This window comes from Pseudochaenichthys georgianus, chromosome 6 (assembly GCF_902827115.2).
Source record: "Pseudochaenichthys georgianus chromosome 6, fPseGeo1.2, whole genome shotgun sequence".
In the NCBI taxonomy this organism is placed as follows: domain Eukaryota; kingdom Metazoa; phylum Chordata; class Actinopteri; order Perciformes; family Channichthyidae; genus Pseudochaenichthys; species Pseudochaenichthys georgianus.
Window position 1 is genome coordinate 19,686,017 of NC_047508.1, and position 72,089 is coordinate 19,758,105.

The 72,089-nt window shown below is 40.5% G+C and overlaps 4 protein-coding genes across 4 annotated transcripts; 1 reads left to right on the plus strand and 3 right to left on the minus strand.

Annotated features, from left to right (window-relative positions):
• Positions 1-734: 734 nt before the first annotated feature.
• Positions 735-7,463, minus strand: uevld (UEV and lactate/malate dehyrogenase domains). Its single transcript, XM_034084684.2, has 12 exons — positions 7,303-7,463; positions 4,981-5,065; positions 4,814-4,879; positions 4,550-4,713; positions 3,821-3,962; positions 3,653-3,744; positions 3,454-3,559; positions 2,538-2,708; positions 2,271-2,435; positions 1,956-2,043; positions 1,648-1,771; positions 735-1,485 (listed from the first exon to the last, which is right to left on the minus strand). The coding sequence occupies exons 1-12, from the start codon at positions 7,342-7,344 to the stop codon at positions 1,321-1,323; spliced, it is 1,410 nt and encodes a 469-aa protein (XP_033940575.1). The 5' UTR covers positions 7,345-7,463; the 3' UTR covers positions 735-1,320.
• Positions 7,464-9,253: 1,790 nt separating this feature from the next.
• Positions 9,254-20,042, minus strand: spty2d1 (SPT2 chromatin protein domain containing 1). Its single transcript, XM_034085694.2, has 6 exons — positions 19,392-20,042; positions 18,924-19,038; positions 17,094-18,836; positions 10,316-10,472; positions 10,143-10,223; positions 9,254-10,041 (listed from the first exon to the last, which is right to left on the minus strand). The coding sequence occupies exons 1-6, from the start codon at positions 19,449-19,451 to the stop codon at positions 9,951-9,953; spliced, it is 2,247 nt and encodes a 748-aa protein (XP_033941585.1). The 5' UTR covers positions 19,452-20,042; the 3' UTR covers positions 9,254-9,950.
• Positions 20,043-27,010: 6,968 nt separating this feature from the next.
• On the plus strand, positions 27,011-41,646 carry tmem86a (transmembrane protein 86A). The gene is made up of 3 exons (XM_034085057.1): positions 27,011-27,144; positions 35,882-36,146; positions 36,766-41,646. The coding sequence occupies exons 1-3, from the start codon at positions 27,124-27,126 to the stop codon at positions 37,191-37,193; spliced, it is 714 nt and encodes a 237-aa protein (XP_033940948.1). The 5' UTR covers positions 27,011-27,123; the 3' UTR covers positions 37,194-41,646.
• Positions 41,647-45,235: 3,589 nt separating this feature from the next.
• Positions 45,236-53,391, minus strand: LOC117448463 (immunoglobulin superfamily member 22-like). The gene is given in 22 exon segments (XM_034085775.1): positions 45,236-45,361; positions 45,468-45,598; positions 47,406-47,469; positions 47,471-47,502; positions 47,669-47,754; positions 47,756-47,798; positions 47,801-47,946; positions 48,376-48,468; positions 48,573-48,771; positions 49,005-49,131; positions 49,644-49,795; positions 50,183-50,195; positions 51,494-51,551; positions 51,553-51,595; positions 52,009-52,085; positions 52,087-52,139; positions 52,256-52,290; positions 52,293-52,369; positions 52,620-52,665; positions 52,668-52,789; positions 53,034-53,070; positions 53,355-53,391. Coding segments are annotated over 22 exon segments (1,797 nt in total).
• Between the last annotated feature and the right edge of the window lie 18,698 nt (positions 53,392-72,089).

The following is a 72,089-nucleotide window of genomic DNA, read 5'->3' on the forward strand; positions in this document are numbered from 1 at the left end:
AGAGTAGCTCCATCTAGTGGTTGGAAGTGTTACAGTAACTGACTTCAAGTTTTAAAATGAAGTCCTTGCTAGTGACGGGAGGCTTTTACGAAAAAATCATTCGGACATAAAATGCTACCTATAATGCTTATTTATGAATGTGCACATATGCTAGACTTAAGAATAAAAGGACAGAGCCCATGTTACTGTTCTATTCTGTCAAGGACCAGGGAAAGTAACAAACGAATCAAAGCTGATTTCTTTCATATGCAAAGCCATATTTGTAGAAACTGTGGTGTCAATTTGTTTTGAGAAAAAAAAGTGATTGAGGAATGGAAGTTGAGCCATATCATACTTTACAAGGACCTAATATTCAAAATGTTTATATAGTTTCATGCAGTTATTACATTATATTCTATAAACATCTGTTGTGTTTTTTGCACTGACCTTTGGTAATCCTCTATAAGTATTACGTTGATTTATAATGGAGTTCCAGGTTACTCCTAAAAAATAATTTCTTGTGATGTTCCCAGATGTTTTATGGTTTGTTCATTAGCTTTGGTCTCGCTTCTACGTTTCTCAGGCTTCTTTAGTCATGTGACCTGACCACCATTTGCATCATCACTGCTCCTTTTATAGTGATGGTAAGGGCTCAGACCAAAGCTTATGTATATTAAGGCAACTTCTTATTTGAGTTTTATAAAGAGATAAACCTTAGTTGTCGGTCTTCTCTTCCTCTACAGAAAATACACATCTGGTTTAAAACATTTATTGCACACCCACAAAATTGTGTTGTCTTCCTGTACATGTTTTAGATTCAAAGTGTTTCATACAAAGGAAACAACAGAACAAAGATTTAAATATAACATCACTTGAGCTTATTGCATTAAATACAGAAAGAGCAAAAAGACCGCTAATAAGTATATTAAAATATGAGCTGCAGTGTAATAAACATGCATTTTATCTGCCGACACCCTGATTTTCAAAGTAATTATTTAATTAATGGGTGAGAACAAGAATAAGCATAATCTCCAAATTCAACAAAAACATAATTGTTAAAAACTAAAAGCATCACCCTTAATGCTTTAACATAGAATGTCATGGCTTTCCAAAAATATAACGGTGCATTCATTTGGAGTGTTATTGCAAACTTTGAGACACAATGAGTAACCTCTGGAGTGAATTTAAATGCAAAATCTGTACATTGATATTAACCCACCTGAAATACACAGACATTATGACATATACATATTTTAGCAGTTTTGTCATTAATTTCAAAATCCTAGTAATAGTTAGCTAACTGGTTAGCAGTCTCCCAAACTGGGACTAGGATCACATCCTTCATATCCTCAGCTGACTGATGAGGTTAGAAAGCGAGGTGACACTTTCCCTCAGTTTGGAGTCTTCCTCCTGTCCCAGAGACACCCCGGCCAGGCGCATGGAACCGTTTGTTCCCATGATGCACGGCAAGCTGAGAAACACCTCTGCACCTATTCCACCCCAGCCCTAAAGCAAACAGTCAGATTTCACTCAACACATCAAAAGGCACATTTAATTTAATGCTGATACTGTGCCAAGTTTGACTACCAACTAAATGTAGTAAAACAGAGAACAACACATGAAATAAGAATGATGCTTTTGTTTGATCGGGAATGCACAGTGTTTTACCTGAGCCAGCGTGGAGACAGAGTGTGTCTTCATTTTATTTGTCAGGATACTGTTAGTGATGTCAGCGATGGACAGACCGACAGACCATGAGCGCTGACCGCGATTCTTCATCATCTCAAACGCTCTAAAAGCCAGGTAGAAATTGTACTTTAAAAAAAAAATCCAGGACAAAACGCAACCACTTTGAATCCCTTCTTATTATCTACATCCATAGAACCTCCTTTAACTGTGTCAACACATTCTACTACATTGAGTCATCTATAGATTGTAACTACTTTACTCAAGGTCATGTTCATTCATGCCAGTACCTGTCTAACAGTGGTTTGGTGGAGCTGGATCCTGCTGCGATCTCCGGCTGCACATTGGAGCTATGCCCAGTTTTACTCATCACGGCAACTGCAAGACAAACATCGACAAGATTGTTCATGTGCTCCGATTATTAAAGGGCCCTTACACACATCCAAGTTTAAAGTTCAAGGCTTTATTATCATGTGCAAATTAGCTACAGTGTAGACATGGCAATGAAAAATTAAGTCAGAGGCTCCTGCAACAGTGCAACATGAATACATATAGAACATAAAACAAATATCAAGAATGGGAGACATGTCTCCTTTCTGGCTCACCTTTGTTGTCTGAAAGTTCTCCTATGACCCAGGCTGGTTTGTGGGTGTTCAGGTTAATGTCCAGGATGTGACTGAGACGCTCTGAGTCCAGGTTACACCCTGCTCCGATCACATGTGTCGGAGGCAGGCAACTCTGTCTCCAGGCAACATGGGACATGATGTCCACTGGAATTGGATGAAAAAGAAAACAGAGGTGAAAATATTAAAAACGGGTTGATGAAAAGAGTGGTTTGCTCCTTTAAGAGGGACTTTTTCTCTGACACTCACCTGGCTGTGAGGCGATAAGCATTACTGCGTTGGGGCTGAGCTGCGCTACAGTTGGAATGATCCCTCTGTACATGTCCACATTATTCTGGACCACGCTCGCGTACGACTGCTCGCTGCTCCATGAGTTCGCGGTCACCACGACGACCCTGGAGCCCGCAGAGGCTGACAAATCTGAAAAAGGAGCGTCATCACTGTGTGATAGGTCGGCTAAGAGACTCAACTTTCCTTTCTTTTAAACTGTGGGATCTGAGATGATGGTGTATGGTTCCCACAGTCCAGTTACAATCATCACACCTTCTGTATTATTCTGAATACTAATTATTACATTTTAGTATAACTTACAAAGATAACAAATGCTAAAATGACAGCTTCAAGCATCCTTTCCCCCAATGTCTTCATCACTACTGATGTAACCAAGGAGGAAATATTGCAATATGTTTTTTTCTATGATTGCTCTCTTTATTTGTATAATTACTATGCATTTATATGTTGAATCTTTCAAGGCATGTGCAATATTAAACATATATGTGTTACTGTCTTTGGTGGACCTCTGTCCTGCCTTGTTTGCTGCGTATGGTTTTAGTTAATTGCAGCTGTTTGTATTATTACTGCCAAAGAACATTTTTAAATGTTACCATTAGTCAACCCATGCACACATCTATCAGCAAACCTTGAGATGAATACCCAAAACTGAAAGGCAAAGTCTCTCAAGTAATCACAAATGGATACATTGTTTTCCGTTATCACTCTGAAAGGTCTAAGGTAATGGAGGTTGGGGTTCAGTGACTGTGTCAGAGGCAAGTCATCAGGGATAGCTTTCCTAAGCAAACCTCACCTTTGAAACAACCTGACATCAGTGATGACTCAGCCAAAAAGCACTTTGAACATTAGTATGACAGTGCAGAAAGTGACGTACCTTTGGATACCTCCACCTTCGGCAAACTGAACATCTCTAGATCTGTGCTTCCGCCCTTTGTGGAGCTCTCAGCGACGTCAATGAAAACAAGTTTGTCCACTTTACACTGGGTGAAAATTAGAATAAGAAAAAATGTGTCAGCATTTAAATGAGAGATTGTGACTTTACAATCCAACATGGTAACAATTCTGACATATACCTTTGATAAAATGCTCATCACCGATGACATCCCTAAATCTCCTCCCCCGATAACAGACACTTTGATATTCTGTTGATCATGTGTTCTCCCACCTGAAATAGACACAAGTTAGGCTAAAAACTCACAATCATCTGGTTTGTTTTATATGCTGCATGTCAAATGAAGTACCATCATTGATCTGGAGATTAGAAACAAATGCCAGGAGCTCATGGGGGTCTTTCTTGTCTACTGTCGTCTTTGAGGATAGGGGAGGGTCCTCCTCAAACTTGGAAATCATCTCAGTCAGAAGACCTACCACGGTGGACTTGGGCTGTTACAGAGAAATAAAACAAACAGCAAGAGTGATGAAAAAGTCAGTTTTATCCCACAGGCCATAAGACTGCTAAACACCTGAGCTCTGTTAAGTGCATCGATAAACATTCATCTGTTTGTCATCTTGCAATCTACTTATTTATATAAATAGTTATCACCACAATAAAACGTATTTAATTTCTTCATAATGTAGATTATTTAATTTCATATTCCATTCTTGTACATATCATAATCTATTCACATGTATATAGACTTCTTGCACTATTTTTATTTGTATTTTTGTATTTTATTATATATGTTGCATCGTTGGAGGAGCTCGGGTCAGAAGAATTTCATTGCCATTTCTACACTGTAGCTTATGTGCATATGACAATTACATTTCATTTAGCTGACGCTTTTATCCAAAGCGACTTACAATTACCGATTACAGGGACATTCTCCCTGGAGTAACTAAGGGCTAAGTGCCTTACTCAAGGGCACACTAGTAGTGGTGTTCCAGGCGGGATTTGAACTCACAATAAAACCTTTGAATCTTTCAATCTTGAATGCAATTTCAAACTTCACCAAGAAAGTATTAAATCTTACATAATCCCAGTTGTGCAGGCCGGGCAGGTGGAGCCGCCCCTCCTTGTCGACATGTTTGCCCTCTCTGATGACCATGTTGGAGGTGGGTCTCAGGAGGCATATGGGAGGGGTGAAGGGGAAGGAGTCCATCAACCACAGCTGAATGGGAATGTTGTAGGAGCGGCCTTAAAATAGAGATGCTGACATCAGTACAAAAATAATAACTTCAGGATACGTCACAGTTTTCCCAAACTGAGTCTTTTGGCTCTTATAGGTCAGCCTTACCGCCATAATTCACAGAGACGTTGCCAATTAATTTCAGGAGATCTTTTTGGGTGTTGTCACTGAATGCTGGAATTGACAAAAGGGGCACACACAGTATCAGCAACCAACATATTTGATGTGTGTTGTAGAGGGCTACAAATATATGAATATAGTGGTAAAAAACATACTGTATGTCCCTGTGGATGGCATCATCTCAGGGTAGATTCGATAAATCTTCTGCAGCTCCTCAACAGCAACATCGTGGAATTTGTACTAAAATACAGGAGTCAAAAAAATACTTATTTGTTGTGTTTTGATGAAGGCTTGCATGTATAGAGTGAGTGAATGAATGACTAAGAGTGTATATTAATTAAATAACCTTAGTTATAACTGAAGGGATGGTAACATGTTTGTAATTATGAACAGGGGAGGAGGAATAACCTACATTAACCCTCCGGTATCACTGTGGACGTTTTTGTCCATATGGGTCATTTTTCACTTTTCATTTTGCAATAACTTTGGTTGTGTTGGTGCAAATGGCCTGATTTTTTGTGACAAGGCTATTTCCTAGATCTATTTTGGAATTCCAATTTCAATTTTTCAAATCGGTCTTTAATTCACTGTGTAACAAATCGACTACGCAAATTAGTCATTCGAGACAAAAATGTCCACTGCAAAAGACTTTGATAAAAACATTATATTAAAAGTTTTTTTTCACAAGTTTTTTGGGTTCAATCTTTAAAGCAACTTCCGCCCTAATAGAAAATACCATAAATGTAATCATTTTCAGGATTTTAACCCTTTAAATGCCATTTTGAATACATGAAACCGCTGGTTTTTTTCATGATGAAAACAGAGAAAATTTGTTATTTTCCAAAAAATACATATCTGGGGACTGGCTCTTTTTTTATAACAGTCTTGGATATGTCAAAGATTAGCATCAAAATTGATTTTTTTTGCATTATTACTTTTGGCACAAATCAGATTGAACAAAAAAGTCGCACATTAGTCATTCGGGTCAAAAATGTCCACTTCCAAAAACTGCTCTAAAATGACAACAGATTAATATTTTTTAAAACTTTTTGGGGTTAAATCTTTCAATCAACTTCAGTCCTGATCAAAAATACCAAATGTTAATTTATGTTCAGGATTTTAACCGTTGAACTGCCAGTTTGAAAGCATGAATTTGCATTTTCTATGAAAAACATGCACAAAAAGGCAGTTATTTTCCATATAATGAATGTTGGGGGGGTCGGCTTTTTTTAATTTTATCACAGTCTTGGATATGTCAAAGATTAGCAACAACATTTATTTTGGTGGATTATTAGTTTTTGCACGGACTCAGATTAAATAAAAAAACTCACATTAGCCACTCGCGGACACAAATGTCCCATCCACTCCCATTATAACCACATCTTTTGATCTCTCCGCCATACCGGTATAAAATCATGCATTTTGTAATGTCAGGGTTTTATATTGGAGGAAAATAGTTCAATTTGTCCTTTTTACTGTAAAAACCAGATGTGACATTTTACCATTGAATTACATGCTTGTCATTTCTTGGTTTATTTGCCTGTTGTATAATGGGGCCCTGACAGCCATTGGAATACATGTATGCAACTAATATGATGTAGGTGTGTTGATATGGATGTGGAAGAGTGGTATCAGCTGAGAAATGTGTGTGTTTGTGTGTCTGGATGTACAGTGTGTGTGTGTACAGAGATAACAATATAGATTTGGTTTACAGCAAGTGGCAGTTTTCGCCTCATATCTTTCTTTCTCTCTTTTTCTCTCACTCCCAAACTCATACACACTCTTACATATTAAACCTCCTTATACCTATGTGTGTGAGTGATTGTGTGTGAGAATGAGACAGGAGTAAGTGTGCTCTCATGGCGTTTTGTTTTTCATTTGTGCCGTTTCATCTGTCTTTGAGGTAAACAGATGTTTGATCTTGACCTCGATGTTTTGAATTGTTTGGAACTTCAAAGTCCTTTTTTTATTTTAACATCAGAATGAAGAAATGTCAATGTACTCTCAATAATGTTAAAAACATACTTGAATGGCTAATGGTTAATTCATTTGTATGTTGCTTATTATAAACACATTCAAGTGTTTAGTTTTTTACCTCATTTATAATAGCAGTTTATAAAGAGTTGGAAGACACTGGGTAAGAACTAGCCTTCAATGGACATCCTTTTGACAATTCTGTAACTTCCTCTGACTTTATGAAGCACTGCGTGTCAGGGCTGTGGTTTTATATTCATCATGACTGCTCAACACTGGATTTGTTGTGAAAAATGTTAACTAGAAGTTCGTATTCGTCTCACATTGTGCCATATTTCGGTATCGTCTCTTCAGGCTTTGGTAAGTTACAGAGCTGGTTCAGCCAGTTGGAGAAGGCAGACAGCAGTTTTGATGGACTGGTCTGCTATGCTAACCGGCACTGGTAGGTAAACATTCTACTTACAAAACACTTTTCAAAGCTGGTTCACTGGTAAACAACTAACCTTGGAGAGGATCCGCTGTATTTTCTCTGAACGGAGGTCCATCTATTGAAGTACAACAAAAACAATCACGTGTTTCTCTGATTTTAGCCTCCTGACGGGGAACTTCCACTATGCACGTTAGCTGTAAAAACTAAACTTCCGCAAACTTTGAGCAGTAGGCTATCTGCAGTATCCAAGCGAGACGACAGGCCCCACCCACTCTGTGCGTCACGAACGACGATTAAAAGGGAAGGAAAGGCACTTGCATATTTTGAATAAAATATACCCTATTTGCTATTTTTCAAGGCAACTATTCTTTGGTTATGGAATATTGCACACATTTTGAAAAGATCAGGGGCCTCATTTATAAAGGGATATACGCTCAAAAAATGGCGTACGCCAGTTTCTACGCAATGTTTCCGATTTATAAAATACTAACTTGACGGGAAAATGTGCGGTCCTCCACGCAAACTCTAACCCATGCGTACGCACTAAGCACAACAACGGGAGGGACGAGAAACTGCGACACCGTTGGCAGAAGGAAGAATGGAGAGAAATATGTGGAAATAATACCATAAATAAAATGTTACCTCTCATTTATCATATATGAAGAATTAATTTTCACAAATTGATTAAAGCCAATCTTAAAATGATTAAACAAACGCCTGTTTGCGACTCCTCAGTGCACACAAAAACATAACTTGGAGAAATAAATACGTATGTTATTGAAAACCACCTCGAATATGTTGTGTTAATGTTATGAAATGTTTTCTCATAAATTATGCGGTAAGCAGAAGGACAGAATTACGTCTAAACTGACGCCGTTTTGCATTTCAGGTTGTAGATACGAGCATGGTTTTATATACTAGCCTATCATGTTTAATCGTGTTTTATGCCGTTTGCCAAGACTTGATAAGTCGCTCATAAAACACAGGAGGTATGGAAACGAACACCATATATGGTAAATTGTACAGCTAATATAACACAACACATTAGTTGTATTTCCTATAACTGGTGGATATAGGGTTGCTGCGGGGGGGTTGAGACGCACAGGCTGCAGTGGAGACGCTGCGCACAGCTGATCGACAGCTGGAACACAAACCACCAAATACAAAAACATAATTCAGATCCAGTCGTCATGACTCCACACCGGGGGGATTCCCCGTTCACTTCTTCCAGTTTCTCATCAAGGGGGTGTCTCCTGTCCCCGGTACAAACACACTGCCTGAGGAAGGCTATGTGTATTTATTTTGTCATTAACCTTTTTCGGGCCATTTATTTATTTATTTTGGTGACGATCCGACCTCCATGCTGCTACTCTGGTTCAAACTGTATCCACCAAACAATATGATTTATCTCGACCCCCCCCAAAATCTGACACGGTGTGAGATGTCTTTTTTAGCTGTTCTGTCGTCATTTCCTGCTATCTTCTTCATGCAGTCAATCAAAATGAATGAATGAATATGAGTTTCTTTGACTATTTATAGGCAAATATGGGCGTTACGTGAAGCCCGCAAAAGCTGCACCGCATTTCGAGTCGGTTGTGATTTATAAAGGGCAATGTTTGGTGAATCGGAAAATGTCGGGACATTTCTGTACCTATTTTTTGGATTTCTTCTAGGTAAGCAACCTTCCCACGTGAATCCTACGCACGGCGTTATAAATGAGGCCCCTGAACCCTCACTTTTTTTAAACTACTTATTAGTTGTTATACCTTAAATGTATTATACATGAATCTAAATGAAAATCATAGCACTCTTGAATATCTGATTAATGTCACTATTCTTTAAGCTGTTTCTTTATTCAAAATGAAATTGTAAATATTATTCTAAATCAGTTCCTAATGTACACCTTTTCTCCTATAGCTGCATTCTCTACTCTAATGTCTTAGCCTTTGAAAAAGGATTGAACCATTTCCATTGAAACCTCCAGAAAGAATATAATAATCTTTAAACTAAAAAGAAAAAAGACATTTCATTTAACAAATTTCATATATTAAAAAAACAAATTTCCACACAATAAATGGCAAAATAATATTTCATTGCTTTAACCTAAATTCATACAATTTTCTACAAATGACACTTGTAGTGGTACCCAAGTTCTGTATATATTACTAGGATTGTCGAGAAAACATTAACATAAAGCTAGACATTTAAATAAAACCCTTTAAGCAATCATTTCTCTAAACTCCCTTTAAAAGAGAAACACGCAACACATCAAGTGGTAAAGTGTGTTTCTGCATATTGTAATTACTTTACAATCATTTGTTTTGGAAAAGTATGCAACAATTTCTGCTGAAAATAGCATTTTATCAACACCTGTATGTCATTGTTTGTCTACAAAATATCACACTCTTCCATATTTATAGTTCTCAGTTCCTTTTAAGAAATGTGAGACTGTTGACCATGTAAACCCGTCACTCAGTGGGGGCAATAAATAATAAAACAGGAAAAATAAGAGATCTTTGTCACAGGGTAATGCCTGAATGATTTGTGCATATTTTGTCTTTGACTAACAGTCTTCTCTTTTTCTCTGGGCCAATGCCACGTGTCGTTCCACAGTTTTTGTCCCACAGAGGCCGAGGTGGGCACAGTCACTGGGCCTCATGGCAGACCTCTCACGGGACACAGTTTTTTAGTTTATCATTAATCTCAATGAAAATAGGGGCTTCAGTTTTTTTTCCTCTTGGCAGTTTGCCTTTTCAGCTCTTGTAGTTCTCTTTCCTCCTCCTCCTGATCTTCCCTCACGGCCATTCGCAGGCTAAAGTAGCAGAGGGACACAGAAGAAAAATCACATTATATAAAAGATGGTAAATACTACATCTGTATATTTGAGGACTGGGAGTTTTATTTTCGTCTTACGTCCTGGCCTCCTCTTTCTGCATATCTTTCCAGCTGCTTTCCATGAATTTAAGTGCATAGTCACTCTCGTCCGCCTTGTATCTGATGAGGTAAAAAGCAAAGAAGTGATGTCATAAAGAACTTACTATACATGGAAAGTACTTGTAAACTGTGTATATTAAGTCAACACTTACTTGTTTTTATCATATCCAAAGATTTCCCTAATATGCCTGGAAATGTCTTGTTCTTCTTCTCCCTCGTCAATAAAATCCTCCATTTCTGAGTCATACTCGTCCTCGTCATCCTCGTATTTCCTCTTGTATGCAGAGGTGATTGGCGGTAACCTTTGGACTGGAGAAAACATACAGAAAATAACTTTCAATATTGGCACTTGGGCAGTTGCTGAACGTGAAAATCCACATACTGTATGAAGGGGAGATTTGGCCATGCTCGGGACGGGAAGTAGGAAATGCCTAAACTACCCAGCTTGTGATTGGATTATAACTAAGGTTACAAAAGTCAATATTATGGTACAAGGTTGAGGACATTGAAATAAGATTTTGTTTATCTGTGTTGGAAAGATAGCTGCTCTGTGACCCCAGAAAAATAACGACAAAGGCTGCTGATTGTTGCTGACACACTTCATTCAGTTTGGCAAACAAACCCCTTGCCCTGTCAAACTGACCACCGTACTTCAGGCTGCAAAATGTCAGAGGTTGTTTGTAATTTATTTTAATTTAACCTTTATTCAACCAGATAAAAAGCATTGAGATACAATCTCATTTACAATGCTGACCTGGCCAAGAAGGCAGCAACGTTACAAATGTTTACACATAACACAGACATAAAATACAGAGAACACAACTAAGTAAACAAAACAAAAAGCAGTCACTACATTGTGCACATTTGGGACAGTAAGAAAGGTACTACTTATTACTGCAAGAGCAGCTGGTGGTAAGGACCTTAGGCCCCGGCCACACGAGGACGAAAACGGTCGTTTGCGTTACGGTCATATAGACCGGTCGGCCACACGAGGACGACCGAATACGGCACTAAACGACTGCGGAAACGATAACGGGTCCCAAGGTGGATAGAACGGCATACGCAACGTTCTGGGGGGTCCAACGGCTCCGTGTGTACGCCCTATACGATCATTTTGTGATAATGATGAGGCAATAGCCCCGCCTCTCCCCACCTCTGCTGCTCACCCCCGCGTCAAAGTAAACTGCACATTGAATTCAGATTATTTATCTTTCTCTCGATATGGACATAAACGCGAGTGAAGTCTAATCTGACAGGACGGAGACACCTCTCAAACTACCTAAACTAGTTATAAATATGTTTATTTTTACTGTCGGCCGGGTCACTCATTACTGGATCAGCTGCTGCATGAGACAGACACTGACGCTGTCCGAAGAGAGGGAGGAAAAAGAGAGGCTCCGTGTATTTTATTATTATATTATATAGAGTCATTATTCATTTGTTTTAAAGCTCAATAAATAACAAAGAAGACCTTTGACCGGCACTTTTATAATTTTGTCCGGAAGATTTAAACTTTAATACACGTTGACTGGCGAAAAACTCTGCCCGGTTCCCTTGGCCCCCACCGCGGAGAATAAACAGAAGGGCAACCATGACAACCATGCTTCTTCTCTGCTTTTGTGGAGGAAGTTACAGCGCCACGTACAGGCTCCTGCATATGTACTGCAGCTTCTCCAGCGGTTGGAGCTAAACGGAGCGGTCTCGTGTGGACAGACACTATCCGGTGAATATTGCGTGTGGATGGAAGCTTTTTTGCGATTGCGTTTGCGTTAATCCTATGCGTTTAGCCGTTTTCGTCCTGGTGTGGCCGGGGCATAAGACAACTTCAATTTAAAACAGGCTATAGGGAAAAGTGCTGTCAGTTTAAGGCGTGATTGAAGGTCATTCCAAGACCAAGGACCATAATGAAAAAGACTCCTTTTTCCAGCCTCAGTCTGCACAGCAGGTACCTGGAACTGTATCCAGGCACTGGATCTGAGGTTGTAAGAGTCACAAACTGGAGCAAATATGTACAGTGGAAGCTTACCCAAAATGGCTTTATACATTAATAAAAAGACAATGCTGCATCCTACGCATACCAAGTGACGACCATCCATTTAGGCTATACAGTTTGCAATGATGAGTCCTATAGGGTGCATTTGATATATGCAGCATGATAGAGTTGGTCAAGTTTGGCCAACACAGTGGGACAGGCAAATCTATACTAGATTGTATCACCGTAGTCAAGCTGGGACAGGAATAAGCCAGAGACCAACCTTTTATGGGAAGAAGTTAAAAAACAACATTTAAGTCTATAAAGGAAGCCAAGAGTGGCTCAACGGACAAACTCAACGGAGACGCCATCAAGGGTGTCAAGGGAAAGGCAAGAGGACGCTGACTTGGGAGCAAAGAGCATTGCTTTTCTTACTGTTCAATAGCAGTTTTGAATCAATAAGTGCATGCTGCCGCGTGATAAAATCAATTTTTAAATTGGAAATGGCCATATCCAGAGAAGGAGCACATGAGTATACAATAGTGTCATCAGCATACATAGGATAGGTAGAAAATTGCATCCGATTACAAATATTGTTATAGATGTTATTAATAACTGCATATCTATCAATCTATGTATCCTTTGATGCCAATCTTTTAATATTTTGTAATTCTAAAAACATTTTTAAATCACACGACCGCCCTTCAAGCCAATCAGAATCGAGCTGCCGCTACTGAGAGTGAAACTGAGTATCTGCTCAGCTTTTGGAGCAAGTGAGAGCTAGTGAATATTTCGCTCTGCAGCTGGATGAGAGCACGGATGTAGCAAATATTGTTGTTTATATATATGAATATAAATATGTTTATTGTTAATATTACTGTTGAATATTATATATAATATTCTTAAGGCATAAGTAGCTTTCAAAAATGCTAAAAATATATGTTAATTGTTCATATAGGCTACTGTTCAAAATTATATAATATTATAAAGACATAAATCACTTTAAAAATGCTTTAAAAATATGTTTACTGTTGATATTACTGTTTAATATTGTGTTAAGAATGTTTATAACAGAACACACAATGAATGTAATGAATGATAAACAAAAGATAAATACAAAAAATGTTTAGAAGAATAACAGATTATTAATTATCAATACAAATATATATTAAGAACATTTATTAAGTTGTATGATTAATTTGTCATATTTTCCATCATAATGTACTCATCATTTAAAAAAAAATTGCAACAGGGGGGTCCCCGCCAGAGAATAATGCTATATGGGGGTCCTTGGCATGGCAACGTTTGGGAACCCCTGGGTTAGATAACTTTGAAACCAGCAAATGGCGTTATGACCTAAACGAGACATCATCATAACATTAGACAGAATGTGGTGATCTACAGTGTCAAATGCTTTGGCTAGGTCAATAAACAATGCAACACAAACATATGTTTCATCCAAAGCAGCCTTAATATCGTCTAAGGCTTTCAGACTGGCAGTCACAGTACTGTGCTTTGATCTGAATCCAGATTGCATAGGGTTAAGGATGTTGTGTGAATTTAAAAAAAGATTAAGCTGAGTAGAAACTAGGGACTCAAGAATCTTTGATAACACAGAAAGATTTGAGATGGGTCAATAGTTATTCAAATCAGTGGGATCACCAGCTTTCAAGAGCGGCGATACAAGAGCTTGCTTCCACACAGCTGGCAGTGTGCGAGTGGACAGGGAGAGATTACAAATATCAGTAACTGGTTGAGCTATAATCTGAGCTGCAATTTTTAAAAAGAAAGGATCTCGGCCGTTAGGCCCGGCAGACTTTTTAGGATCAATTGAGTGCAAAACCTGTAAGACTTCAGAGACCTAGAAAGAAGCCAAATCAAAAACAGGGGAGTTCATCTCTTGACTAGGGCTGTGAGTATGACCATGCAGTGTCATGACTTTGCTCATCAAAAATGTGACCAGCCTTTTTGAAGTGAGCATTAAAGACATGAGACATATCATTTGTATCTGAAATAAAATAATCACTGACCTTCAGTTTTTGAGGGAAACTAGAAACCTTCTTGTTCTGAAGTGATTTAATTGTTTTCCAGAACTTAGAATGGTCATTAAAACAATCAGTGGTTAAGCTCAGATAGTAATCAGCTTTTTTAATAAGGGCTGAACATTTATTTCTGAGGACACCAAAAAGAAGCCAGTCATCACTAGTGTTAGACTTTCTAGACCATTGCTTATTGCGATCATGAATTATATTAGACAATTCTCTAGTAAACCATGGAGTGTTCCTATTCTTAACTCTGAATTTCCTAAGGGGGGCATGTCTATTAATAATCGATAAAAAGTGATCAATAAAGAATTGGACCGCAACATCGACAGATGGAATTAACGCTATGAAGTGCCATTTAACCTCCGCCAGATCGTGTAGGAAAGTGTTTGAAGCAGCGCCTGAGCACAATAAGACCCTTGGCTTTGGGCAACTTAGTGCTCCTAATGCAAGCAATAGTGCAATGGTCGCTAATATCATTAGGAAAAACACCAACAGACACATACTTATGAGCTGCATTTGTTAGAATGACATCTATAAGGGTATTGTTATTGTTATGACATGCATTGTTTTTGCAATGTTCATCGTAGTGTATGGTTAACTGGGTATGTGTGTTATGAGATATTACGTGCTTAAGGTTTATTTGTATTGTGTATATAGTGAAGGACATTTGTGTTGATATCAACATGAGCACAATCAATCATTTCAAATTATGTACGCAGAGCGCGAAGTGATGGTTTTATTTTCTGATTGTATCAAGCCATTTCCTCAAAACTAAAAGCTGTGCCCAACAACAGGCTGGAGATGGATATGTTGCTCTTAACCAGAGCTTGAATAGACTGGCAGGTAGAAGGGGTTTACTTTGATAACAAAAAGCCTGTTCTCAAGAAGTCAAGTGCAGTGTTTACCCAACCTGTACCACTGCTGTGATTTTAACACATTTGACCAAGCACTTTTGCCAGAGTCCACCATTGTCTTTAATTACATATTATGATTCTTGCAGTAACCTAAAAGGAACTTTAGTTTCAGCAATAGGCGCTTTCACACCGCAGTACTTTTCCCACAAAGGTCCATCAGAACTTAGTTCATGAGAACTCTTTAGTTCTCATGAACTAAGTACAGATCGCCTTCACACCGGAATAAGTGCCTGGGGGAGGATTAGGCAAATGAAGCCGCTGAAGTCACTTCTTCTTCTTCTGCTTTGGGTTTACTGGCAGGCCGCAAACAACTTCACGGCGTATACTGCCACCCGAAGTCCCCGGCCGGAATTCCCCTGAGTAGAAGCTGCTGGGAGATACTGAAGCCTTCCGAGTAAATCGCCAGAACCTCCTCATCTCCACCGCTCCCATGTTTTCTTTTGTGTTGCCATAAGTTAGTCTCTCTGCGTTTCTGCGCTGGGCTAATGCTAATAATGCTAATGCGAGGATAATAAAATGGCGGCTTCACAAAACTTTTTGGGAGTTTTACGGGGGTGGTTTGCATTCCGCCCAGCCAATCAGACATAGGAACATTTTCAGGGCTCGAGCTTAAGGGCGTCCCGTCGTCGAAAAAAATAGGGGAGGATAAAAAAAAAATGTGGGACGAATTTGGGACGAGAGTTAAAATAAAAATACCCTGCTAACTCTACTACGACAACATAAACACACACGCACAAAACATTTAGCAACCCGCGAAATACACACACACGGAGTACGTATACCGACAGCCAGCGGCACAGCTGCCCGCAAATTCCTGGCCCGCGAATAATGAGAACTCTCCATCGCATTCAGTCCTTAGCAATATGCTGCGCCTCTCCCCATGTAGGGATGGGTCCCGAGCCCCGGTATCAAACGGGCCCCAAGCTGGAATTATTAAAGAACGTGGTACCGTTAAGCTCCGACGTTGTGGTACTGGAGACATTTAAAACATATACGTCTTGTGTATTATTGCTACATAAACATTATATCGCAGTTTTAGTTTCGCCAACTCAGTTTCTAATATGCAATAAGACCAATCCAGACGAGAGATCTCTCTCTCCCGTCTGTGTGCGAGGGGGCGGGACAGTTTGTAAAGGTCTCCTGACTGTGTTACAGACTGTCATCCTGGTTAATGGTTACTCTGGGTTCTGTCTTCTGTCTTCAGGACAGAGTGTTGGATTTTTTTGTTAATTGGATGGGACTTGATTGGATTCAATATTAGATTAACTTTCTCGTTTGTGTTTTTTTTTTTAAATATATTTGGCCTTTGTTTCTGTGTTTGACTGATTTCCTCAAATAAAAAGGTTGATGAATTATCATCTAGATTTGTATGATGTTTTATTTATGTTAAAGGTCACTTTGAATGATTTTAACTAATGATAATGTAGAAAAACTAAATATTTTAAATTCTGGACGGTCCACATTAATTTCGGGACGGCTTAGATTGTATTTCGGGACGGTTCCGGGAGGATGGTGAAAAAAGTTAGTCGAGAGCCCTGAACCTTTTTCTCCCACGAAAGTACCTGCTCTCTAGCAGGAACGGAAAAGGGAGTAAAAAGTTTCTCATGAACTAATTTTTGTTCCGGCTCTTTTTGGTGTGAACGCGACATTTCGGAACTATATCGGAACTAAAGTGGGAAAAGTACTGCGGTGTGAACGCGCCTAATACTACTGTTAATATCTTTATCCTTCATAGTACCTTTTTCTCTGCACATTTTTATACTGTTGTCAGTGTATTCCTTAAGTGACAAGTCCAGTTTTTGGCTAATTTAATATATTTTCACTATTTTGCCATTTTTTTCAATCTTGCATTTTGTTTAATTAGCATCGATAGTTTCTTATACACAAATGTTGCACTGCTTGGAAGTTTGAAGCATCCACATTGTACTACGCATGTGTGACACGTGACAAAAGAAATCTCTTGAATCTTGAACACCATTATCTTCCCTCAGATTATTACCTGGTGGTCTGTTCACCCCGGGTCTCTGTTGCATGCCTGGTCTCTGTTGCATCCCGGGTCCCTGTTGCATCCCTGGTCTCTGCTGGATGCCTGGTCTCTGCTGCATGCCGGGTCTCTGCTGCATCCCTGGTCTCTGCTGCATCCCGGGTCCCTGCTGCATGCCGGGTCTCTGCTGCATGCCTGGTCTCTGCTGCATGCCTGGTTGAGGAGGGACTCCTGGTTTGGGCCCACCAAAATTCTTGGATGAAATGGTCTCGGACACCACAGTGCATGTGGATTTTCCAGGACCAGATCCAACGCTGCCCGAGGGCCGTCCAGATACTGGTCCTCCACTGCCAGGCCGAGCAGGCCCCGTCCCTGGCGGTCGGGGTCCACCTCCTCTAGGGGGACCATTTGGGCCACTCCCACCAGGCTTGGCCTGTGGGACACCAAGAGCTTTTGCATGGAATGTGCCTCCAGGCCTTGACTGGGGCTGGCCCCCTGCCTTAGGAGGGCCCCCCGAAGAAGGTCTCATCCCTGAATTACCACTTGACTTTCCAGCAGAATTAGTTCCAGGCCTCAGAGGTTCTCCTTTTCCAGACTTGTTTCCTCCGGCTGAAGGTCCTTGCTTCACACCCTGACTGGGCCTGTTCTGTTGGGAGCTCCCCTGTTGAGATCTTTGGCCTGATGTAGATGGACCAGGAGCCCTGGTCCCAGGAATGCCTGAGGGTCTTGATGAGCTTTCTTTTTTGGGGATAAGGTCACTTGAGGCACTTGATTTGTGGCTGGATGAGGGCTTGAGCCCCCCTTGTTTGGCTGAAACCTGAGATGATGAGCCTTTTGAAGGAACTTTACTGTTTGTGGCACCAGAAGCACTTGATGAGGCTGCCTTGGATCGGTCTCTATCACTGTTAGACATCTTGGATCGATCTCTGTCACTGTTAGACATCTTGGATCGATCTCTGTCACTGTTAGACATCTTGGATTGATCTCTGTCACTGTTAGACATCTTGGATCGATCTCTGTCTCTGTCATTAACAGAGGGCCTAGAAGAAGAGTGGCCTTTATCACTAGAAGATGTTGGATGCAATTTCTTCGCTGAGCCACTGGGCAAACTTGGCTTCACTAAGGAGTTATTTTGGGGTTTACCATTCTTCTGCTCCTTCTCAGAAGTGTTTTTCCTCATTGAACTAGAGCTAGATTGAGACCTGCTGTCTCTGTCTCTCTCAGTCTTTGAGTCTCTGTCCATTCTCTTAACCTTGCGCTCCAGCTCCCGCTCCTTTATCTCTTCAGCTGTTCGGAGCCGATCTTCTTTTTTCACTACCTTTTTTACCTCAACTGGCTCAAACTGCTTCTTCTCTGCCAATTTGAGTAACTCTGCAAAGTTCAAGGGAGGTGGAGCAGGCTTTTTAGAGGATTGCTTGCTACAACTACTAATCCTGCTACTAGCACTAAATCCAGGGGTTTTTGCAGGTCTCCGTGGTTCTGGCTCCTGCTCCGACTCTGAATCTGAAGGCTCATACTCATAATTATCCTCATCCTCTGGGTCAATGGAGTTGTTCGTAAATCCTTCGCCATTCATTGCTCTTTCTTCCTGCATTTCTTGTTTTGTTCTCCTCTTCTTAGGCAATTCTACAACTGGGACCCCATTGTAGCCTCTGAAATTGTCTTTGGTTCTGGAAGCCATGGCCCGGGCTTTACGGTCCGACTTCATTTCAACCCTCTTCTGTAGTAGTTCATCCTTCTTTTTCTTCATTTGAATTTCTGGATGAACACAAAAAACATCAATGAAGAATGTATTCTGTAATGGCCAAAATAAAAATCACTGTTATAACGTTAACTTAGCGTTACCTTTCTTTTTGTGATCAATGGTTTGCTTCTTCAGAAGTGCCTGCACAGCACTAGGATCTACACCTCTCGACCGTGGGACTTTTTTCGGTGGTCCAGTTTGTAGACTGTATCTTTTCTGCTCAAAGAAGGACACAAAATACATGAAAATGTACAGCATATTGAATATAACGTAGTTACACATGTCTCTTTGCTATTTGAATCGTTTAGAGGTCTTAGTTATAGGGAAATACGATATAATTACCCACATATGTTGGTCTAAATATAACTTTAGATTGGAAATATAAAAACTTGACAAGCTTACAGGTTTAAGTCAACGTCTGCCTAGCAAGCAGGCTCACGAGGGTGGAAGTTAGCAGCTAGCTACATTATCAAATCCTCTCTGACAGATGAGCTGGCATTTGTGTGCTCACAAGATTTGCCACATAACACAAGTTTACTGATAGGAATGAGTAAAGACATTTGACCTACCTGGACACTGCTGAGGCCCTGGTTCTGAGAGGCGAGGTCTAATATATTATCAAAGTCCATCTTTTAGACTGCGAGTGATGAAGCAGGCTGTTTGAAACGAATCGAGGGATCAACCAGGAGTGTTGATTGCTAAAGCTAACGCTAGCGTTTAGCTTCCAACCCAGGTAAACTCGCTCGAGATTCAGCGTTACCAAACGACACCTAAATAGCTAATAAGGATAACACTATTTCAAACAGACTCCGTGGTAATAAATACTGTATATCAAACCGTTAGAGATATTTTACTACATTCGATTAAGCTAGCGAAGTTAGCGTTAGCTAACCATACGTTTACTGACGTAAACTAACGTTAGCAAACCAAGAAGCCTGAAAAGACGAACTTTTAAACTGATACAGCACAGCAAAATCCATCAAAAATATTCATAAGAATAAAGCCTAAAGATAGAAAAACACTAAAAACTCAGCCATAATGTTACCACGGGTGTTGGTAGGTAGAGACTAACGGTGTTAAAGACAGAAGAATTAAAGGTCCAAAGATGACTCTAAGGAAGTGAGAGGAGTCCCTCCTGCGCGTTTCCGTCTTTGTTAGATACAAAGAGAATCAGTAGTTACAATCAATGAAGTCCCTTATGTTTTCAGTCCTGGGATTTGATAGTTGGAAATCAGAATAAAACAAACGCTTCATTTTTTAAAATTCAAAACATATTTTTGTTTGACAAATGTTGTCGTTAAAGGTGTAAAAAGTGACTGGTTGTTGATAGCGTAAAAGTCATTTGGACAAATGAAATACAACGCAAGTTTACATTAACTAGAATCTAGTTATTTACATTTTGTATTACTTGTAGGCATGTGTGAAATGAGTACACACAATAAATTGTACTTGAGAGTTGGAACATAGTTGCCCAATTATGTCATGTAAATCAGCGCCGTATAGGGCTTTGGTGTAAATGCACGCGGAGAGGGGATGTCTGTCTTGAGAGAAAACAAAGGTTACTAAGATCGGAAAATCACTTTCATCGATAAGTGGAATTGATTTTATTTGTTTGATTAGATAAAGTAGGCTAGGCACAATACCTCAATATATTAAACATAGTTTTGACACGTGAACGATTAACAAAAATGGTTCGGAAAAATATTTTTGACAAAAGGGTCATATTTAAAATTATTATATTTACAGGATCACACGCAAAAGTAGGCCTAAATGTAATTACAGACAAATTATTTAAAAAGATTGGCCTCTATCACTATGTCTGATATATCTAAAGCCAAGGATGTTTGACTCTCGTTCTTATTATACATCCATGGTTTGATTTCACATTTACTGTAGTTTCACTTCCGCTTTCCCCCATGGTTTCTTTACGTAATGTCCGGCCAAAAATAAGTTAGACACTCTTAGAACCACAAGATGTCGCTACAATTGTGGATATTCTTCTTCATTTCCCTGAATGATACTATTATATTATTCTAAGGCCATTACTAACAAAGCCATACCAAACAGTTTTAACTTTATAGTTTCCAGTGGAGAGGGCTGATTTAGCTTACTGAAATAAAAGTAACCCTACCTATCATAATCTAAGAGGGCAAGCTACTCAATAAAGTAAAGATCCTGCATTTAAAACTGAATTTTTACAAAGTTGCATAAACATGATTTAATATCGGCCTCCCTGAGCAAAAGTCTAGACAATCATGCAGAATGTTTTTTAGAATAATATTATTTAATAACTCATATTGCATAATCGTAGCACACACACAAATTGCAGCTCGTCTATACTTATTGTAATTTGTATTATTGTACCCTAGTTTGGGTATACATTTTGTAACACATTTTACAAGCTGCATTTTTTTTAATTGTAGTGTTGATATTTAAGTTGAAAAGAAACTTACATTTCTCCCCCTGAAATGTGGAATCTAGATTTCTTAAGTAGTGTAAATAATAAATACTCCAGTAAAGTACAAGCACATTTGACTCAAATTGTCATTTTTTGGACCAGAAATTGTTTCCTTCAAGGCATAGGGAGTTTTCCATCTGATTACTTCTCCAGTTGGTGACCCACAGAAAGAAAAAACTAAATTATGTTTGTGTGTTTTGCATGATATTAGTCAGTATGTAAAAACGTACAGCTTCCAATTTGGTATACATTTTGACCTCCTACTTAATTTAATTTTAATGTAAACATGTCCCATGGTTTCAGTTGTACTAAATTCAACTATTTCTACATGTTTATGAAATAAAATCCAATTACAAATGCAGAATTCAAAGCTAAATTCTGTGTCATGCTGTAACATGAATACACACACTAACTAAGGCTACACAATATAATGAAGTTTAGCGTAAGGGATCCCTAACTGCATCCCTGTCCCTCATGGCTGAATGGCTATATCCCATACTTTTGATATAAATCTGTTCCAAAATCTGAAAATCGGTGTGTAACCTTAAGAATTGTCACTACCGAACACATATTATCTTCAATTAAGTAAACTTTTTCTGAGTTTTATGCAAAGTATTATTATATGTTTGTATGTGTGTAAACCTCTAGCCATGTAGTTGCTAGCATTCTTTAGTTATGCTCAATTTGAGCTAGAATCGTCACTATCGAAACAGTCACTATCGAAACATATGGTAAACATATGATCGTTTCGGTAGTGACAAAATGGAATGGTAAGCAGGTAAATCCCATAGTTTTGAAATAAATGTGTTTTAAAGTCTGAAAATCAGTGTGTTGCTTTAAAGGTCTCTAATTATACTATTTGTAGGCATATATATAGGTCTCAGATATATATAAAAACCTGACTATGAAGTGTTTTGCTCAAAATACTAAACAGATCACCCATTCTAGCCTCATTCCCCTCTATTTAAGCCTGTTACTAAAGTGCTGATTCTGGGTCAGTAGCTTCAAACATTCACACTTCAACATAAGGCATGTTATGAGTTAAGATTAAGCAATAAGCTTGAGGGAATATGATAAGGTAAAACCTAATAGAGGTGTCATACATAATAACCTAATAAAAGTAAATGTAACAACTACTACAGTGCAACAAAACAGGAAGATTAAATGTGGTCTCTTAAACATAAGATCTCTAGCATCTAAAGCAATATTGGTAAATGATTTAATATCAGATTATAATATTGATATATGCTGTCTCACTGAAACTTGGTTGAGACATGAAGAATATGTCAGCATAAATGAGGCCACTCCACCCAGCCATGTCAACACTCATATTGCTCGAGGCACGGGCCGAGGAGGTGGAGTTGCAGCAATCTTTGACTCAAGTTTACTTATCAATACTAAACCAAAATGTAATTATACCTCTTTTGAAAGCCTCGTTTTTAGTCTTACGCATTCGACCTGGAAAACTTTGCAGCCAATCTTTTTTGTTACAGTGTATCGTGCACCAGGTCCTTATTCAGAATTCTTATCAGAATTCTCTGAGTTTTTATCAACTTTGGTTCTTAAAACAGACAAGTAATTATCGTAGGTGACTTTAATATTCATGTTGACGATGATAAAAATAGCCTTACTGTTGCATTTAACTCTATATTAGATTCTGTTGGTTTCTGTCAGAGTGTAAATAAACCAACCCACTGTTATAATCACACTCTCGACCTTGTTCTGACTTATGGTATTGAAATTGAGCAACTATTAGTCGAACCGCATAATCCTGCTTTATCCGACCATTTCTTAGTAACTTTTGAAGTACTGTTACTAGACTACAAAGCATTAGTCAAAAGCTCTTGCAGCAGAAACCTATCTGTTAGTGCTATAGCCACATTTAAGGAAGAGATTCAACCAATACTTAACTCGATAGCATGTCTGCATGTAGGGGAGGAAACTTATACAAAATGTACACCACCCCAAATTGATCATGTTGTTGATAGTGCTATAGATGCGCTGCGAATAAAATTAGACTCTGTTGCTCCTTTGAAAAAGAAGAAAATAAAACAACATAGATTAGCTCCATGGCATAATGCCGAAACCCGCAAAATAAAGCAAAAGTCTAGACAACTTGAAAGGATATGGCGTTCCACTAAACTTGAAGAATCTCGTTTAATTTGGCATATTACTCTCAATGAATATAAGAAAGCACTGCGTAAAGCGAGAGCAGCCTACTACTCTTCATTAATAGATGAGAATAAGAATAACGCAAGATTTCTTTTCAGCACTGTAGCCAGGCTGACAGAGAGCCACAGCTCCATTGAGCCTTCTATTCCCTTAGCACTCAGTAGTAATGATTTTATGTGTTTTTTTAACGATAAAATTGTTACTCTTAGAAACAAAATTAATGACCTCTTGCCTTTGACCAGTATAGTGTTATCAACAGCTCCCGGAATCGTAAGTTCTAATATTACACTAGATAGTAAACTAGAATGCTTTTCAGCCATTAACCTTGAACAATTACATTCAATGATTCTCTCTTCTAAACCATCAACGTGCATGTTAGACCCAATTCCAACTAAGCTGTTGAAGGAAGTTTTCCCATTAATTAGCACTTCTTTATTAAATATTATGAATATGTCTTTATTATCAGGCTATGTTCCACAATCATTCAAAGTAGCAGTGATAAAACCGCTTCTTAAAAAGCACAACCTCGATCCAGAGGTTTTAGCCAACTATAGACCTATTTCTAATCTTCCGTTCCTCTCAAAAATTCTTGAGAAAGCGGTCGCAAAACAGTTGTGTGATTACTTAAAAAACAATGATTTATTTGAAGATTTTCAGTCTGGCTTTAGAACACATCATAGCACAGAGACAGCTCTGGTTAAAGTCACAAATGATATTCTAATAGCCTCAGACAAGGGACTTGTCTCTATTCTTGTTTTGCTCGATCTTAGTGCTGCATTTGATACCATCGACCATGATATCCTATTGCAAAGACTAGAGCACTTAGTTGGCATACAGGGAACTGCTTTAGGCTGGTTTAGGTCCTATCTATCTGAACGCTCTCAGTTTGTACGTGTTAACGATGAATCTTCCACGCAAACCAAAGTTAGCCATGGAGTGCCACAGGGCTCAGTGCTCGGACCTATTTTGTTCACATTATATATGCTTCCGTTAGGCAATATTATAAGGAATCATTCTGTAAACTTTCATTGTTATGCGGATGATACTCAACTATATTTATCAATCAAGCCTGATGAAATTAATCATCTAAATAAAATTCAAGACTGCCTTAAGGACTTAAAAACGTGGATGACCTTAAACTTTTTGATGTTAAACACGACCAAAACTGAAGTTATTGTACTTGGCCCGAAGAATCTACGAAACAAATTATCTAAAGACATACTAACTATGGATGGCATTAATTTGGCCTCCAGTGAGACTGTAAGGAATCTTGGTGTTATATTTGATCAGGATTTATCCTTTAACGCCCACATAAAATCAATTTCAAGGACCGCCTACTTCCATCTACGTAACATTGCAAAAATCAGGCATATCTTGCCTCAAAACGATGCAGAGAAACTAGTCCATGCATTTGTTACTTCTAGGCTGGATTATTGTAACTCTTTATTATCAGGGAGTACCAAGAAGTCAATCAAGTCGCTTCAGCTGATTCAAAATGCTGCGGCTCGTGTACTAACCAGAGTTAGGAAAAGGGACCACATTACTCCTGTTCTGGCTGCCTTACACTGGCTCCCTATCGAACACAGGATAGAATTTAAAATTCTTCTTCTCGCCTACAAAGCCCTTAATGGGCAGGCGCCATCTTACCTTAAAGAACTCATTATACCCTACTGTCCTACTAGGGCATTGCGTTCCAAGAATGCAGGGTTGTTGGTTGTTCCTAGAATCTTTAAAAGTACAATGGGAGCCAGAGCCTTTTCTTATCAAGCTCCACATTTGTGGAATCAGCTTCCAGTTTGTGTTCGGGCGGCAGACACCCTATCCGTTTTTAAGAGTGCGCTTAAGACCTTCCTTTTTGATAAAGCTTATAGTTAGGGCTGATTAGATTCAGCCCCTAGTTTTGCTGATATAGGCTTAGTTTGTCGGGGGACATCTTACTTCTTCCTTCTCTCTGTCTATACCCGTGTACACTCATGTTCCGATTAACCCAGCTTCCCCAAATGTCTTTCTTTTTGGTGTCTATATACGCTGGGATCCGGAGTCATGGATGATCCTGCGGTCCTGTGTCCTGGATCGCGAGCGCTGGATCTTGAGTCGTGGCTGTGGTCCTCGATGGATATCCTCGTGGATTCATCTTCCTATTATACACACATGCATTTCCAAACATTTGGACTACCTATGTTGCAAATGTATTATCTTTTCAATTTACACACGGCATCTATTGCACGTCTGTCCGTCCTGGGAGAGGGATCTCTCCTCTGTTGCTCTCCCTGAGGTTTCTCCCATTTTTCCCTTTAAACTGGGTTTTCTTTGGAAGTTTTTCCTTGTACGATGTGAGGGTCTAAGGACAGAGGGTGTCGTATTGTCATACTGATATTCTGTACACACTGTGAAGACCACTGAGACAAATGTAACATTTGTGATATTGGGCTATATAAATAAACATTGATTGATTGATTGATTGATTGATACAACCTTGAGAACAAAATACTGTGGTCACTACCGAAACACTGGATGTTTTGTAAAAAGTAAAGTATATTGACTTATCAAATAAAATGATATGATACTGATTGGTTTAATGTATGTTCAATTTCAACAATCATCAACTCTGGAATCAATATGATCAGTATTATGCATTTTACAAAGAAAAATTGCATTGAGATTGTTATGAATTGTATAAATTGAACTTTGAAATTTGATTACAAATTAAATTGCATTGATTTAATCGCGAAAACCCTCAATAAATATTTGTTAAAATACTATTTAGAGAAGGGAAGGTAAAACAATCTTAACAGGTTAATATAATACTTTTTTACTACAGTGTATATACTATATTTCGGTAGTGACCATTTTTGGTATGGAAGAACATTCCAATACAGTCTGAAAATACGATATAAAAATCTACGGTTATTTGACTAGATATGTGTAATTTAGATATGGTACAAAATATATATGGACAAAGTTTTGGGAAAAAAACATACAACATTTCAAAACTGTTCCAACCTGACTTTGCATCAATTCGGTAGAATGGCCCATCTATGTAATACCATTAGTAGCCTAATGTCAATTTAAGAGCACTCGTATATTCATGATATTTTATGGGGAACCGATCTGATTAGTTGACTGGGGAGCTTTAACTGAAAGGAAACAGACAGAATATCCACAAACTGTATTTATTAAAAGCATTGTATTTGAATCAATGCAATCAGTGGAATCGGAAATCAATATATTGTATTAGAGCAACATTTCGATCTCTTATAGATGTTTGCCAGGCTTTTTTGTCTGATTTCTAACGCCTCATCTGACTCATTTACAACGTTTTGTCAGTCCCAATCAATAATAAGATCAAAAGGCTTTCAAGAAGCTCCTCTGTAAAATGTAAATAAAGGCCATCTGCTCCGATATGTAAACAGCAGCCTGACTCCTCCTATCAGGGCGGCCCTTTTGCTTTGGCCCTCCCCCTCCACAACATCTCTCTGCTCCTATTGGTCAACTGAGAAAAACGTGCCCACGTTTCGGCTTGTCTATCACCTCCTACCGGACGTATGGCCGCCTACCGGAGCGAGGACAAAAACAATCGGCATCCCTCATGCAGTAAAACACAAAGTGGAGGACCCAAAGCTGATTTTTTATATTTAACACCCTTGTCATCGACACAGCCGAAGAAAAACATGGTTTCTCCGGTAACCGTGGTGAGTAATCTGCTTTAAGCATTCTTTGATATTTTCACACACAAAACAGGAATAGTAGTGGGAGCCATTTAGCTACAAGATAACACCACTTCTTAAGATAAGTTATCCATTCTTATTAATGTTTCTCATTAAGACATGTGTTCATTATTGAGGGGCTGGAATAAACTCACTGTTTATTGCATCATTTTAGTTTTTATTTATAGCATAGCATTTCATACTCTGTCGTCGAAGGCCAATGAATGCTCAATACAATAAAGTTTATTTATCAGTAAATAGGAATGTTTGTTTGGTGAATTGAAAATGCCCTCGGACACCCGTGTTGTTGTCTGCGTCGTATGCTCGTTATGTCCTGATATGCGTCTGAATGTGTTGGGGACTCAAAGCAGGAACTTTAATATTCAGCTGTTTCCTCGAAATCTTGACGCGTTTTAGCTGCGACTGAATGCACCGTTCCGTCTCGATATTCCACCAACAAAAGGACGTTTCCACATATTTCCAAAGGCAGCCCCCTGACAAAAAAGCAAACTGTCATGTGACGACCTTTTTTTGGTCTATTTTTCTTTCCCCCCTGTGACGCATGCGCTGAACAGTGCTGTTGTGGCTGCCTTTATTTTCATCTCCTTTGCTCGAGCAATGCTTCAAATAGAATAATGTGTAGACTAATGTTGTGCATTTCCAAAACATAATTTACCCAATGCCACTGTAGGACATTGGCAATTTTGACAAAAAACATTGACAGCTAAATTAATAATTTAGCCGACCTTAGCATCCTCTTACTTTGACAGAGCTGCTATGAAATGTTACCCCATGAGCAGGGGCCAACTTGGCCTGTAGTAAACTCTGACTCTCAGCCTGTGAGAGGAGCCTTTTTGGAGAAATGCTTGCCATATATAAACTGGTTTCCTTAGTGATGGTGATGCTCCCAGGGCTGCTTAACTTAAAGTGAAAGGGAATGCAGAGGCATGTTCTGAGATAAGAACACTGTTAGAAAGGATAAGACCAGTATTCAATTAGAGAAGCCAAGAAGCAAATTACATTAACTATTTAGTGATCATCATGGAACATTACTTTGACCATTGCAAACGAGAGCCAATTAATCATCATTATTTTCCTTTTTTTTGGTTTACTTTTGTATAGGGGTCTATAGATTTTACAGGTCATTCTTATGTTTACGCGTGTATCATGTTTCAGACCCAGGCTAGAAAATGACCCAGAATGACCCAGAACAATTGAATAGATGTTCATTACTCAAGTCTACATGCTGGCGTTTGGTTGCTTTATGACTGGTGCAGAGGTATTATTCTATAACACATAGGTTTGAGCAAGCTCTCTGATTGGTCAATAGGCGTGTTTGATTCCACGATCAAACAACGATCAAATAGAACGTGCCTAATCACAAAGTATCCAGTGGCCTACACACGCCACTAGCCTACCGAAACTACTTCCATGAGCCTACATCGTGTGGTTTCCATAGCGACGTTTAGCGACACACAGCCGCTACACTGTTATACATTGTCTCTCGTTGGAAATCGGTAGCTACAAAATGTCAGATTTTAAAGTTAATTTTGATTTGTTGGGGGGCCTCAGTATTGATGAATGGTTTCGCAGCTACTGGGCTCCATCTCTAGACAACAGAAAGATGTGGAGCAACGCGCTTTTTGCCGGTCCGGGACATGTCATGAAACGGCCACTGGAGGAAAGCTCTTCCTATAACGTAGTCCTACCCGTGAACACCACAGCACCACCTGCAAAAAAGTCTGGCATGGAGTTCATGGAGAGCTGTTTCAAGAATTGCACTTTTAATGGCAGCATGAACATCCACCTTCATTCTGAATCCAAAATGTTTCAGCACCATGGACAGCCTGATTTGATTTGTTCCGCTAATCCCACACAGTGATTACTCAGATATTTAAATAGCCTAATTCAAGAATTGTTTTCAATAAATAGTTTTCAATAAATTGGTTAATAATATATTATTTACTATAATTATATCAATAACTGTAAGCGGGGTAGCAGGAGTGTTCGATTGATCGGCTATCGTTACCATGGGAACTACTTTCTAGGAACTACTTTCTGACGGAGATTAACTCAAGCAGAAAGCGTAGGTTTGGGAGCAAATTAGCCCACATTATGAAATTATTTTACGATATTGTTGATTACAATGATAGTTTGTGTTATAGAATCGCAATCATACACTTGAGGCCGTTCTTGAACTTACTCCAGTACAGGCGTACGAACTTCGGCGCAAGCGCCTCGGTCCTGCCGCAGTACTGTCGTACCAATAATGACGTTCAAGAACGGCCTCTCGTGTATGATTGCTTAAGTGACTAACAGCTGCCTCTTCCTTCCTGGAATGCAGTAACCTAATGAGGTGTTCCTGATAGTTATGCCAGTCACAAAAGTGTAAACATTTGTAATCATTTAAGCATATTCACCACTCATTTTGTATTTTTCTACACAAATATATACTACTTAGACATTCTTAAGTGATTATTGTCTATCTTGAAAGTACATTGATGTGCAGTTAGAAGAGCACAGCTGTAGTTAGAAAATCCTTTGTTTGTTGCTATGAAAGAGGGAGCCATTCCATCCTACTGTGACCCTGCAGTCAATCATTAACCAAATCACTATTTAACAGTGACAGGTGTTTGCAGCCAGTCAGCTGTGCTGTATGTGCTACAGCACTTTTCTTCCGACCAAAAATGATAACAACATTATTTATTTTGTTTGCTTTCCAAATTAGGCAGTATGTTCTTTTCTTTTCTGCTGGCGTCAGCTGACTCACACAGGGCTCATGTCGGTCACTGCAGACAAACTGACGCCTTATTCACTGTGAGAGGAGTTTGTTACAGCTGAGAGGATGCCATGCTGCCTAAACTCTGACAAGTGAATTCAGGTATAAGACACTGAACAGGGAACTAGAGAGAGAGAGAAATAAAACCATTGCACCCACTTCGGACCAGTTTTCCACCAGGCAGTTAAAGTCATCCTTGATGTAACAATGTGATACAGTGCATAAGAGGTAAAAAATAAATAAAATATACCACCCGATAATAGAGCATTTGATGAGAAACAATATCAAAACAATATGATATTTTTTATTCATTCCAAGTTTAAACACTGTTGGACATTTCAGCCGAGTTTAAATAATTAATAAATTGAGATACATATACATAGAGGATTTGAAAGAGTAGCCTTTGTGTGCTTTGGGACATAGGTGTGTCGGATGTACTAACGACTGTGCTCTCTCCTATTGCGGCCCTTTTATTATTGTGTAGATACAGTGAGTTTACATGAACAACAATGGAAAGGGAAACTGCAAAGTATGGCTCGAACACAGTATAAATGGGACCAAAGGTAATGGGAATCTCTGACTTCCCCCCCACCTTCCTCCCTGGAATCTGCGGTCACCCTCCAAATCCCTTACTACAGCCATCTACACATCCCCTGAGTTTTTCCCTCACAAATAATAATCATACATAGTTTGTGTTCTTGGATCTGGAACCTAAATCAATGGGCCTCAGCCGGCAGATCTCAGGTGTGCAAGTATTCCTTTGGTGCACTTTATTAAATTGTAGATAGTCTTTTATGTGTAATGATCAGGACAGTACAATAACAATATGTTGGTTTTCTTGTTTCCCGTGCTTAAGTATCCTCCAGTGGCTGGTTAGACTGGTTAGACTGGGAGTCCTGCCAGTTTCATCTCCTCTGCTCGGCACACATTTGGCCTTAATGGGATAGATACAGTACACACACACACACACACACACACACACACACACACACACACACACACACACACACACACACACACACACACACACACACACACACACACACACACACACACACACACACACACACACACACACACACACACACACACACACACACACACACACACACACACACACACACACACACACACACACACACACACACACACACACACACACACACACACACACACACACACACACACACACACACACACACACACACACAAGCCGGCAAATCAAATGAAATAAAACCCCTCACGTTGCAGGCCTGATGTGATGTTTGATAGCGTTGAAAGTCAAAACTATTTGTCTTCTTCATATAATCTCTGGCTTTTTTGGCGGTCAGGAACTGAATTTCAAAATAAAAATAACCGGAAACAGACGTAGGCCTCTCGGAGTTTAGGATGGCCGAAGACACTACACTACCCATAATCCCCAGCTATCGTTTAGGACTACAGTCCCTGTGATTAATCGTCAAGCAGCAGCTTTTCAAAAATCTTGGAGCTGGGCGTGTCTGACAGCCTGGTTCCTCCGGTTTGTATCCCGTTAATAGTTCTGATCGTAAAGAACCGGGTGATTTGCTACCGTAATTTCTCGTTTGGAATATGAGGAAATGAACTGCGATCTGGTTCTCCCTGCTTGCACACGGTTTGATTGGCTAGCGCTTCTACTGTCAGATGTGCATAAACGTGTTTGATTGGCTGACGCTTCCAGCTCAGCTTCAAAAGTTGAACATTGCTCAACTTTTGAATCCTGGAAATCCCCCACAATGCAGTTCGGCGAAAAGCGAGGCAAAGTGACGTCATCCCCATTCAAAGTCAATGAGCAGAGAAGCGTTGGAAGCGGTGGAAGATTCGTCTAAAGCTGCTGTGTGGACGTACCGTTATTCGGAACCGAGTTTTGCTTCCCAACCCTGCCACTGCGCTACACTTCCCGCCCCGCCCCCGTCTAACTGTACAGAAAGCGGCGAGATGCATTTCCTTAGAAATCGACAAGCAGAACCGAAACTAACATTTCTAAACGAACAATGGCGGACACGTACAATTTGCGAATGAGTTCTGCCTTTTGTAAACTGAATTTATCAATAATTTGTCAATAAATCAGGGCGAAAACCATCACTTGTCCGCCGGACAAGTGAATTGAAAGATCTACTTGTCCGATATTGTAAATAACACGTCCCGGACGGTGGGACGTGTACTTTTTCGCACACTGGGATAATTGTGTGTTATTGGTGAGTAAATAACAGTGTGTTATTTTGAAAAGAATAACAAATTAGAAGGAAAAAAAGATTTAAAAAATACAGATTTCAGTATTCTGAGGCTCTGAGCCCCATTTATTTTCCTCACAGATGGCAACAAAAGTCCGAAATTATACGATTTAAAATAAAAGCAATAATTGTGGCTTGATATTGAGTAAGAACATGTTTTTATGAACCACACAGCTTCCGGTCTTCCACGACCCGACCGGAGAAAAAGACGTGCTGCAGGCACGAAACACATTACCAGTAGAAATACATTGCTTTTAAAATTGTGCTGTGCAACACGACAAAAAGGGGGAAATAGTGTTGGTGAACACGAATCAATAGATTAAAAATCGTGTTGGTGAACACGAAATGCCGTGAGACTGGGTTGTAATATGACTTGATCGCTTTAAACTCCGCACACTGAGCTCTGATTGGTCAGCAGGCAGTGCTTTCACTGAGTTGATCTCTTAGCCTGCAACCTAACCTGCTCCGGAGCAGGTTAGCCACACAGCATAAGTTACCATGGAGATTTAGCCCGCTAAAAAGAGAACCAGCGTCGTAGGACCGGAAACCCCGACTTTCCCCTGAAGTTAGCTCGCTAAGCAAAGATCCGGCTTCGTAGTACAGGCCTCAGGGCAGGCTTGAGGTCAAACATTTAGTCTGATCTTTTTGCCCACAACTTTTTTGAGCAGTTGTGCAATAAGGATCCTCCTTAGGGGTTACTATAGTTCATATCCCAGGAGTGGGTGTAAGACTGGGAGTAACTCTACGTCCGACATAGAACCGAAGGTTAAGACCAAACTAAAGTTATGACTAGTGCACCACTAGACCTAAGCCCTGTATGGGTGTAACTTTTACGCCTAGTATGGAGCAGGCGTAAATCGGAAAGACAGACTAGCATCCATAGTAACGTAAAACAGGCAAGAAGGAAATATAATGATGGCAGTGCGTCTTGTTGTAAACAAGACGCACTGCCATCAATGAAAACAATGAATGAAAACAATGAAAGGGCATTAAGACGAGAGAGTCGTCCGTGATCGAACAAACTCACTGGACATCTATTCGGACAACGAGCTGATGGAGTGCTTTCGTTTCGACAGACAAGCCCTTTTTGAATTAATCGAGGAGATCTCCCCTCAACTACAGCATGGATCAGACCGCAACGCGGCGCTCTCCCCAACCTTGCAGGTGCTGATTGCGCTCAGATTTTACGCTAACGGGCTGCTTTGAATGGAGAAGTTCGAGTGTTAAATGATGTAGACGTGTGTTGCTTGGCAACAATTACTGTTTTGTGTGTATTGACGTGGACGTGGAATCTTAAGAATAGGCGCAGCTACGACCGTGACTAGTCAGGCTTGGTGCACTCGGTGTTAATTTGAATCACTAAGTTGGACGTAGCTAAGCCAGACGTTACATTACATTACATTACATTGCATTTAGCTGACGCTTTTATCCAAAGCGACTTACAATAAGTGCGTTCGACCAACAAAATACAAACTTGAAGAAAACAGAATCATATAAGTACATCAGGTTTCATAGAGCAAAAACATTTCAAGTGCTACTCAACTGGCTTTAGGTAAGCCAGTCCTTTATTAGTATATCAGTGCTTTGTTAATAGTTCTATTGCTCGAAGTGGAGTCGAATGAGATGAGTTTTCAGTCTGCGCCGGAAGGTGTGTAAGCTATCTGCTGTCCTGATGTCAATGGGGAACTCATTCCACCATTTTGGAGCCAGGATGGCACATGCAGGTAGACCAGCCAGGAGGGAGTTGCAGTAGTCTAGGCGTGAGATGACGAGAGCCTGGACCAGAACCTGCGTCGCTTTCTGGGTCAGCTGGGGACGTATCCTCCTGATGTTGTAAAGCGTGTATCTGCAGCAGCGGGTTGTAGCAGCGATGTTTGCAGTGAAGGACAGGTTGTTATCTAGGGTCACACCCAGATTCCTTGCAGTCTGAGTCGGGGAAACAACAGAGGTGCCGATGTTGATTGTTAGGTCAAGAGTGGGACAATCTTTTCCCGGAAGGAAAAGCAGTTCAGTCTTGTCAAGGTTGAGCTTGAGGTGATGAGCAGACATCCACTGAGAGATGTCAGCTAGACAAGCAGAGATGCGTGCGACGACCTCGGTCTCTGAGCGGGGAAAGGACAGGATTAATTGGGTGTCGTCAGCGTAGCAGTGGTATGAAAAACCATGCGGGCTAATGACAGATCCGAGCGAGTTTATGTACAAGGAGAAGAGGAGGGGACCAAGAACAGAGCCCTGAGGGACCCCTGTAGTTAATTGACAAGGGTCAGACTCCGACCCTCTCCAAGTAACCCTGTAGGTGCGGTCTTTGAGGTATGAGGTGATGAAGGAAAGTGCAGAGCCTGAAACTCCAAGTTCTTGGAGAGTGCGAAGGAGGATCTGTTGATTCACCGTGTCGAATGCAGCAGACAGGTCTAAAAGGATGATGACAGAGGAGAGGGAGGCTGCTTTAGCAGTGTGCAGTTCCTCAGTGACAGCAAGGAGGGCAGTTTCTGTGGAGTTAAGACCTCCTTTTTTACGTCCAGCTGGTGCACTCCACTCCTGGAGCATAGAAAATATGACCTATAGTAACCCTTAATTTTCTCTCACCTCCTCACCTCCCACCCTACTGATTTGTTCAATCCTAAATCTAGCTGTCATCTGAATGCTTGTAACCCCATCCCTCTGACTGTCCCCCTCCCAATAGCGTCACTTCCCCATGATTCATCCTGCTTCTTCTTATCTGCCACTCTAAATCAGAGCTTCGCTTTTTAAATCATTTACCAGATGGATGCGAAAGATCAACTGGAAAACTGTCAATTAGGAACCACACACACAACCCTTTCCTTGTTTCACTATAACCCCTTCTTCTTCCTCCCTTCCCTGTCTTTTTTGTCTCCTCCTCATCTCTCCTCCAGTGATCTCAGCTCTAGTGAATCCTCACTCAATTCCTCTCCTTTGAAACTCAACATCCCCTTTCCTCTCCCTCTTCGATTCCCTGGGGCTTTTCCCCCTTAAGCATTTCTCAACCATTGTTGGGTAGTCATTCCAGAGGTGTTGTGAAACCTCTTTGTTTCTTTGTGACCCAGTTGGGCCTCATGTATTTGGACAGAAATACATATGTAGTATCACAGCTTGAAAGATGAAATTGAGACTTCAATATGCTTCACAGTTCTCAAGAGATACTGAGAATGAAGGTGAAACAGGAGAAGGAGAACCAAAACACAACAGGGAGAGTCAACAAATGAAGAGAAGAACAGGTTACAGGAGGTCAAAGGAACACTGTGGAGCCTTTTTTCATTTCCCTTCTTTTTGCTGTTCCTGCAGAGTTTCATTTCAGCCACAAAACACGTGCATGTCTGACACAGAGATACAAACTAGTGACCACAAAGCAACCCTGAAGGCTATTCCATTCTGAACCCTAACCACTTTGCCAAATAAGGAGAAATAGTTGCAGTGCTCTGCTGATTATGTTTCCTTTTTAATCAATGTGAGAAACTGTCCCTCCACCACACACAGTGCTGTCTGCTTTGAAGTGTCTGCTTTCTGTCTTATCATATCTCAAGCCCTCTTCCTTGAAATAAAGGGACTTTTGTTAAATCTAGTTTAAGGCAGAATGTAAATGGTGTCACACGGCTCACTGAATAGGATTCCCTTATGTTAGTGCAACCAGCTATGACAACATAATTAATGTTAATATTGAAACTGCTTACAGGTCAAGAGTGAAGGCCCAAAGCTGGTGCCATTCTTCAAGGCCACCTGTGTGTATTTTGTGCTGTGGCTGCCCACCTCCAGCCCCTCCTGGTTCAGCGCACTGATCAAATGTCTACCCATCTTCTGCCTCTGGATGTTCTTACTGGCGCATGGCTTCAGCTTCCTAGGTGCTAGCTCCAATGCTCGCAAGATCTTTGCTGGCCTCGTCTTTTCTGCTCTGGGCGATGCCTTTCTCATCTGGCAGGAGCAGGGCTACTTCGTCCACGGTGAGCCAAATCCACACTCACTGAGTTGCTTTATTATTATTGTCTACAGGACTTATTACTCATTCATTTTACATCTCAGTTTGGGCCTTATATTTGAATGTTTAGCCCTCATTGAATATGCGAATTGTATCTGGGAACCCAAAGTTAGCTGTAAAGTTTAAATTACCCCCCCCCCCCCCCAAATAAACCTTTAAGACAAAATGATAACACTCAGCACATCTGTTGTAAACATTCCTCATTGATGATTATTATTTACAGACATAACTTCTGGGTTGACTTTGACCTGCTGTTCTTACTTTTTCCCCCTCCTACTTCCTGGGTTTGCCTCCATGCGTGGTAGCTAGTTTGACAAAGCTATTGGCCTCATCTTTTTTGGACCATTAGACCTGTTGTGACATGCTGTTGCAATATCTCAGTGTTTCCAGTTCAAGAATGTACTATGGAGAGTTAAAAAGTTGTCATAACCCATAGAGACATCGGTCAACGCTAAAAATATAACATCCAAGTTGTAATTGCCCCTTATTTTATTGTGTCATGATTCAAGCTTTGACCTACGACGGATAGGTAGGATACAAATGTAAAAAACGTTTATTTACCTTTAAATCATCTTTTCCTGCAGGTCTTCTGATGTTTGCCATCACCCACATCCTGTACTCCTCGGCCTTTGGGATGAAGCCCGTTAATGTGACTGCTGGCCTGGTGGTCACTGCTGTGTCTTCAGTGAGCTACCTGCTGCTGTACCCCTACCTGTCGGGCCCCTTCACCTACCTGGTGGCCGTCTACATTGGTCTGATCGGCTTCATGGGCTGGAGGGCGGTGGCCGGCCTGCAGCTGGCCAACGACCTGTGGACCTGGACCAAGCTGTGCGCCTGCCTTGGCGCCGTGCTCTTCATGGTCTCCGACCTCACCATCGCCGTCAACAAGTTCTGCTTCCCTGTTCCCCATTCACGCGCCATCATCATGGCCACGTACTACGCCGCCCAGATGCTGATCTCGCTCTCTGTGGTGGAGTGCCAGGATGCTGAGAGGGCCAGGAAGAAGGCGTGAGGTGCCGTGGGGCTGGGAATGTAGCAGCCTCCTTTCCTTCAACCCTGAGTGATCATGGACATATCTCACTGCCAGATCCCCGGCCCGCAACCCTCATCTCTGTGTGGCGCTCCCACACGGTTGTTACCATGACAACAGGTTCATTAGATTCTTCACATAGCTATCAGCCTCCTGTCCCTCTAGTAACGGTAGTCTCACACCTGTCGAAGATAAAGTATCTTCAGCCTCTCAATCCATCCTAGAATGGCTGTCTCACAATTTAGTTACCATGGAGACAAGAGTAGTGTTATTTACCTGCTGTATATATAGAGAGTATTATTTTACTTTTAACTGTTATGTTTTAATTTAAGGGGAACATGTCTCTGGGGACCATCAAGGAGTGTGTGGGAGAGCGACTGTGTGTTAGTGCATTTATTTGTGTTTGATTGACATGCCTACCTCGCTTTCCACACAGTCCCATCACACCAAGTGACCACACTGACCCCCACCACGTCACCACACTGAACCCCACCACACACATCTACTTCATATGGTCCAATAACACAAATTAAAGTGACAATAGACGACTTTTCCGCAAACAATGGCACAATCGATAACCTTTATGCAATTAATGCAGTGACTTGGCCAATATGACAAAAAGCCTGCCAACTTTTAGCTACTTTTTCATAGAAAATAGTTGGCAACGCTGCACAGGAAACTGTAAATCAAGCCTTAATTTTCCCAAGGCAGACAGAATTGCAATTGAGGGAAAGCGAGGCTGATAGGAAATCATTCTGAATGCTGGTCGTCATTGCACTACAGTCATCAGATTGCCCACCCTTTAATTCATAATGATAAGTAAAACAGCTTGTCTATTGTCACTTTAACATCTTATTTTTGTTTTGTTTGTGTTGCCTGCCTGAAACCTTGTTAAAAAGGGATTTTTTACCAACTTTCCCTCATTTTGCTTTGTGTTCTCTTGAATTAAGGGTGCTATTCTTAAAATCAGGAGCGTATTCACACCTGCTTTCTGAGTCCTGTGCATTTCATTTAAAACAATTACAAGGCCTTTGTTCACCCCCTTTTTTAATATCCTCAACAAACCCACGTCCAGTCTCTGGATGATTGAATTAGGATGTCATTGAATAACATGTGAAAAATAGGCAATGAGGTGGAAAGCTGCGCACTTTGTTGACTGCAATAACTGCTGTGTATTGTAGATTTAGTGATCAAGAACCGTGGAGGTTGGTTGTTGAAGCTCGGTTCTTTCTACAGGGATGTTATTGACACTGCCCTGTTGTCACAATCAGTACATATTATAGTCCCAGCACACCTCTGTACGCATTTGAACATGCCGTACAGTGCACTTGCTTCTCCTTCTGGTGTCTTTAAGGAGAGTGTTTTTGGAAACTAAGTGCATGTTGAAATGCTCACACACCTGACACCTACGACCCCTGCTGCTTCGGTTATAGGAGAAGTCCACAGGGTTCTCAATGCTGGACTAGATCAGCCGACCCATGCTGTCATTGGCCTGAGACCATGTTAAAAAGACTGAAAAGAAAGGGCTAAGTAACTGGCTGGGATATTTGAATCTATAACCTTCTGTGTATATCTGAGCCTCAGAAAGACTCGCACATAAACATACACATTGCCCCAGGGTAGCCTGAGTGAGAAAATAGGAGATGAGAGTACTGGCTTGTCATGTGAGGGAACAGTTATCCCATTATTCCCAATAATTCCCTCTCAAAGGACATTTAATCAGATTTAATCCCGCAAATCCACCATGACTAATCCCCCGGTTGATTTTTTGTCTTTCATCTATCACACACTTCCCGCTCTCACCTTTCATTTGTTTCACTCTCTGCAACCACTAAACGCCACAATGAAGTGTCTTACAGAAATATTGAAGAAGCATACTGTAACCCCTTCCTCACATGTCTGCCTATATGCATGTTCGAGTGTGTGTGCATGTTTGGAATGTGTGTGTTGCCCTTGGCTGTTGAGTGAACAAGAGGGTACATGTGACAAGTCAGAAAAAGACTAAAGGACAGAAATTCTGTGAACAATCATAGCTTATGTGAAGTAGTAGACACTATTGGATATATTTAATGTATTCTCACAAGGCTTTTAAACTGTCTTTATTCCTCACACTCATGTTTTACAGCATCCCGAAATGTTGAATTAGTTGAATTTGACCTTAATAGTAAGCATTTCGATTGCTGGACAAGCCTTGTTGTGATTATACCCCACCTGTAACCTAAGCTACATCACTGGCATTATGATTATTACCACTAACTGATTGTATACTTGAAAGAAATCAATGTTATCACAAATGTACGCCAACAAATGTAAGTATTGATTACAAAATCATCAAAAAATAGACTTTAAAAATGTGTTTTATGGTTTGGCCCTCATGCACTTTAATGTGATATATTGTGCTGTATATAAAACAAACAGCTATGGAAAAGAAGCAGACCCATGTTGTGGGTTCCTTTTACTCGGTCTATGACCCCTGGAGCTGTCAGTAACACACCCTCATGTGTAACAACACACACACGCACCAAAACATGTCTATGCATCACATCAGCCACCATGACAGATCTGCAGGCAGACCGTGGTGTTGACACTCATCAAGGTTTTTTGAAACAGCTGACCAGTATTTCCTCAATCTCCTTTTGGCCTGTCGGCATGCTGGTCAGCAACATATGTCTGCCTTGTCAGTCAGACAGGTTTCATCAGGGTGTCTGTGTGACCACCCTTCTTCTGCCCCGTGTTTTTATTTGTAGTCCCAGCACTGTTGAAACGCCTCCTCTGCTGTACCCTCTCTTCTCATCTCATATCCAGCCCCCAGCAGAATTTTCTGTCCACAATCAATTTCAGCCTTTGTGCGGAGAGACATCCAGAGTCTTACTAGCTGAAATGCAATTGTCTGCTTTATGCTGTCATAAATCAGGGTTTAATGGAGTTCAAGCAGAGATGCTGGTTAACATGATTGACTATCTAGTATGCATCCTGAATTAAGACCATGAGGGAAGAACTTGATTCAGTCGAGCTGTCTTTGTGGGAGGTTTATGTAAGCACCACTTTCTTTGTTTTCTGCTACATAAAGCTCCCTGACTTTAGTTCCAAATGGCTACATGCCAGAACACACTGAAGTATTTCTGAGACTTTTATGTTATCCAAATTTGGAAGATCTCCAAGAGAGTTGAGTTGAGTTATGCAACAATTCAAATATTGAAGCAGTAAGTTGCCAGTTATTATGCCCATATGCAAAACAGAACCAAAGTTGAAAGCACAAAATGAACGTTTTTATTGAGTGGATCTTAGCAATAGAGGCTTCTCATGTATCAAGCAACCTTTGTTTAGCGGGAGGCAGAGGACCCCCTCGTTGGTGCTGGAGGTCATTTTGACCCCCACTTACAGTAGAAAAGAGGTCATTGTTGAGCGATACCGTAGCTGTAAATTAAGCGAGGAGGTGAAATATGACACACAGGGGAAGACTCTCCTTCCATCCGGATTGTTAGCTGCCATCCTGTCCCCACAGATGGCAGCCAGCAGGCGCATCACTTTACCCCAGCCTGTCAACAGCCCTGTTGTTCTGGTCTTTGTGTGGTAGACAAAAGGGACCTGAGAGAGCTGTGGGAGGCCTGTGTGTGAGTCAGGAGCTGAAACCAGTAACTGAAGAGGGCCCACAGTTTCACTCAGTCCTATGAATTAAAAAAAAGACACTTTTCTTTGATTCAAAGTTCTCTCTATTTCTTTTTGCTGCCGTTTCTCGTGAATTGAAGCTTTGCTGTTGAAGTGCTGTGTCCATTATCGCGCAGCGGCGGTTGACATTCAAAACATAGAACAGTGAAGTTTGTTTATCTTTACACACGCATGACAACCAGCTTGAATCCTCCATGTCGTCCACAGTGATGACACTACACTACAACTGACAGTCCTCCAACATCAGTATAGATTGATACTATTTGTAGTATGTACAATTAATGCAATTTCCTTATTATGATATTAATCTGAATCTACTATGGCCAGAAGAAGTCTTTCAAACAAAACAATCTTTGTACTGTTTTTCTGTCTTAAATAGAGACAATAAAGTTACTGTTTGGATTGTTTAAGCACAAGAAAGCGACGCAGTGACGCATGAATCAGCATTTTTCTTTAAAAGGCATTAATTGCTCTTAAAGTGTTACAAACTGTTTTGAAGAGTAAAAGCCACAAATGTTATATTTTGTCACCGTGGAAAGAGCTGGATTTGTTTTCCACAACACATTTTTTTCTTTGAAGCATTATTTGACTTATTTCTATGAACAAATGTTTTTCTTTTCTACCATTAGAATTGACCTTTGTTGTCCTTGATTTCACTTTGATTTCTTTCTTTCATGACCGTAGAGATGAAATAGTTTCTTTGCTCTGAATGTGAATATCTATTGGAAAAATAAATGCAATTACAATGCAACTTCAGCACAACATGCTTTGGTCTTTCTATTTGTTTTTTGCTGGAATCAAATGTACGCCATTCAAATAGTTGACTATTCAAAATGTTCACTGATATTTATAACTGTTAAGTGTTTCTACAGAAGCTGTTGGCCCTTAGCCTCTAAAGTGCCATTAGGGCAGAAAGGAGTGCAGGACAGCAGCGAGCTCTGTTCTGGTAGACGCTGCACTCTTTTGTCTGGTGGAGGTGGAAATTCTGCTTTCAACAGGCTTTAACTGTTGAAAGCAATCCAGACTGCAACCAATACTTCCTCTTGAAAACCTCTTGTTCTGTCGCCTTTTATTCTCTTTTTTTATAAACAGTGTGTTTATAAAAAAAGAGAATAAAAGGCACACACACATCACATCTAATAGTTTTTCCTGTAGGAACCATGCCAGTTCTGTACAAAAGCGTCTCATTCATTCACAGCCAAGGTCTCACCATCAAAGAACTCCAGTCTTCTACGAAAATGAAACATGTCTGTAATGGCCTTAATAAAACCAGCAGGGTGACATGTCCTTTTACATTATATTACATTGCATTTAGCTGACGCATTTATCCAAAGCGACTTACAATAAGTGCGTTCGACCAACAAAATACAAACTTGAAGAAAACAGAATCATATAAGTACATCAGGTTTCATAGAGCAAAAACATTTCAAGTGCTACTCAACTAGCTTTAGATAAACCAGTCCTTTAGTATATAAGTACTTTGTTAATAGTTCTATCGCTCGAAGTGGAGTCGAAAGAGATGAGTTTTCAGTCTGCGCCGGAAGGTGTGTAAGCTTTCTGCTGTCCTGATGTCAATGGAGAGCTCATTCCACCATTTTGGAGCCAGGATAGCAAACCCACGTGTTTTTGCTGATGGGAACTTGGGTCCCCCTCGCAGTGCGGGTGCAGAGTGCAGAGTGCACGTGCTGGGGTGTACGGTTTAACCATGTCCTGGATGTAGGAAGGGCCAGATCCATTCGCAGCATGGTAAGCAAGTACCATTGTCTTGAAGTGGATTCTAGCAGTTACCGGAAGCCAGTGAAGGCAGCGGAGGAGCGGCGTGGCGTGGGAGAATTTAGGAAGGTTGAAGACTGGATGAGCTGCAGAGGTCGGATGGCACATGCAGGTAGACCAGCCAGGAGGGAGTTGCAGTAGTCTAGGCGTGAGATGACAAGAGTCTGGACCAGAACCTGCGTCGCTTTCTGGGTCAGCTGGGGACGTATCCTCCTGATGTTGTAAAGCGTGTATCTGCAGCAACGGGTTGTAGCAGCTATGTTTGCAGTGAAGGACAGGTTGTTATCCAGGGTCACACCCAGTTTCCTTGCAGTCTGAGTCGGGGAAACAATAGAGGTGCCGATGTTGATTGTTAGGTCAAGAGTGGGACAATATTTTCCCGGAAGGAAAAGCAGTTCAGTCTTGTCAAGGTTGAGCTTGAGGTGGTGAGCAGACATCCACTGAGAGATGTCAGCTAGACAAGCAGAGATGCGTGCGACGACCTGGGTCTCTGAGCGGGGAAAGGACAGGATTAATTGGGTGTCGTCAGCGTAGCAGTGGTATGAAAAACCATGCAGGCTAATGACAGATCCGAGCGAGTTTGTGTACAAGGAGAAGAGGAGGGGACCAAGAACAAAGCCCTGAGGGACCCCTGTAGTTAATTGACAAGGGTCGGACTCCGACCCTCTCCAAGTAACCCTGTAGGTGCGGTCTTTGAGGTATGAGGTGATGAGGGAAAGTGCAGAGCCTGAAACTCCAAGTTCTTGGAGAGTGCGAAGGAGGATCTGATGATTCACCGTGTCGAATGCAGCAGACAGGTCCAGAAGGATGATGACAGAGGAGAGGGAGGCTGCTTTAGCAGTGTGCAGTTCCTCAGTGACAACAAGGAGGGCAGTTTCTGTGGAGTGACCTGCCTTGAAACCAGACTGGTGCGGATCCAGAAGGTTGTTCTGATGGAGATAACAGGAGAGTTGTTTAAAGACAGCGCGTTCAAGTGTTTTAGACAGGAACGGGAGGAGAGAGACAGGCCTGTCGTTTATAACATCAGACGGGTTGAGAGTGGGTTTCTTTAGGAGAGGGTTTACTCTCGCCTCCTTGAGACTGTTTGGAAAGTGACCAGAAGTTAGAGAAGTGTTGATGAAATGGGTGAGAAACGGTAGAATATCAGGAGCGATAGTCTGAAGGAGGTTTGAAGGGATAGGGTCCAGAGGACAGGTGGTAGGGCGGGCAGAGGTAATGAGGGTAAGAACCTCACTTGGAGAGAGAAGGGAAAAGGAGGTTAGTGTGTGGGTGAAAGGAGGGTCTGCTGACCCAGCGGTGAGTAAAGGTGAGTCAGAAAAAGAAGAGCGAATATCATCAACCTTTTTTTCAAAGTGGTTAACAAAGTCGCTTGACAGAAGGGAGCAGGGGGAAGGGGCTTTGGGGGGGTCCAAGAGGGTGGAGAAGATGGAAAATAGTTTTTTGGGATTGGAAAAGGAAGATTGGATCTTATCTTGAAAGAAAGTGCTTTTTGCCTGAGAGATCGAAGCAGAGAAAGAGGATAGGAGAGCCTGATAGGTTAGGAGGTCGTCATGGTGTTTGGATTTCCACCGGTTCCGCTCTGCTGCCCGAAGGATGGTTCTATTAGCACGCAGTGCGTCATTTAGCCAGGGAGCAGAAGGGGACTGACGAGCCTGCCGAGATGTGAGAGGACAGAGAGAGTCGTGAGAGGTTGAGGTCTCCGAGAAGTACAGCGGGAGGGCCAGTTTCAGGGATGTGTGAGAGGAGATTATCTAATTCCTCCAAGAAGTCCCCCAAGGCGCCTGGTGGACGGTAGAGAACAACAATGTTTAATTGTATAGGATGGGTTACTGTGACGGAATGGAATTCAAAGGTGGAAGGAGTGAAGTTAGGTAGCTTGAAGAGGGAAAAGCTCCAGTTGGGAGAGAGCAGGAGACCAGTGCCACCTCCTCTGCCAGTGGGTCTGGGTGTATGGGAGAAGGAAAGGAGCTGCTCACAGCTGCTCTGCGGCTGGTGGCCCTCAAAAGGAAATCTAGACTGGCTCCCTCCTGAGTTGTTATTGTCTTTTCAGTGGCCCAATGGTTTTACAATTACATTAAACCCTAAGTTATAAAGTTATGAGTTTAACCCTTAATACAGTTACACCTACTCAATAAAGCTCTTAGTATTCTACAAATGTTTAAATCAAAGTTAACCCTAGCAGTCAGTTAGTTCAGTTTTAAGGTTTCAGTCAAATTACTTATCCCAAGTTTCTGCCTGACAGATACTGTAGCGGTTTTGAGATTTAAAATCACAATTTCAATCAGATCAACTACAGAGCATTTATACAGAGTACACACACTGAAACAGAGAAGTCTAAAAACAGAATGTTACTCACACAATTCTAGAAGTCACCAGTTATTATCCTGTCAAAATCGAGTTGCACACTCAAATAACACAAACTGAAGCAGAAATATTCAAGTGTTGTAAAATATTTCCTCATTCAAGTTCCTATTTGGAAAACCATTTCATCATTAATCTATTGAATTAGTTATACAAATGCAACATAATAAAAAGGCAGAAGAATGATCTGAGATTCTCTTTCGCCATTAGTTTCTTTCTATTCAGGCCTTCAGCTCAAACTCCTTCAACCTTATTGTGTCGTAGCCGAGCAGTGAGGAAGAGGAAGGTGACGTAGGTTGGTGCCTTGATTTGGAACTGGCAGCCGGACCCTGGAAGTCCCCTGGTCTCTGTATAGAAATGGAGTTTGTGTGAGCCAGCACAGTGACGTCAGGCTGGAGAGGGGTTTCAACCTCTCTGTGTGTGTTTGGCAGCTCCTTACCGGATCCCACTCACTCTCTGGAGGAGCAGCAGACCGCTCAGAGACAACGCCCATACAGAGGCCTCTTTACCTTGAGAGCCATCACTGATGTCATACAGGGCTGCAGCCAGGGTGGCAGGAATGAGCGAGGTCGAGAATTTGATATCTTTATCCCATTGAATGCATGAGAGCCTTACTGCATTTATTCGAATCATAACTTACATCATTTATTTAAAATGTTCCAGTTGCTTCCTGTCACATAACATTATTAATGGGATTTTTAAAAAGGCCTAGAGCTACTTAGCACCTCACTCTCATTGTTTTATTTTAATGGCCAAGACCAGGGGTGTCTAAACTTTTTTCACAGAGGGCCACATACAGAAAAAATATACTAAGGGCTGGGTCACTCACTAGAGGTATATTGCCTCATAAGTTCAGTTATAAGTTAGCCAAATCAATCAAATGTATATGCTTGTGAGTGTTGGCAGCTCATCCCTTAAAACAGAAGCCTCAGATTGATTATAATAAGGAGAAATATGAAGGGTGTATATCAAGCTTGTTATGTAAATAAGTCATTAGGCTTTTTTCTTATCAACTAAGATGTGTTTGAAAATGTTTCCAACTTGAATTGACTGAATTTATTTGAAAAGTGTTCTTATTAACACATGAATTCTACTGTGTAATATATGTTTACATTTATATTTAAGAAGTACAATATAAGACAAGCACAAGTTTCATTTGTGGGCCATATTCCACTATACTTTTACAATCTGCTGAGGGCCGATTCAAAATGGTCCGCGGGCCGTAGTTTGGACACCTCTGGTCTAGACAGAGCCAATAAAATAAATGACACTGTCTTTTTGGCAACATTATATGCACAGTGGCAAGTTATTGGTTTAGGATTAAATCAATTCTATGTTTTTCTGAAATATATTAGAATGCATTTATGTGTTATTTACTCAATCGTCCATAGTGGAATTCTTCAGGGAAGAAAAGACGAGGCCTGATAGAAGTTGTAGACTAGATTCAAACTCAGGGCTTTGTAATGTTATGCATGTTAACAAACCATTAGGACACCTAAGGGAACTTGAAGTAGGATTTGAGATGGTTGCATGATTGGGTTCTCACACCCACCTCAGACTCAAAGTGCCTGTGGGAAAATTATACACTGCGATATATAGGACGGACACATCTGATGACATGGAATGTGGCCTTGTACACCACGCCTTGTAAAACAACTGTATTTGGGCTAAAACTGTGAACCCTTGAGGAAAAGATAAACGTAGACTTTTATATCGAGGAAAGCGTTTGTGATTTAGAGAGAAAGGATGACTTTTGACGTTTTGAGTGAGCTGACTATTGAGTTAAAATCCCTTCAACACACCAAACACTAATCTGCTCCTGGGGCAGAATGCCTTCACAAGAAAGGGAGCGAGCATGACATCTAGTGCCCATTTGTTGCATTATTAACACTGGAAAAATTGGGTCAAAGCAAGTTGGAAGATAAACTAATAATAATAAACTAATGTTCTATCTGATCTATAGATTTCTAATCTATTAAAGACTAACCACAGCTAAAGTCAGTTAGTGGCTACAGAGCATGCAGCATAAAGTCAGTGGCCAATTAAAGTGGATCTAGTGGCGAAATCTGAAGCAGACTTCTTACAAAATCAACTTCTCTTTGTTTGCCTGCTTGGTCAGGCTCTCAAACAGACCTTTGTCATCTGTAAGACACCAAATACAAAGAGACAAAAAAGAAGTGAAGAAAAGGAGGACAATTCAGCCAAAAACATGCATGTTATACTATTATCGGTATTCAGTTCAAGTTAGCATTAGATAGAGTCTCAATTTCATTTTCAACTATCTTCTTTAGTAGCAAGGCCATTACATTTTTATTTCGATCTATATTCTTAAGGATTTATCAGAGGGGTTTGTTCATATATCAGGCTTAGCCTGGGGCTGGGATGCTTTGCCTGGGGGCTCTGGGTAAAACACGAGTGAACTAGGAGATATGGAAAAAGGAAGCTGGTAAAGAAGGTGAGTTTAAAGATGAAATGATCATTTTAATGGCTGTGGTGATAATACGAATGAAGGTTAAAATGATAAGAACAATGATGGTGATTACTAGTCTTCCCTCTATCTTACTTTGCACAGTTTCTTCAATGTTTCGAGAGATGATTCTGACAATGCCATTTTATAAATAATAATATATATTGTACTTATAATTAGCTCTCACCTACAGGTTCTCCAGCGTGCACCTCCTCTGTCTCCAGAGGGTCGCTCATTCCCTCCACCTTCACGGCCCTGAAGCGGTACTGGTAGGTTATCTGGGAAGATGGTGGCCCTGCTGTCTACTTCACCAACAGGGTCCGGAAATTCTTACCAGCCACGCTCCGTTCAATCACAAAGCTGGTCACTTGCTTACCTCCATTGTACCGCAGGGTTTTCCACCTCATCTTGTTACACTTTCTTGATAGTTCAAGAAATTCCACTTTCCCTTGAGGAGACTTAGGTCTGTGTAATCTTTTTCAATGAGAAAATGCTTTTAAGGAATACGTTACCATAAAATTAGCATTTGTATATCAAGTACTCATCCTGTATAACCTCAAATTCTTGATTTTTTTCCCGTTTTTTTGCTATTTTTAGCCTCTAAAATAAAATAAATGATTGGGTCAACCATTCCCTAGCCCGACACTATTTATGCTTAAGTATTTTGATAGTGTTTTACGATGGTTAAACATGGCCCTCATATATTTTAATTCATAAAGGATTTCCTCTTTTTCTTAAAATGTGACTACAGTAAACGCATGTGAGAATTACAAAGAATTTAAGTTTACGAGGGATGAAAAATGTATATACAAATAGTCCTTTTGAGAGTAAAATATTAAATATTTAAAATCTGCGTTGAATGAAACTTTTTGTTTGTCAAACATGTGTTTTCACCTACCAATCACATTGAGGTGCAGGTTGGCCACTGCACTGCTACAGTCGCTCTTTAGACAGAGCATAATTGCTCCACTGTCTTCTCGCACACATCTAGTAAACAGCAAGAGTTAGAGCAGAAGTTTAATTATATTTGAATTTGTGTGTGACCTTTTGAAAAGATCATTAAATATCTGAGTGGATGACGCCTCACCCACCTGCTGAGCACCAGCATGGTGCCGTCAGCCGTCCTCTCCACCTCAGTCCTCTCATCCTCCATGACCTCCACACCTTCCTTGTACCAGGTGACCTTGGGAGGGGGTTTGCCCTTAAAGAGGATCTTAATAGAGGCGGTCTGGCTTGCCTTCAAAGTCACAGGTTGAGCTTCCAGCACAGAGGAATCAATTTCCGGAGGATCTGGAAAATAGAGTCATTAAAGATTGTGAAACCATTATATGTTTCAATTGTAAATGTAGGTTTATTGCCTTTCAGTATAGGTTTAGTAGCATTAGTCTGAAGGATTTGAAAATGACTGACTTTAGTGACTCCTAGTGGTAGTATCAAAAAATATACTCAATTGAAGTATTAAACACTTTGTATGTTTCCCCCATCTGTGAATACATACTCAAATACAACATTGTAATACAAACCTACAATAGTGGGTACAGCCTCGCTCTCAGCCCCCTTGGCTCTGAAAGTGTATTTGCCCTCATGAGCGTCAGTCACATCAGAGAAGATCAGCCTGTGGACGGCTCCCTGTTTGACTACAAGGACCCCCTCAGCTCAGAAATCTGTCAAATGTGATACGCATATTATGTTTAAGAAAAATGATGAAAGCTGTTTTGGTAACAGACATTGACTCACACAACGTTAAACTTCTTCTGCGAATGACTTGAATAAATAGGTGCAATATCAAAGTTGTTTTAAGTTGTGTGAATATGCCATGGGTATCACTTTAACACAACCAAGAATGCACATTAATGCTGTTGCTCTGCAAGGCTGTACTGCCTGCTTGTGCTGATGTTAACAACCTCATTTTCAACCTCTCGGCAGCATGGATGTCTTTACCTAATGTCATGCACATACATCAGTTCATCCCATTATTGTTGCTATTTCTCAGAAACCTAGAATCGTCTTGGTGGCCAAAGACAGTAAAGATCAGGGGATCACTAAAACCATTAGGATTAATTGTCATTGTAACACAAATGTATTACGTCAAATTTTCATGGCAATCCATCTGTTGAACTATTTCAGTATGTTCAAGGCAGTGGGCCGACAGTAGATAAAACACTATGTATGCTTGACATTTTTAAATGCCAGTTTAAAAAAATAAGTTTGACGCACAGCTCTGCAGGGGAGCCTGTAGGACACTGAGCATCTGACATACTGCTCTTCACTGAGGCAAAGCGCTCTGGCACAGAGAAAACAGCATTGTTAATTTCTTATTTATAACTCATGTTCAAATATTAGAACTTAATGAAAAAAAGATGGAAATAAATCCCCTCGTGCATGAAGATTGCGCTTGATAGGAACCCCTAGGTTAAAAGTTCAGTAAGAACAAAACAATAAGTCACTCTAAGTTTTTGGACCTTTTGAAAATGTTTGGTCTTTTCTTTACTTGAAATACACGCAAAAGAAGTTTCATTACAACAACAAAAAAGGGAAATCAAGATTATAAGGTGAACAAACTTGAATTTTGTAACCTTTTTAGGTTTCTTCTTTTATATTCAGTCTAAAAAAAATGCAGCAGCTTACGCGACTTATAGTTACATAATAAGAGATATACAGTCTTCTCATGAATAACCTTAATTAACTCAACCTCAATTACTATGCTTCTGTTCCTGCAACCCCAGAGGACAGCCACATGTCCTTGTGAAGATATTTACATGCTCCAGCTTGCACCTTAGGCAAGTAAGCATCTTGTTAGACACAGGCATAATAAATGAGCTTGTTGTGAGGAGGGATTTGCTTGGACTTTCAACTCATCACTAGGAGAGAGGATTTATTATGCTATCCATACGTCTTCATTTGGACGACACAGGGAAGATGAACTCGTTAAGCACAGCTATGAAGAAACCATGCCTCTGATCTCAGGGGACGAATCCAAGGCAGTAACTGCTCATCTCCACCGAGTCTGAAGCAGTGGCGGCGCCAGAGATTTTCTCTAAGGGGTGCTGTGGGGTAGCTTGACGTTTCATAGAGGGTGCTCAAACATTAAGGGTTTCCCATTAATGCACCAGCGCTACAGTTGAATTTTCTACTGCAACACTCCCCACACGCACACACACTGTACCCGCGACTGTTACAATGAAGGCTCGATAATCAGCTCACAGCATAAGCAGGGGTAAAGTGCTATTTTTACAAGTGAGGGGTGGACCTCACCTCCTCTAGGAGGGACCTCACCTCCTCTAGTGGGGTCCAGGGGCATGCTCCCCCGGGAAGATTTTTTTAAAATATTGAAGTTAAAAGCATCAATCTGGTGCACTTTGAGAGCAACATTAAGAGATCTATGGACACATCTCTCAACAACACCCATATGAAACAGAACTGTACACAGATTTTCTATTTCTTTATAGATATTTTACAAATCACTCCCCTTTTAAAACAAACCATTTGAGACCCACTGAGATAACGAGACTAAAGTTAACTATCTAAACACTGAGAGCAGTGGCGTAACTATCGACGGTGCAGCCGGTGCATTGCACCAGGGCCCACAGCCGTCCAGGGGCCCATGCAAAAAAATTAAAAATGTATAGAATTTTTATTTTATTTTTTTCAATAGACACTGAACAAAAATATAAACGCAACACTTTTGTTTTTGCTCCCATTTTTCATGATATTCTGAACAATCTGTGCTGTTGTATTTGCTGTAAAGTGTCTCTACTGTAGGCTATTTTTATTTTATGTACAGCACTTTGGCTCGACCAAAAATCGTTTATAAATGTGCTATATAAATAAAACTTGATTTGATTTGATTTATATTCCTTTTCAGTCATGTATTTCCCTTGTGTTCACGATTTGCTATAATGTTGTCAGTACATTTGTGTGTTATTTTGATTTTCTAGATGTCAAAAACTCCTAGAAATATAGCAAATATATCATGCTTTTGGAACAATTTATTTCTGGGTCACGTACAAACCTTCCAGATTAGAGGTGAATCCGTCTGAGAGAGGCGGACTTCGAACATGGCAGTCTGTTACCTTTTTGGGATTTAAGTCAGACAGGAATTTCAGAGGTTCATCTGAAGGACAGACACGGGAGAAAAAGACATCCTCATCACATGATTTAAAGTGTATACTTAATCTTGTTAACACTTCACTAGGGAGGAAGCCATGCCAAATAGTAGGATTTGTAAACTACAAAAGATGTCTGGCAATATTTGCTTGAAAAATGCGACAACAAAAAAAATCCCTTAAGAGAGAAAGCCATCTCTGACTGATGGTTTATGCTACATAATGTCCTGTAAATGGGATGAGGGATGAGACAAGACAAATAAGTGAAAATAAATGTACAAAAACATCGTATGGGCATTATGCTTGAATAACACATGTTCCTATCTGTTAAACAAAGAGAGAAAACATCATTAGTCAATGATGACCTTGTCTCTCTGAGTTACGAGGAGTTGGAAAGACTTGAGTCTCATTCTGTACTTGCCTATGACGTTAAGTTTGGCTGACAGTCTCTTGTCTGCAACCTGCAGAGTGTAGGTGCGCGTGTCACTGAGGCTCAGGCTGTTTCACTTCCTATTTCCCATGAGAGTACTGGATCCGCAGCAGCTCTGCGCCCTGAATCGTAAACAAAATGCCAAGATGAAAGGGGACTCGCATATTTTTGGGGATAGAACAAACACTTTTGTACATAGAAATGTTATTCAAAACATGCCCGCACGTCAGTTCTTCACCAGAAACCACTGCATCCTGATGTTTGGATCTTTAGTTTCAGGATGGTGTCAAAGACGATGTTGGTGTCAGCTTTGGCAGTGATGTCCTCAAGGGGCTTCAGCACACCTACCATCAGGAAAATAAATAATCAAACTTTTTTTTTCAGGCACACCACAAAAATGTCACCCCCCTCTCATTCTTCACATAAGTTGACTTTGGTGTTGCTATGCGACAAACCTTTGTTGCCATTCCTGTGCGACATTAAACTTTTCTTCCCCCTTTTCTGTTCTTCTCTATTTTTAGCTGTTTTACATCCCACTCCTTTTCTTCCTTATATGTGATCCTGCGGTACCAGACAAGCTCTCTGTATGACAGGCCTATACATCCACCTCCACTTTCTTCTTCATCTCCTTCAGCTTCTTGAGGATGCTCTGAAGTCGGTGAAGCTGTGCTCGGTGCAGATCCTCTCGTCGTCCTTTTTGTCGTTTCTAGCCAGGATCTTCAGCATCTCCTCCTCTATAGGGGGCCACTTCTCCTCCCTCTTCCCCACATTACTGTGCCAGTGTTTGTATGCCATGTACTGTGTGTCTAACGCTATGAATTGGTGCAATGATAGCTCAGGAGCATCTGCCCCTGCAGGCAGACAATGGTACACATTGCTCCTCTTTAGATCTCATGCTGAAGATATCTATGGATGCATGCACAAAAAAAGATCTATGGGTGGATGAGAAAAAGGCCCCCCACACCATGTTTTAGGAGTGTCAGGGCTAGTATTATACAGCAGGCTTGTGTTCCTACCACTTCTTCAGCATCTTTTTGAAGGCCAGCGCTAGATCTGGAATGAAAAACAGAGCATCTTAACCTGAGCTGAAGACACATAAATATATCAGGACTAAAAAGAGTGCATGATAAACTCACTTTCTGTAACAATGAGAATACAGAATAAGGGGCTTCTCCGTGCTTTTGGAGGCAACAGCATCTTCCAGGGTCAGGTTTTTTTATCTGGAATTCATTGCATACAGGTGACATCAATTAAATGAAAATTGCTTGCTTGTTGCTCACTGCAGGAACTAAAACTGTCATACTGTCCTTGCATTGTCTGGTCACATTAAATCCCACTGCAGTACTTCTGAGGCGCAGAAGGAGGCAGTGCCATGCTGGGAATACCCAGTAAACATTTAGCGCCTCAACTTAACAGTCATCCCTCACCAGATAAACAGATGGCAAGGGGAGATGCATATGTCAGCACCCACAAGTTAATTGCTTTATAATAGCTATTTAAGCTTCACTTAAGCTCCGAGACTGGTACAGAGAAAGTGCTAAATCCACTCCAGAGTGGTTATAGATAAAGGGATCAGAGTTTTTTTTCTTTCTCCCTACTTTTCCTCATGATGCATGGTGTGCCGTCTAAATTGACAGAACCAAGATGGCAGAGCCCCTCGGATTAATGAAAGGCTGCATAGAGCTTCTGCACTTACAGGAGTGTGGTGTGGTCAAACACCTTTAAAAAAAATTAGCCACAGTATTTGGGAAACGCAATAAGATTTACTTGTGGAGTTGTTAATCGAATTGCTTTTAGGTAATAGAATATAATTGAGCTCCATTCATAGATTTATTTTTAGATAAGTGATTATCAGATTTGGACAGATGTAATGGATTTGTCCAATATTAAATAATTTTGTTTTAGGTCATATGCCATCAATGAAGCAACCAGAAACAAGTTTGATATATGCAACTATTTATCGTGTTAAATGACTGAAATAATACAAACATTGATTTGACTAATTTACAAAGGTACTTGTTTAATATAACATATTGCAAAGTCATATCAAACTACACAAGGGAGGAAAACTAAAGAGACTCAATATAGATGGGTGTTCAACACAAACATTATTTCTGTATCGGGACCATTGTTGTGTTAAATCAAACTCCTTGGTTTGATTTCAAGTGTCAGCGAGATCCTTTAATAACTGGGGAACCAGGCCCGGTTCCAGAACAAAATGACTCAGGGTGCATCTGAGATTAGAGAGGGTGCTATTTTTATAAGTGGGGAGTGGATCTAACACCCTCTAGGGGGGTACTCACCTCATCTAGGGGCGTCCGGGGGCATGCTCCCCCGGGAAGATTTTTTTTAAATATTGAAGTTAAAAGCATCAATCTGGTGCACTTTGAGAGCAAAATGAAGAGATCTATGGATCTATGTGCTCTTTGCTTGATTCATGCCTTCCCAGTCCCTTATCACGTAGCCTATAAGAGCATGGCGCCAGTTGTTGTAGCCAGTTGTGGTGAAGGCTGTAGAGGAAACTTCTGTGTAGCAATGCAGTGGGAGTCACCAACTCATGAAGGAGACACGGCAAGAGCAGGAGCTTTGATGTCAAACACTGATGGTTTATTTGGAGCTTCGGCCGGAGAATTCACATCACAAGTCCAAGAGCCAGAGTTTCTGACTTCACGGTAGAGTTGCCGCGTCAATTCTGGAGCGCCTCTCTCTCGTTAGCCCATTTAACTGGTTTCGCAGAGAGTAATCAACATATTTGAGAAGATAGCCTAAACAGTTAGGAACACTGAGTTACTTGCGTCTGACACTTATGGCCTCGAAGATTTCACACAGAGAAGGAAGCGTCCCAGTGCACCCACAACAATAAACCATCTGGGACCTAGGGTTGCCCGGTCATAGAATGGAAACAACAACATTATGGCTGAAGCAGCCTATCTCCTTAAAGGAGATAACAGACGTCAGGGTTGGTCATGCACGTCATATCTAGGAGTCTAGGACAATTATTTCCCTAACAAAGGTATCTGACTTACTTTAACCGAAATGTCTACATGCATAGCAGAAGATGGCCTCTTACATGAATATTCCAGCCAATCTCTGTTTTGAAACCATGAGCTGCAAAATGAGTAGCCTTCAGGCGAGTTGGGTACTTTTTTAAATATACCTGGGCAGGCTCTGTTTTGCCGAGGTCCTCTGGCACTTGCGGGCCGCTGGTGTTTGGGGCAACGAAGACGGCTGCGGCTGCTCCGCCTCCGTGGGCGAGGCGGGCAAAGCCGGCGAGGCGGGCAAAGCCGGCGAGTCGGGCGTTATTGTCCACGATAGTGGTGGCGGGTAACGTAATGTCCCCATGATCTGAACTGTTATTACCTGCAGTAGATGCAGTGTTACTGCTGGCGATAAGGGCTGGTTGTTTTAACAATTTTCTGATGTCCATCATTGACTGCTGTGTAAGCACCTTGCAGATGACGAGCGCGCAGCGGCACAGGTCACGCACACCTGACATAATAATAACGTTACTTACCGTTTAAATTGACCAAATAAATGCAGCAGACAATGTTATTTAACCACAATTACAATTTATTTTATTTCAACTAAATTCTTCTTCTTATTATTATTCTTCTTATTATTACTACTATTATTATTATTATTATTATTATTATTATTATTATTATTATTATTATATATGTAATATTTTTCACTTTTTTTTTTTCACTTTTCATTTTTCAAATGAGGGTGCATAACGACTCAACTGAGGGTGTGGGGAACTCTGTAAGCTGTGCAGTTTTAGCGACAAACCTTGAGTATGCCGAATGTTTATGGTGTCATAAAAAGACGTTATCGTGTCAGACAGCAAAGCACCTTGGCCTTGAACACAGCATTGTCACCTATGAATGTCATAACAGACAGATCAGGTTAATGCCAACCCAGTCTCATAAAAAAACGTGTAATAGAGAACCGCAGTGACGCGTCGTAAAACCCGGAAGTAAGTTAGCATTTTTAGCACTTCCGGTTCCTTCGTCAAAAAAGCAATGCATTTTCTCCATAGGGTTTTGGAAAATAGCTCGAAATAAGGTCTGTGGTTGACACAAATTTAAGCGATAAATCACGTTTTGTTCTACGACAGTAGATACATCAGCAGTGACCCCACTGGTGATTTTTGAAGAGTTTACGTGTCTGAAAAACGATGGTTGTTACCGAGTGGCTGAATAGGACTACAGAAATTGTCGAGGCCGTTGTACGTCATTACGCCTACACACGTAAACACTCCCGCTAAGTTTGTTTTCCCCTGTGTTCTGCTTGAAAGCAAGTACCTGCCTATCTTTAGTATCTGTATATCTATATCTGACCATTAGAATCTGTATTTTTGAAATTGTCGTTTTAACACCGTAGTTTTCCAAATTATAGAATTAATTAATTACCAGTGTTTTCCAATTTTACTTGGCAGTTCGTTTCGTTAGCTAACGTCAGCTAAAGCTAGCGCTACTAGTTAGCTACGCAATGGTTTGTTGCTTTGCTCCGGGTTGCAGCCACAGATCTTTGCATGAAACGTGCTCGTTCTATCGTTTCCCGGCCAATGTTTTCCAAAGGAGATTGGATTCGTGCCATGAGGTAAGCTGACGTTACATTTTTGTCCATGTCACGGTGAAATGTAAATGATGGGTAGTGACTGTATCGCTGTTTTAGAGATGGCGCTTCTGAAAAGACCGCAACATAAGTAAAGATAATGAATACATCCTATTAAAACCTGTGTGGCTTGTACGATAAGTCTAATTAGTACAAGCAGCATAACGTTTCACCATGTAACTAAAGATTGTATTGAGGGAAATCAGTTTGACATATTGAACTAATAACAAATCACCTCTGGCTGGCAGAGAACGCTCTGCTCCATAGCTTCTCTTGGACGTAACATCACATTTTACATTTATATTCAATTTAATATTCCATCCCTCACATACTTTTGTATATATAATAACTTATATTTTGTTTTTCTTGTTATGCTGCTGCAACACAAACATTTCCCAAATTGGGATCAATACAGTAATATCTTATCTTAATTAATTAAGAAATATAACTATTATAATTAGTGTAGCAGCTGACACCTATTTTCAATATGGATTAATCTACCTTTATTTCTTTAGTTAAATTTTCATCTATAAAAATGTCAAAATAGTGAAAATGTTCACGAGACAAAGTGCAAGGTTATATCTTTAGATGTTTTGTTTTAGCCTATGTACTGTATGTCTTAATGCTCTTATATGTGACGGTGTGACTTCCATGAAACAAATATTTTATATCTTCCCAACAGACAAGCTGACAGGAAACCTAACACTCTAACAACCACAACATTGCAAAGGTGAGTAAATGTAAATTAAAAACGATTCACAATTTCTTAATTTCTTCTTCTTTCTTGCAGTGAGGTGAAGCTGACCTTGCACTTGGTGCCAGTAAGGATGCTCCTCACGCAGGCTGAATGTTTCTCCCTCCTTACTGACACAGAAGCCCTTGATTTGCAATGCTTCACTAATTGTCATTTCCCTGGCTCCATAGGGACACTTTACCTCCAGCACAGCGGGAGACCCTACCAGACCATCTGGAGATGCCCCCAACACTCCTGATTGGGAGAGCCACAAACCTGACTCATGGACCTGCATCTGGGTTGCAGTGGTGAATGCCCTGACGCCCTCACATTCATTCATAGTCCCGCACTGTACAGACAAAACACTATCAAGGGCCTGTTGTTGCCCTAGCACCCTGGCAATAAGGGAAGCAGTCACACGCTTTGACCTCAGGACAGCTCCAAAGTTGCTGGCAGTCAACCTTCCTTTCCTGAACAAATGCCAGTTTGGGTTGGTTCGCTGACCAGTGGTAGCCACCTGAATTGCCCTCTGTTGCTCCTCAGACAATGCCATGCTTGCCACAATTGCCTCAGGTCCCTGATGCCCAACAGATTTGAGAATTTCAGGAACAGTAAGTGTTTCCAAGCTGTAGTGTTCCTCTTCTGGCTCGGGGGAGAGAAGCCAAGACATTCCTGAGAACCTGCCCCCGAGTCTGTCCCTCAGCCGGTCACGATCTTCGGAGGTGGGCTCTCTTGTCAGCGGGTTGAATGTGTTATTGGTTGGAGGAAATAGCTCCTCCACTGAATGCGTACGTTTAGCTGCCTTTGGCTTCTTCCACTGACGGGGGGTGTCAGTGCAGCTGAAACTGTGGATGGCAAAGATGGCTAATGCAGCCATTCTCCACATGGGCATTCACATTTTGTGGAGAGAATTCCCTCTTCTGCTGTAGATACCTGTGGTGGTGGGATTGTTTTATTATTTAAAATATATTTACATTTGTAATGCCTTCCCAATTATCCCTTTAATTGTTTATAGCCTACTGTATGTTTATTTCATGGATATTTCTGTGTTTTCTGGTGTGTAATATTTGTAATCTTGGAGCCTCTTCTCTTTAACGTCTACATGCTACCACTGGCTCAGATAATGAAGAACAACAAAATAAGTTACCATAGCTATGCAGATGACACACACATTTACGTAACCATTTCACCAGGAGACTATGCTCCAATTCAAACACTGAGTAAGTGCATTGAACACATCAATGACTGGATGTGTCAGAACTTTCTCCAATTAAACAAAGATAAAACTGAGGTAATGGTTTTTGGAGCCAAGGCAGAACGTATAAAAGTGAGCGCTGAGCTTCAGTCTGCAATGTTCAAAACAACAGATAAAGCCAGAAATCTAGGTGTAGTCATGGACTCTGACCTGAGTTTCAACAGTCACATTAAAACAGTTACTAAATCAGCCTACTATCACCTAAAGAATATATCTAGGATTAAAAGACTAATGTCACAGCAGGATTTGGAAAAACTTGTCCATGCTTTCATCATCAGTAGACTCGACTACTGCAATGGTGTCTTCACAGGTCTCACTAAAAAATCTATTAGGAAGCTGCAGCTGATTCAGAACGCTGCTGCTCGAGTCCTCACTAACACTAAGAAAGTGGATCACTCCTGTTCTGAAGTCTTTACACTGGCTTCCTGTGTGTCAAAGAATATATTTCAAAAATACTGCTGCTGGTTTATAAAGCACTGAATGGTTTAGGCCCAAAATACATTTCTGACCTACTGCTAAATTATGAACCATCCAGATCTCTCAGGTCTTCAGGGACTGGTCAGCTTTCTGTCCCCAGAGTCAGAACTAAACATGGTAAAGCAGCGTTCAGTTATTATGCTCCAAATATCTGGAACAAACTCCCAGAAACCTGCAGGTCCGCTGCAACTCCGACTACTTTTAAATCCAGACTGAAGACTTTTCTTTTTGCCGCTGCTTTTAATTGAACTATTCATATCTTAAACTGCACTGTAACTTTTATCCATGTATTTTTTCTTTTAATGTTTATTTTATTAGCTTTTCTTTTTAATGACTAATTTTAAATGCCATTTCTTAATGTCTTTCATTTTTTGTAAAGCACTTTGAATTGCCTTGTGTTGAAAAGTGCTATATAAATAAACTTGCCTTGCCTAATAAAGATTTCATGTGACACATAAAATGGATTTGTTGATGGGAATTAATGTGAATAAATTAACTCTAGGTTAACGGTACTCTTGCTATAACTACTCACCGACACTCTATAAACCTTGTCCCTCATGCTAGCCCTGAGAACACTGGTAAGCACACCTTCATCTAGGCTGCACTCTTTTACATGTCCTGACTTGTAGTGGTTCTCTCCTCTATCTCCAATCTTCTTGTCATCTTTGTAAAACGATATCAGACTGGTAATTGACACAGCCATGACTTCTAGTTAAATTCAGTGTGGCTAAAATGAAAAGCTTTGTTAAAATATGCAAGCACGCGGAAGTCAAAGTCAGCTTTATTGTAAAAAAATTCTACATGTGTTATACATCCAGAAATATCGAAATATCGTTTCCCACAGTGTGACATGTATACATAAAACAAAACAAAAAGGGCCTAGATAAACGTGGTATACATAAAATAAAACAAAAATGGCCTAGATAAACGGGTATACAGTTTAAAATGTTAATATATTTAAAGTGTTCAAAGTGCAGTTTCAGTGCAAGTCAGTTGAAACGATCTTAAGTTTGCGTGACGTTGAAGTCGTGCGACCCTGCTGCTGCTGGCTTGTAGTTCGTTTATAGCATAACGTTAGCATTTCGCTTTTGGCGACTAGATTTATGATTCAAAAATTATAAAAGTAGGGGAGACGTGGAGATTATCCGGCTGAACAAAACGTGATCCCTCTCTTAAATGTGTGTCAACCACAGACCTTATTTCGAGCTATTTTCCCAAATCCTATGGAGAAATTGCATTGCGTTTTTGACGAAGGAACCGGAAGAAGTTTACATCCGGGTTTTAGGACGCGTCACTGCGGTTCTCTATAAATACGTTGGTCCACAACGTAGGACGTAGTATTTCTACAAAAACGCCTCTGAAATTGTAAGATCCCTACGTTTTTTTTCACCATTCATTCCAATGGCTGGCGTCTATGTCCAACCTGATCTCACCAGAATGCGTGACTCCACCACGACTTCTTAACACCACATTGCGTGGTGGAGTCACGAACTTTGTTACATTTACGTGTCGGCACCACGCAAACAACCCCAATGTAAAGTGAATGAGGCTCCTTTGTCGTGGTGCACACACGCATTTCTACAACGTCCCGCAGTGAGCTTTTATTCTATAAAACGTTTTTTTAAATCTACTTTATAGCTTGTAGAATATTTTATTTGTATTCATAATAATTAAAAAAATTCGTCAGAATGTAAAAATTACATTAGTTACGAATTTGTGTTCTCAAAAACAGTGCATTGTGTGTAATGCAACTGTGATTTTTATTAAATTAGTTGTTTTTTAAGGAAGGCCAGAGCTTCAGCTGTGTCAAATAGATTGTTCCCTTTAGTTAACGTTATTTAAAAGATAATGATTATGTCCCCTGTATTGTATTACGAGCATCCATTCCCATTGGATAACGGAGAATTGTACACCCGGAAGTAAGAATTCTCCTTACTGTCGATTGATTTTACAGTGATATCTGCACTACTCATCGACTAAAAAACACCAAATTGTCCTTGTTAATTACACAACATTGATTGGTTTGAATTGTGTGCAATGCTTTTGTATTTTCCCCCTTCGATTCGGAGAAACAAATATTTTTTCGGAGTTTTAGGATGGCCGAAGACACTACACTACCCAGAATCCTCAGCTATCGTTTGGGACTACACCATGTGCTTAGGTGATCAGTCCTCAACCTCTGTGATTGGATGCGCGACGTTTACACAGAGTGTCCAAAAGGACTTTGAAATGGAATGAAACCCATCGACGGCACACTATTCAAAACAGGAATCGAACGTGTCCTACCCCCCTCCCCCCCTTAGGTCACAGGCTCCTCCAACAGTGCTACGCAATAAAACAGATACACAGAAAAAATTGTGAAATAGTGCAATAAGAGTCTATATACAAGTGATTGGAATATGATATATTAGATAAATAATTTCTAAGTAGCAGCCAGATGAATGTTATTTCTAAGTGCAGGTGTTTAATAGTCTTCTGGCCTGTGGGATGAAGCTGTCTCTGTGTCTGGTGGTTTTAGTCCGAATGCTGTGGTACCGCCTGCCAGACTGCAGCAGACAGAACAGTTTGTGGCTGGGGTGATGGGGTCTTTTATAATCCTGAGGGCTTTCTTTAAGGTTAACCTGGTATTTTTACTCCACTACATTTATTTTAGTTACTTTACAGATTTGGATTAATGATGTGAAATATAAACAACCCTTAAATCAGACTTTAGTTACACCTGAGTGAAATTCAGTGAAGGTGATTGTCAAGTGCCAACAATCAGGCGAGATATTTGATAGTTGGTGCTTGAGAAGACTACATATTTATCTGCAGATCCGTTTAAAGCATATTCATTACTCGTTATTCTCTAATAGTTCATTAAAGACTGTATATAATTGCTATTTTGCACATCCCTTTCAACATTTCAAGATTTTCTAAGGTTTATTGACATATCATATACACAATAGCGTAGTTATGCAATGAATGACAAACTTGGGTCACAGGTTCATCAACAGTGCATTACAAGACATCTATCAATGTGTGTATACTTCCACCATTACACTGTCGTATTCTGCACATTTCTTTAAATAAAGCCTTATTAGTTAGCACATCCTCCTATCAGGCACTAAACTGTTTTACTCTAGATATCATTTGAGTATCTTCTTGATATTTTCTATTCTATATTTATATAATTGACCTTCTACTTTCCCACTATTTTGTATGTACTCTTAATATTTGAATGTTTTCATAAAATATAACACATTCAAAAATGCTTTACAAAAATGAAAGACATTAAGAAAAAGGCATTTTAAACAGTCATTAAAAAGCAACACAATCTTCCTGCATTGCAATTACTCTAAACGTGTAATAACGTGCTTTAACCAGTAGGTGGTTTGGGTTAAAAGCATAGGTTAAAAGGCTGTCAAGTTTACAGTGTTAACAAAATAAAATATACTGCTGTTTCCGGTTTAGTTTACGATGAATATTATTTTGTTATTGTTTTGATATTTGTAACACAAAAGCGATGGAAAAAACCCATAGCAACCACAAAAAGATGGTCTTAACATGACCCAGTCGTCTAGTAGTTAATAAAAAACAATAATATCAAAACAAAATATTACTACTAACTTTATTGTGAAATTAAAACAGAACGGTAAAAGAATAGTTTCCGGTCTATTCTGATGCCCGATCTCTGTAGATAAATAAAGAACTAAGACAGATGTGTAATATTTAATGCAGCCAAACCATTTATTACAATGCATTCATGTGATGACTATCAAAGAGTAAAGCAAGCACTGCAGAATAAAGTATGATTTTCTATTTTACGAAACGTTTTTTTTCATATGGAATGCAGTTGGAGGTCAACCAATCAAAGAGCTTGAGGGCTGATCACGGGGTTCATGGTGTAGTCCCAAACGATAGCTGAGGATTCTGGGTAGTGTAGTGTCTTCTGCCGTCCAAAAACTCCGAAAAAATCTTTGTTTCTCCGAATTGAAGGGGGAAAATACAAAAGCATTGCACACAATTCAAACCAATCAATGTTGTGTAATTAACAAGGATAATCTGGTGTTTTTTAGTCGATGAGTAGTGCAGATATCACTGTAAAATCAATCGACAGTAAGGAGAATTCTTACTTCCGGGTGTACAATTCTCCGTTATCCAATGGGAATGGATGCTCGTAATACAATACAGGGGACATGATCATTATCTTTTAAATAACGTTAACTAAAGGGAACAATCTATTTGACACAGCTGAAGCTCTGGCCTTCCTTAAAAAACAACTAATTTAATAAAAATCACAGTTGCATTACACACAATGCACTGTTTTTTGAGAACACAAATTCGTAACTAATGTAATTTTTACATTCTGACGAAAAATAAAAATAATTATGAATACAAATAAAATAAAAGTAGCCTCCCGTGAGTTACTACACGCTATAAAGTAGATTTAAAAAACGTTGTATAGAATAAAAGCTCACTGCGGGACGTTGTAGAAATGCGTGTGTGCACCACGACAAAGGAGCCTCATTCACTTTACATTGGGGTTGTTTGCGTGGTGCCGACACGCAAATGTAACAAAGTTCGTGACTCCACCACGCATTGTGGTGTTAAGGAGTCGTGGTGGAGTCACGCATTCTGGTGAGATCAGGGGCCTATACTACGAACCTGGTTCAACCTAACCTGGATATGTTTGAGTTAGCCGGTTGGCCTAATCCAAAACATACGCGCTCTCGCTAAACTGTACTACGACGCTGGCAATCAAATGGATCGCTCAAGCCAGCCGTTTCCTATCTAGTTAGGTGCGCGTTCACATGAAAGGGGTGGTATTTGGAGCATTCGACCAATCACAAACATGGAGAAGCGCACTGACAGCGCAGCGTCATACTTCCTGAATGAAAAGTGAACTTTAATACTAGTCAAAAATGAAGAAGTTAAACTTTAAACATCCATGACTTAAACACTTTATCCAGGATAAAAGCCACAGAGCTGCACCTGCAAGGTGAATACAGCTGGCAAAAGAAAAAGTGTTTGAATGCGTACATTAACAGGTTTATGATATCACTGCCCGTCTAAAACACGATCTGACTTCAATTACATTTGTCTCGAGTGTTTCGTCAACTTATGTGTTGCTTAAAATAATACTTCTGCATACAGTATGTGACACTGTGAGTGTTGCACGGCCAGATACGGCTCAGCTGACTCAGATAAGGAGATATATGATACATTATGAAGTGATATGCCGCGGACTGTACTTAATGTACTCTGATCCGGTTACTTATGTTGTGGCCGATGTTTAAGTAAGCTTTCTTAACGCTAATGTTATAATAGTCAGATTGCTCTGAAGATGGGAGGTGATATTCTATTAATGTTCACGTTCACACAGTCGGTGATTTTTGCCGGCCGTCTTTCCTGCGACGGCAGTTTTTCTGTATTTCCTTTCTCCTGTAATATGACTTGATTGCTTTAAACTCCGCACACTGAGCTCTGATTGGTCAGCAGGCGGTGCTTTCACTGAGTTGAGCTCTTAGCCTGCAACCTAACCTGGTCCCGACCAGGTTAGCCGCTAAGCATAAGTTACCATGGAGATCTAGCCTGCTAAAAAGAGAACCAGCTTCGTAGGACCGGAAAGCCGGAGTTTCCCCTGAATTTAGCCGGCTAAGCGAAAATCCTGCTTCGTAGTATACCCCCCAGGTTGAATATATCATATTCCAATCACTTGTAGACTCATATTGCACTATTTCACTATTTTTCTGTGTAGGCCTATCTGTTTTATTGCGTAGCACTGTTGGAGGAGCCTGTGACCTAAGGGGGGGGGGGTAGGACACGTTCGATTCCTGTTTTGAATAGTGTGCCGTCGATGGGTTTCATTCCATTTCAAAGTCCTTGTTGACGCTCTGTGTAAACGTCACACACTGCCACTCCAACATCCAATCACAGAGGTTGAGGACTGATCACGGGTTTGTCAAGCTAAGCACATGGTGTAGTCCCAAACGATAGCTGAGGATTCTGGGTAGTGTTCTGCCATCCTAAAACTCCGAAAAAACATTTGTTTCTCCGAATCCAAGGGGAAAAATACAAAAGCATTGTACACAATTCAAACCAATCAATGTTGTGTAATTAACAAGGATAATCTGGTGTTTTTTAGTCGATGAGTAGTGCAGATATCACTGTATAATCAATCGACAGTAAGGAGAATACTTACGTCCGGGTGTACAACTCTCCGTTATCCAATGGGAATGGACGCTCGTAATACAATACAGGGGACATGATCATTATCTTTTAAATAACGTTAACTAAAGGGAACAATCTATTTGACACAGCTGAAGCTCTGGCCTTCCTTAAAAACTAACTAATTTAATAAAAATCACAGTTGCATTATACACAATGCACTGTTTTTTGAGAACACAAATTCGTAACTAATGTAATCTTTACATTCTGACGATTTTTTTAAATTATTATGAATACAAATAAAATAAAAGAAGCCTCCCGTGAAGCTATAAAGTAGATTTAAAAAAACGTTTTATAGAATAAAAGCTCACTGCGGGACGTTGTCGAAATGCGTGTGTTGTTGTGTCCCGTCAATTATGTTTTGTCATGTTAGTTTAGTTTATGTTCCACTTCCTGTTTTATTTTGTACTCACCTTGTCTCATTCCAGGTCCCTTTACTTCCTGCTCTGGTTCCTTTTCCCGCCATCATCAGTGTCTGCCCCGCCCCTGATTGTTTCCACCTGTGCCCACTTACCTCATGTATATATTGTCCTGTCTCCCCTGGTTAGTTGTCGGTTTGTCTTGTTCATTGCTCCAAGAAGTAAGATCTAAGCCATTGTTTAAATGAAAGTCAGTGTTTTGCCTTTTACCCTCCACGAGAGCGCTTTACATTTGTCAGTTTGTTCATTCCTCTAAAAGAGTGATTTTGTTTATTTGCAAGTAAAGACTATTTTTTCTTCAAAACCTTTTTGTCTCTGGGTCGTGCATTTGAGTCCTCCAAGCTATTGAGTCAAGGTTCCTGACGGCCGTCCACACAGCGGCGTGCGCTGACGCTTGCCGGCGGGCGTGTCTGAAACTCGACCAACAACCAATCACATGAATCTCCCGCCCCTGACACACAAGCAGCGGTTTGATTGGCTAGAGCTTGTACTGGCATATGATTCGATTGGCTGACGCCTCTACCGAGGCGTCAAAAGTTGAACATTGCTCAACTTTTGCAGCGAGCCACGCCAGCTACGCTCCACGTCGCTTCCCACGATGCATTTCGGCTAAAAGTGACGTCACCCCATGTCAACGCACGCCGCTGTGTCGACGGGCCGTAACATGTGTGCACCACGACAAAGGAGCCTCATTCACTTTACATTGGGGTTGTTTGCGTGGTGCCAACACGCAAATGTAACAAAGTTCGTGACTCCACCACGCATTGTGGTGTTAAGAAGTCGTGGTGGAGTCACGCATTCTGGTGAGATCAGGTTGTCTATCACGTGATCTTCAAATTTCTCCCTGCAGAAAAAGAAAACATGTCCGAACTTTATTCTCGGTGTAAAATGCCTATTTTAAAGTTAGTTTGGCCATTAAAATACGTTTTGATGTCATTTGATGCGAGAAATATGAGTTGTTATTTCAGATTATGTGTGCATTTGATGCACATGATCTTTAGTTTGCTAGTTATTATGAAGATTACTTCAGGAAATTGTGTCTATACGCTGCTATCGATATTATTTCTGTTATGTTGTGTAACAGTTTAATGGTGTAATCTTTATTGCTACCCCCTTCCCCGTCAATGTATAGTGTTGGTCCACAGCGCAAACGTATTAGTTTAACAAAATCCACATCTAAAATTGTGGCATAGATACGTTATTTTCCCCTGTGCAATTCCAGTCTCATCGTCACATCACATCACATCACATCGTCATAAACAAATACCGGAAACAGACCGAAAACACTTTATTCCGAGTGTGCTTGCTTTTCTCGTTGAAAGTCATCACATAACGGCATTGTAATACACGGTTCGGCTGCATTAAATATTACATATCTGCCATAGTTCTCTATTTATAGAGCCCTGATGAGAAGACTTAGACAAACATGAGGAACTGCCACCAACACTGAAAACATGACATGGATCATAAATATATCAGCCATTAAACAAAATTTATATAGCACTTTTCAACACAGAGCAATTCAAAGTGCTTTACAAAAAACGAAAGACATTAAGAAAATGGCATTTAAAATCAGTCATTAAAAATAAAAGCTAATAAAATAAACATAAAAAGAAAAAATACATGGATAAAAGTTACAGTGCAGTCTAAGATATGAATAGTTCAATTAAAAGCAGTGACAAAAAGAAAAGTCTTCAGCCTAGATTTAAAAGTAGTAAGAGTTGCAGCGGACCTGCAGGTTTCTGGGAGTTTGTTCCAGATATTTGGAGCATAATAACTGAACGCTGCTTCTCCATGTTTAGTTCTGACTCTGGGGACAGAAAGTCGAACAGTCCCTGAAGACCTGAGAGATCTGGATGGTTCATAATTTAGCAGGAGGTCAGAAATGTATTGTGGGCCTAAACCATTCAGTGCTTTATAAACCAGCAGCAGTATTTTGAAATCTATTCTTTGACACACAGGAAGCCAGTGTAAAGACTTCAGAACAGGAGTGATGTGATCCACTGTCTTAGTGTTAGTGAGGACACGAGCAGCAGCGTTCTGAATCAGCTGCAGCTTCCTAATAGATTTTTTAGTGAGACCTGTGAAGACACCATTGCAGTAGTCCAGTCTACTGAAGATAAAAGCATGGACACGTTTTTCCAAATCCTGCTGTGACATTAGTCTTTTAATCCTAGATATGTTCTTTACCAGTAGAAATCAGTAGAAATACATTGCTTTTAAAATCGTGCTGTGCAACACGAAAAACAGGGGAAAATCGTGTTGGTGAACACGAATCAATAGATTAAAAATAGTGTTGGTGAACACGAAATGCCATGAGACTGGGTTGGTGAGGCAGAGTAAGACCCACATTTGCTCAGCGTTGCGTTCACTATACATACATAAAAAAAAGAATCCTCAGGCCAGCAGGCCACTTAACAGGCCAGGCCATCTGGAAACCTCCCGGTCCTCCCGATGGCCAGTCCGGGCCTGCCTTTCAAGTATCGGTAAACCGTGCACCACTATTCAGGAGTCAGTGTCTCTCCCCAAAACTCACACATATACAATTCAATATGAACTGAAGAGCCGCATGAAACTAGGCAAAGAGCCGCATGCGGCTCGAGAGCCACGGGTTGGCCACCCCTGCTTTAGGGAAACGTTTGAGAAGTTTTATAATCCTTTTGGTTGTACTAAAAATCATAAAAAATATACTCACTGATCCACGCAACTTTGTATTTATCACTTATTATGTTTTGTTTTGCAGAACCAACAGCTCCCTCAGTGAACCCTTGGTTAGTGACAAGACTTTGTGATACACTGTTACTTGATAGAACCCGATCTTGGATTTTGTTTGAGTAATCTTTTCAAATATATTTGATTTGTTTTTTGCTTTTGTTACACTATGGGATAAAATGCACAAACAGCTGAATTGATATGATTTACCTTTCCAATACATGATTTGCATCTTTGAAAAAGTAGAACCCACCCACCAGTACTTCATATAGGCCATAAGACATGAGCCAGAAGTAGATCTCCAAAAATATTAATGGACTTGTTGAAATGAACATCGACATGTAGTCTGAATGTCATGTTAGCTAACAAATACTATCTAGATAACTGATGAAGTGGCTTGCTGGAGCTCATGTTGTATATTTCATATTCCAGCTTTTTCACAATGGCATCATGGTTGCTGCTCATATTTGTAGATTAGATCAGTTTGATATTAATACTTAATCTCCCCTGAGGAGCATTAACAAGGAGCACCCATGTACCTGTTGACTAAATGTGTGAGCCCTGGTTTTTATGATCTCCCATTATGAAATGTAATACATAATCCTTATTTAAGCGAATTATCGAAGCTGAGTAATGCATAAATGTTTTATCGCAGGTTGGTTCTAGCTGTTGTGTATGCTCTTTGACGTGACTGCAGAAAGCACTTAAGTGTGATTGTTTGGTTTGAGAGACAGGAAGAGGGAGAGAAAGGGGTGAGAGACATAGAGAGCGAGCCTCATTGGCATTACTTGCCTCTAATCCTCTTTGCGCTACACCTGGCTAGCATACTAATGATGAAGAAATGACCTAGATTTCTCTCTTAGCACATTCTCACAGCACAAAACATAATGAATGAGTCGGTGGAGATGTTATTTAGTGAGACTGCTGTTTTTGTCTGTCAGCATTGAAACTGAGAAAGAGGCCAAGCATGGATATTCACTCAGTTGTTTGAGATTATTCACTAGCATGATGAATGCAGTCTATGCCTTTAGAAAATGGCAAATAAATCATATGCGTGATGTCTTTTGACAGTTTCGTCATAACAAACATGCTATAGCTGAGAAAACTGCAGCAGTCACAATTTAAATGGCTACAGCTAATATAGGACTGGCAGCAGAGCTATTTTTACTGTTGTGTTGTTCACTGTTAACACTTCACCTGTTTAGTTCAGAATAGCTTGCTGTTAAATTCACTATGGCAACGCCCAACAACACCGCTGACAAGATCTTTGAGAAATAACACATCCCACTGCAGATCTGCAAAAGGTTAACCAGTTAAGCCATTCCCAGAACAAATGACCATATCTTCACTTCTAAAAGGGGTAAATTAATAATCTTTTTTTCTCAAAGCAATAACAAACCTGTGATTTGAATGTAGATGAGTCAGAATCAATATATCATTTTTTTTATTTTAAAGTAAATTCAGATTGAACATAGAAAAACATTTAAATTATAGTGTCTGTCCAAAAAAACCCATTACTTATAGTGATAACCACCCTTGAATGATGGGATAGTAGACTAAAAGCTTTAGGAATCCAAATGATAACATAATAAGTACCCTGTATCAAGATTGATGCAAAACAAGTGACATTTGACCTTTTTAGAGAGGTTTAGCAAAACACAAACACATTTGGGTTTATTTGCCGTTTCTCTGGAACCCATTGGTCGATTTTGGTGATTGACATCTCTTTTGAACCGTTAGAGCCAATAGAATCGAAGGGGAAGTTCCACATACACAGTTACCATCGAGGAGTGAGTGTGACGCGCACGCAGTCGAAAGCTATGTTACAATCTGAAGACTAAATATGGAGATGGATTATCAGTAATCATTTCAAAGTGACATGGACACATTGGATTAACCATTGGATTAACCTTCAGTAGCGTTTTTATCGTTTTGATGCCATTGAACACAACTCTCCGTGTTTCCTCTGTGAAGCTACGCGTTGTGATGTCTATTTTCACTTCCCCTGTCGCGAGTTCTGATCGCTCAGGGATGATACTTATATGTCTGGAATCTGTGGAATATCAGCTTGCTAATCGATATCTTGTTTGTGCAGATCCGATAAGTAATACGGGTATTTTACCTTGAGTTCTGTGCTAACTGCGCTAGCATTTTTTCACTCAGGGCTAATTCAGAGCCTTTGTTATTACCCTTATGTTTCGTTTTGCTAAAAATTGTTAATATTGTCTGATAGCTATTTCCCATTAAGTGGGTATGACATATTCATAGTTTATTAAATGTTAAGAACCCCTCAGACGCTGTTTCTTGCAAGATGTTGCTTCATGCCACTGCTATCGGGGGCATGGGGCTAAACTGTTTTTTAAAGTGGACTGGTGAGCGTGTGTGGGATTGTTGCTCAAACTTTTTGAAGAGCCAGTCAGAGAAAACCCTGCAGAATGCTTTTTAATACAGCAGCAGCTGTAGCTTATGTGATGTTAAACGCTCCATCTGAGCTGAACATCTCTGGAGAGATCTAATTATATTTGTCAAACCGTATTTGGTGGAAACAGCTGCAGAGGAGTGCATGTGTCTGTCTTTGGTGTGTCTGTGTGGGATGCTGGGCAGGGCCTGAATGCAGAAATTATGAAAGTCAACTTCTCAAACTTGTAAAAATACAACTTTTAAAACTAATCTACCTCTATTGAGTATTTGCCTGAATTTCTGATCCTTGCTCCCTTTCAATTTCTCTTGCTGCATCTACACTTCTCTACAAGTTCTCTTTTCTCCTCATCTGTTCACCTCCCTCCTTACTTATCTGTAAACATGGAGGATTCTTATTTCCCCAGTAGGAAATTCAATAGGGCACAGCGGAGAAGAAATAAATGGCACTCCACACCTGTTTTGGGGAAGATGAGGCACAGCCACAGAGGGCATGGGCAGAACTGATCCGGAGGGATGCAGGAGGCAGAAACCCCTTAATCCCTGTGACATGTTATCCCAGACCTCATGTCAAAGTCTGAGCTGCTGTACTCCCTGGGAAAAGGGAAGGTTGGAGCTGTCTGAGGAATGATGCTTTGAAAAGAGACTAAAGAAGGCTGAAGGAAATACAGCCAGCCAAGAGATATAGACATAGACAGACGAGGCAGATGTTGGATTAGTAAAAGGAGAGAAATCTTAAAAAGCTGCAAGATCAGATGACGTGCTTATCAAATCTGCGGCAGCCTCAATTTGAGGTCAGTCTCTCCTCTGTTGCTTGCATAACATCTTCTCTGTTCAAAATGCAAACACCATCACACTCTGAGATGATGCTCTCTGCATACCGAGTCCCGAGCGATGCCTTTTCCTTCTGCGGGGCTCAGTGGTATCATGACTTCAGCCACACTTTGACACCTGTCATGGCCAGCTGGGCACTCACTCCTCCCTGAGGGCTCGGTCTCTGTAGGACAGAGCACAGCAGCTCCCTTTCCCTTTTATCAGTCCTCAACTTGAAAAGCCTCTCTGTCCATATCATCCCACTGCACACTGCCTCCTCCTGGGTTCATTCAAGCATGGACATCCCCCACAGGTTGTTCCTATAGGTGCCAAATGTGACTGAAGGCATGAAAGACCGAGGAGACGGACAGGGGAAAACAGCACAAAGTACATTTCAACCGGGAAAAAGACGATGACT

What these genes read in the sequence shown, in the direction of transcription:
- uevld (XM_034084684.2), bottom strand. Translation starts at nt 7,344, where the DNA reads ATGGACCTCCGTTCAGAGAAAATACAGCGGATCCTCTCCAAG. An exon ending in GCTTATCGCCTCACAGCCAG is followed by an intron (nt 2,436 to 2,537) that starts GTGAGTGTCAGA and finishes ATCCAATTCCAG; the next exon opens with TGGACATCATGTCCCATGTT. An exon ending in AGAACTTTCAGACAACAAAG is followed by an intron (nt 2,044 to 2,270) that starts GTGAGCCAGAAA and finishes TTTGTCTTGCAG; the next exon opens with TTGCCGTGATGAGTAAAACT.
- spty2d1 (XM_034085694.2), bottom strand. Translation starts at nt 19,451, where the DNA reads ATGGACTTTGATAATATATTAGACCTCGCCTCTCAGAACCAGGGCCTC. An exon ending in CATTGATCACAAAAAGAAAG is followed by an intron (nt 18,837 to 18,923) that starts GTAACGCTAAGT and finishes GTGTTCATCCAG; the next exon opens with AAATTCAAATGAAGAAAAAG. An exon ending in TTTGGATATGATAAAAACAA is followed by an intron (nt 10,224 to 10,315) that starts GTAAGTGTTGAC and finishes TTACCTCATCAG; the next exon opens with ATACAAGGCGGACGAGAGTG.
- tmem86a (XM_034085057.1), top strand. Translation starts at nt 27,124, where the DNA reads ATGGTTTCTCCGGTAACCGTG. An exon ending in TGGTTTCTCCGGTAACCGTG is followed by an intron (nt 27,145 to 35,881) that starts GTGAGTAATCTG and finishes AACTGCTTACAG; the next exon opens with GTCAAGAGTGAAGGCCCAAA. An exon ending in GCAGGGCTACTTCGTCCACG is followed by an intron (nt 36,147 to 36,765) that starts GTGAGCCAAATC and finishes CTTTTCCTGCAG; the next exon opens with GTCTTCTGATGTTTGCCATC.